Here is a 60948-nt window from a genome sequence, read left to right on the forward strand (position 1 = left end):
TATAACAAAATCTCCACCGCCAATAACGGGTTAGTCTTTCTTCAACATGTTAACTTTGCTATTGGATAACTATACTTAGATTCATTATGATTGATGTAGGAGAGCAACAACAATCAGAGAAATTTGATGCCATTGCATTTGCCTCCTTTGGGCCCTCTAGTGAGTAGAGAACCAAATACACTATCAATTGGAGAGAGCTTGTTGTCTTTATAGAGGCCATTGCCAATGTGGAGATCGCCTAAAGTTTTTTACGAAGGTTCCCAGTTGAGCAACACTCCACAACCACACATCATGCTTCTATAGGCAAGCCAACCCTTGGCACTCGAAAGCCAACCACGAGAACTTGGAAGCCGCATGCCACCACAAGTGTCTAGTGTATTGCCAGGTGAGAGTAATTTTGGCCCAAACTTTACATTTAACTAATAGAGATAGGGTATGGATTTGAACCAATTAGTATTGTAGAGTCGACCTTAGCAAATACAAACAAGTACTCGAAGGGTGAAACTCATCATTGCCCATTGGCATCCTCAAGCTTAGCACACCGTGAAATTGTAGATTCTCAATCCAAAATAGGTATACTAAAAGTGGGATTTGCATTCAATAATACAAGCGGCCATTGATGGTGATAGTGCACCTCATTTTTCCTCTTTTTGGCTCTAGGATTCTCAAACGAAAAAAAGGCCAACGCTATGTCAATAGTGATTGAGGTTGGAGGTCAAGATGGGGAGCCCAAACTTGTTGTTGGAGGTGAGGTCACTCCCATGCATGTCAAGGGTTATAAAGTAATGCATCAATGGAGGTACTTATACAATTTTTCCTTGGTAGATCTTTTTGTGCAATGCAACACTCCCCCTTGTGAAGAGAATCACATTTTACCACTAGAGTTTTCTTTTAGTATTTCCAACTTGAGCTACAAAGACATCTTGCCATCCAATAAACCATGTCGATAAATAAAATTCTTTTATAGTTGAAGAAGCACCTATATTAGTGATAGATCCATTCAAAGCATCACATACTAGAAGCAAGAACAAGATTGGCATGCTACTTTTAAGCGTTGCATCAAAGGCAAAATGAAGCTTTTGAATAGATAAACAAAAGAGAGCGGCTGGTTGTGATGCGATTCTTTGAAATTTTTGCCACACACGTGTCATCGAGATTGTTGGAGATGGAATTCCAACATAGAATCATTTAGATGTGAAGCATCTTATGGTATCAGAGCCAAAACTTGTTATTGTTGTTGTGTAACTGTGAGAGAAATTGAGAGAAATCCTAAGTGCTCGTGAGGACTCTCTACATCTTTGGTGAGAGCAAACTGCCTCTTTTTGCCGCAGTCGCTTAGGCTTTGTGTGCCACTTAGACATAGGCTTTCCACATGCGTGATAAGTCTCTCTATACCCCACTGTGTAGTGTTTCGACATATCCGGAGTCCATTGACATTACAAGGGCTTTCATTCTCTAAAGGCAACAAGCAATTTCAACAATGGATATGATCGTATCTTCCTTCAAGAAGCTCCTCTCTAATAGCATGGAAGTCGAAGAGCAGAACCCTTCAGGCAAGTGGAGTCTACCGAAAGTAAATACCAACCAGATCTATAAGCATCAAAAGGTATTTACCCTATTTGCTCATACTTTGTTCCATGAAACCCATGGAAAATTAACTCTAAAAGACAGTGATGCTGACAATCATGTCCTACATTTGTTCCAACAACTTGAAGAGTTTCGAGCAAAGGCTCTTAGTAAAGGAAATCAGTTTGTACATATAGGTTATATAGCTATTGGTATAGTTCCCTTGTTTAGACAAGGATTAAATGTCTCTTGTATCGCTGCTCTCTTACACACCCGACATAGAACCTACAAGATCAAACCATTAGCATAATTCAGGGTAGTCTATCTAATGGTCCTATTTATATTGAGTGTTATCCTAACTTTCCTGTTAGCTTAACAGATCGTTATTTCAGTGAGATAGTATCTTTGTTAATTAAAACCAATGGGCTAGATTTGATATACCAATCTGACCATCTACAAATAGCCTATCGAATTATAGTTAGAACATCAATACATGTTTCCCGTCAGTCTATAATTCTAGATATCTATGTAATGATCAATCAAATGAGAAAGGCCAAAATATTGTAATGAAGGTTGATCCTACTTCCCAAGGATCTCTACCAGAGATCGTGTAGTGGTAGGAAGTGGAATTCCCCTCTGAATGGAAATTAGATATTTCCAAAACTCTAATGAACGAAGCCCAGCAACCCATGAAGATGTCAATTGAAAGATTGGGGCTTACATATCAGTATAAGCTGCTTGGAAAGTCTACGTCTCGCAAAGACTTAGGACTACTTCTGCAAAGACCTCAATATAAAGAACTTGTAAGTAAATCTGTTTCATCCAGCAAACCATCAACCAGTAGTCGTCGTCATGCAAAAGAAATGATGATTTGTCTGCATCCTCGAATATATAAGGATATTGAAGGCCCCTTTACAGGTGCAAACTGTAATTGACATTTCGCTTTTGATTTTCTTCAGAATGGCGTAACTATGCTAACCAAAGAACATGTAGCTGAAAAAGAGCTCAAATTTAGTGAACCATATATTTTGCCTCCTGCTAATTCTCGTATGCAACCAATTGAGTCTGCCTCCAATTGGCATACCAATGCATTAAAAGAAATTGCAAAACTACAATATGATATTCTTAGCAGGATGGAAGCACTGGTGACAACAAAACAGTCTGCTACTCCATCGCCCAGTAAGGATAGTAAACCTGCAGTGCTTCAGTTGTTACCCCTGAGCTACACTACCACATGAAGTAGCTCTATCATGCCTCGCATGTTTTCGGCATTACAATCCTCTACTTCAATCCACAATGCCAGCTTTCCTCCCTCTTCGGAATCGCCATTTGCTGATGATGATCTCGCTGATGCCTTCTATCCTTTTTTAAGGTGGGGGAGTCAGGCACAAATTATTTCAGACCCACATGATAGGTATGAGCGTGATGAAATGCTATGCCAATTACATAACCATGAAGATTATGTTTGGCAAGGATTTATGGATGATCATTGCATGACCTATGAGGAACAATTAGTAGATGAGCTAGACTTCAATCTAGCTAATGCTTTTCCAGAACCTGATTCTACTTCAAAATCATAACCAAAAGTAATTGAAGAAGAAACAGAAGTCAGAAGAATAAACCTATTAAAATGGAAACAAATGAAGCCAAGGAGGAAGACCCTTCTACCTCTACTTCATCATCTTCATCACTCAAAGGAGTCTCCAAGATTGGAGATATGATCATAATCGACATAGATGGACTTAATCAAGAACAAGTATGGAGAGTATTCGAGTTCATCTATATCCTGCACACTATGGAGTGCAATACAAGGACTTGACCCAACGCCAAGCTATCACAATGCTGACAGTAGGATTCCAAGGAATTTTGTGATATTGGTGGGATGACCTAAATGAAGAAAGAAAATTGTTCATTCTACAAGGAGGAATTCCTGAAAACTTTGATAATGTTATTACTCTATTTTTTGTTGTAATAGTAATGCAATTCTTAAGATCACAGCAAAAGATAAAGGACAGGTAGTACAGGGAAGCTTTTTTCCGTGGTAAGCTGTGTGATCTTACAAAGATCAAAGCCTATCAACAACATATGACTCACCTTATGTATCAGTTCTCTGGAGGTTACTTTAAAGCAGAGTATAAGCAATATTATGTAAAAGCTTTTCCTCCCTCATTCTCAAATTTGGTCAAAGAAAGTATTAAAGCATCTGGTTTACAGCTTGACGATCACCAAATCACATTAGCACAGATAAATTCTTTTATTGACGAAGTCACAGATCTTGAATGTGCTCGACTCAGAATGAAGAAAGAATTTAAACAGTTCAAGGGATTCAATTCAAGTTTCTGCAACAAAGAAACGAAGGTCAAAGATTTTGGATGTAATGCGGTTGAAAAGAAATGCTCTTGCAAAATAAAAAACCGTAGAAATAGATTTGGAAAGAAATACAAAGTAGCTCGAAGGAGCAGAAAGCTGTCCAAACAAGAAAGAAAGATAGTCCGGTGCTACATCTGCCAGAAAGAAGGGCATATCGCTCCAGAATTCCCTAAGCATAAAAAAAGGTTTGGAAATGCTTTACTCAAAGAAAAATATGAGTATGAAGTTGTCTATTGTAACAGGTTTCAAAAACATGATATTCCTATCAATGAATACATGGACTATGATTCAGATGATGAAGAAACCTCAGACTCTGCGACTCCTGAATCAGTTACCGAAATAGCTTCAGCCTTCTCTAGCGACAACTTTTCTGTCATGTTCAATATGGTCAGGAAACCATATGCATTTCCAAAGAAAGCAAGGGTACAATCAGAATCTTCCTCTGCTTCTCAAACTCTTAGTACATATACAAAAGATTCAGAACCCTCATGGATGGGAAAAAGAAGACCTTCTACATTAAGTCTATATAAGAAAGAACATAAAGATTATAAACCACTTCCACTGTTTAGCAATATGATAGAACATGCTGAAGCCTTGGCGAAAACAGAGGAATGGAGAAGAATGGTCCATCCTGGACTTAGACAGAGTTCAAGAACACTTCCAACTCTTGCTAGTCATTAACCTGAGTCTACTACATTGCAGACTCCTATTACTTCTCAAAAACCGAGTAAGTCAGCAACAGAAAAGCAGGATAGATATTGTGTTGAAGAACACCAAGCAAAAGCAATCCAAGCCATGTTCTCAACATTGGATCAGGTTAACAATCGTATTGAGCAATTGCACAAACAAGTGCTTAATACTCAATCACAATTAGCTGCTATTGAAGCTAAAGTGGATCAATGTCATGGAGAACTTCAATTTCTGATTGACAAAGCAGCTATGAATGATATTGCTCAAGAACCAGTGTCAGATTGGTCTAGCAAATACCTGTCAGGTAATCCCTTTCAATGAGAAAGAAAATGTCTCTTATTTTTCAGAGATTTGGATTAAATTGCCCAACTATCCCTCCTTTTGGTTAGATGCTCTTTGGGATACAGGTTCAACATTGTCTTATCTAAATCAAGAACTAGTGTCTCCACATCTCCGACAAAATTTACAACATGTCATCCCAGTTTCCTATGCTAATAACTCTCGAGGACAAATCAATCAGATTGTCCATTGTAGAATAGCTTTGGCTAACCTCAAAGCCCAGGTTACATTGTACTTACATCCGCATCCCAATATTGACTTGTCTATTGGAGCTGATATAATTTCCAAGCTCACTCCGTAGGCTATTCAACCAACAGTTACCATTTCCTTTACTTTGCACTCTCTTCCCTATACTATTCCAACAAAACAACACGGAACTTTTCTGGTGGGGGGAGTTATGCCAAAGTTACCAAATCCAGCCAAAGACCTCCAGTACCTTAGCTGGTTTGAGCAAGAAAAAGAAATGGTGTTTAGAACTGTAGAATGTGAAGAACAATTAACCAAGCATACCAGCGACAATCCATTGGCTTTCTGGGAACGGGAAGAATACTGGATTTCATTACCAAGTGAAACAGAGCCTAAAGGTTTGAAAGCCACTCATCTTGGCATGTCTTTAGAAGACTCACATTTATGCAAAAAAGAAATAGATCAAATGGTGCAAGATGGATTGATCTCACCATCAAACAATCCTTATGCCTGCCAAGCCTTTTATGTCAACAATCATTCAAAACAGAAAAGAGGCAAAAAGAGACTTGTAATCAATTACAAACCTACCAATGATTGGCTGGAACACAAAGGATTCCCTTTGCATCTGAAAGATGATTTGTTGCGCAGAATCAAGGATTGCCAAGTGTTTTCTAAGTTTGATCTAAAAAGTGGTTTTTGGCAGTTCAAGATTCGACCAGAAGATAGGGCAAAGGCAAGCTTTGTAGTTCCCCAAGGTATGTTCCAGTGGAATGTTTTTCCAATGGGACTCAAGACAACCCCTTCTCTATGTCAGGAAAGGATCGAACGTATTTTTGCAGATTGCAGTCAATTTGTGTTACTCTACATTGATGACATCTTGATATATTCAAAAGATGTTGAAAGTCATGTCCAACACTTGACAGATTTTATTGCAAAATTAAAGAACACAGGATTGGTACTTAGCTCGAAGAAAATGGAAATCTGCCGAGCAAAAGTATCCTTTTTAGGAGTTGAAATTTTCGTAGGCAAAATTAAGATACATGAGCATGTATTGCAGAAAATTAATTAATATCCTGAGCAGTTGTCCAATCGAAAAGAATTGCAATCTTTTGTGGGTTGCTTACAGTGGATTGCTGCGCAATACCCTCAACTCGCTAAAGATTTATTAATATTTTAAACAGTTGGACAGATGCAAGAATTTCTTCTGGCATGACCAATAAATTACCCTTGTAGTACAAACAATCAAGCAAGTTTGTTTAAATCTGCCCCCACTGAAGATCCCTACAAATAAACCCCTGGTTGTTTATTCAGATGCTTCCAAACAAGCTTGGGGAGGGATACTTTGTGAAAGTGAAAATGAAGATCCTATTATCTGTCGATGGGCATCAGGCAGATTTAGTGATACAGAAACACGGTATCACTCTATTCAGAAGGAACTACTTACTGGTGTCAATGCTGTATTAGCTTTTTGACTGTTTCTAGTCGGACATGCTTTCATCCTAAGAAGTGATTTGAAGCACTTTGATAAATTTATTAAAGAGAAAAATGCAAGAAAAGTAGGCAATGCCAGGATCTATCGCTCGCTGGGATTATAAGCTGAGTCATTTTGACATCACTTACAAATATGTCCCAGGAATAAAAAATAACATTGCTGACCTTTTGTCAAGAGTCAAAGGAGAGGAAAAAGGATGACAAAAAAGATGGCATCAGTAATAACACCACACAAAGGAATAAAGTGTGACATAAGCACTGAGAACAGCAAACGAATAAAGTATTTCTACTTTTTTGCGCGCTCACTCCTTTATGTCTCGATTACATTGAGACGCACTTACTAGATGCTTTTGTATCCTTCACGCAAGTGCTCAATCGCCTATATAAGCAAAGCCTTGCATTCTCATGGGGGGGTCTTTTACAACTGAGCCTTTTTTGTAATTTCTTGAGTATCAATATAGTGCTTATTTTGTCACTCGCATAATGTCTCTGCGTTTTCAAGCTTCTGTATGTTGTATGCTGTCTGCTTCGTTTTCTGCTTTCGCCTAAATTGGTATTAGAGCCAAAACTTGTTAATGTTGTTGTGTAACCCTGAGAGAAACTGAGAGAAATCCTGAGTGCTCGTGAGGACTCTCTACATCTTTGTTGAGAGCAGACTGCCACTTTTTGCCACCGTCGCTTAGGCTTTGTGTGCCGCTTAGACATAGCCTTTCCACAGGCATGATAAGTCTCTCTATATCTCATTGTGTAGTGTTTTGACATATCCAGAGTCCATTGACATTAGAAGGGCTTTCGTTCTCTAAAGGCAACAAGCAACTCCAACAATGGCAATGATCGTAACTTCTTTCAAAAGCTCCTCTCTAACAGCATGGAAGTCGAAGAGCAAAATCCTTCAGGCAAGTGGAGTTTATCTAAAGTAAATACCAACCCGATCTATAAACATCAAAAGGTATTTACCCTATTTGCTCATACTTTGTTCCATGAAACCCATGGAAAACTAATTGTAAAAGACAGTGACGTTGACAATCATGTTATACATCTGTTCCAAGAACTTGAAGAGTTTCGAGCAAAGGCTCTTAGTAAAGGACATCAGTTTGTACATATAGGTTATATAGCTATTGGTATAGTTTCCTTGTTTAAACAATGCTTAAATGTATCTTGTATCGGTGCTCTCTTAGATACCCGACATAGAAACCTACAAGATCAAACCATTAGTGTAATTCGAGGTAGTCTATCTAATGGTCCCATTTACATCGAGTGTTATCGTAACTTTCTTGTTAGAGTAACAGATCGTTATTTTAGTGAGATAGTATCTCTATTAATTAAAACCAATGGGCTAGATTTGAAATATCAATTTTTATAATTTACAAATAGCCTATCGAATTATAGTTAGAACTGTCAATACATGTCCCCGTCAGTCTATAATTCTGGATATCTATGTAATGATCAATCAAATGAGAAAGTCCAGAATATCATAATGAAGGTTGATCTAACTTCCCAAGGATCTCTACCAGAGATCGTGCATTGGCAGGAAGTTGAATTTCCCTCTAAATGGAAATTAGATATTTCCAAAACTCTATTGAACGAAGCCCAACAACCAATGAAGAGGTCAATTGAAAGATTGGGGCTCACAGGTCAGTATAAGCTGCTTGGAAAGTCTAAGTCTCACAAAGACTTAGGACTACTTCTGCAAAGACCTCAATATAAAGAACCTGTAAGTGAATGTGTTTCATCCAGCAGACCATCGACCAGTAGTCGACGTCATGCAAAAGAAATGATGATTTGTCTGCATCCTGAAACATATAAGGATACTGAAGGCCTTTACAGGTGCAAACTTTGTAATCGACTTGTCGCTTCTGATTTTCTTCAGAATGGAGTAATTGTACTAACCAAAGAACAGGTAGTTGAAAAAGAGCTTAAATTCAGTGAACCATATATTTTGCCTCCTGCTAATTCTCGTCTGCAACCAATTAAGTCTGCCTCCAATTGGCATACCAATGCATTAAAAGAAATTGCAGAACTACAATATGATATTCTTAGCAGGATGGAAGCACTGGTGAAAGCAAAACAGTCAGCCACTCCATCAACCAGTAAGGTTAGTAAACCTGAAGTGACTCAGTTATTACCCCTGAGCTACACTACCACAGGAAGTAGCTCTATCATGCCTAGCATGTTTTTGGCATTACAATCCTCTACTTTGTCCCGCATTACAACCCTTACTCAGTCTTCGGCATCATTATTTACTGATGTTGATCTTGCTGACGCTTTCGATCCTTTTTTAAGGTGGGGGAGTCAGGCACAAGTTATTTCAGACCCACATGATAGGTATGAGCATGATGACATGCTATGCCAATTGTGTAACCCTAAAGATTATCTTTGGCAAGGATTTATGGATGATCACTGCATGACCTATGAGGAACAATTAGTAGATGAGCTAGACTTCAATCTAGCTAATGCTTTTTCAGAGCCTGATTCTACTTCGGAATCAGAACCAGAAGTAATTGAAGAAGAAGCAGAAGTCAGACGACTAAACCCTGTTAAAATGGAAATAGATGAAAATAAGGTGGAAGAACCTTCTACCTCTACTTCATCATCTTCATCACTCAAAGGAGTCTCCAAGATTGGAGATATGACCATAATCGACATAGATGGACTTAATCAAGAGCAGGTATGGAAAGTATTCGAGTTCATCTATAATTCTGCACACTATGGAGTGCAATACAAGGACTTAACCCAACGCCAAGCTATCACAATGCCGACAGCAGGATTCCAAGGAATTTTGCGATATTGGTGGGTTGACTTAAATGAAGAAAGCAAAGTGTTCATTTTGCAAGGAGGAATTCCTAAAAACTTTGATAATGTTATTACTCTGTTTTTTGCTGCAATAGTAATGCAATTTAAAGGATCACATTAAAAGATAAAGGACAAGTACAAGGAAGCTTTTTTCCGTGGTAAGCTGTGTGATCTTACAAAGATCAAAGCCTATCAACAACATGTGACTCACCTAATGTATCAGTTCCTTGGAGGTTACTTTAAAGGAGAGTATAAGCAATATTATGTAAACTCTTTTCCTCCCTCATTCTCAAATTTGGCAAAGAACGTATGAAAGCATGTGGTTTACAGCTTGACGACCAAATCACATTACCACATATAAATTCTTTTAGTGACGAAGTCACAGATCTTGAATGTGCTCAACTTAGAATGAAGAAAGAATTTAAACAGGTCAAGGGATTTGATTCAAGTTTCTACAACAAGAAACGAAGGTCAAAGACTTTGGATGTGCTGCGGCTGAAAATAAATGCTCCTGCAAAATAAAGAATCCCAGAAAACAGATTTGGAAAGAAATACAAAGTAGCTCGCAGGATCAGAAGCTGTTTAAACAAGAAAGAAAGACAGTTCGGTGCTACATGTGCCAGAAAGAAGGGCATATTGCTCCAGAATGCCCTAAGCATCAATAAAGGTTTGGAAATGCTTTACTTAAAGAAAAATATGAGTATGAACTTGTCTACTGTAACAGGTTTCAGAAACACGATATTCCTATCAATGAATACATGGACTATGATTCAGATGATGAAGAAACTATTGACTCTACGACCTCTGAATCAGTCACTGAAGTAGCTTCAACCTTCTCTGACGACAACTCTTCTATAATATTTAATATGGTCAGGAAACCATATGCATTTCCAAAGAAAGCAAAGGTACAATCAGAATCTTCCTTTTCTTCTCAAACTCCTAGTACAGATACAGAAGATTCAGAACCCTCATGGATGAGAAAAAGAAGACCTTCTACATTAAATCTATCCAAGAAAGAACAGAAAGATTATAAACCACTTCCATTGTTTAGCAACATGATAGAACATGATGAAGCCTTGGCCAAAACAGAGGAATGGAGAAGAATGGTCCATCCTGGACTTAGACAAAGTTCAGGGACACCTCTAACTCCTGCTAGTAGTCAACCGCAATCTACTACATTGCAGACTCCTATTACTTCTCAGAAACCGAGTAAGTCAGCAACAGAAAAGTAGGATAGATATTGTGCTGAGGAACACCAAGCAAAAGCAATCCAAGCCATGTTCTCAACGTTGGATCAGGTTAACAATCGTATTGAGCAACTGCACAAACAAGTGCTTAATACTCAATCACAATTAGCTGCAATTGAAGCTAAAGTAGATCAATGTCATGGAGAACTTCAATTTCTGATTGACAAAGTAGCTATGAATGATATTGCTAATGAACCAATGTCAAAGTGGAAGCTACAGCGAACAACAAATACCTGTAAGGTTATATATATATAACTCCCTCTCCCTTTCTCTCTTCATGTCTGAGAGAGAGAGAGAGAGAGAGAGAGAGAGAGAGAGAGAGAGAGAGAGAGAGAGAGAGAGAGAGAGAGAGAGAGAGGGATAGTGCGGGAAAGGCTGCGTTGAGAGGGGGAGGGGATTGTGTGTGTGTGTGTGTGTGTGTGTGTGTGTGTGAGAGAGAGAGAGAGAGAGAGAGAGAGAGAGAGAGAGAGAGAGAGAGAGAGAGAGAGAGAGAGAGAGAGAGGCTGATAGGGAACCTATGCCACTAACCACATCGGCCACGTAGACATGAGGATGATTGTGTGTGTGTGTGTGTGTGTGTGTGAGAGAGAGAGAGAGAGAGAGAGAGAGAGAGAGAGAGAGAGAGAGAGAGAGAGAGAGAGAGAGAGAGAGAGAGGGAGAGAGAGAGGCTGATAGGGAACCTATGCCACTAACCACATCGGCCACGTAGACATGAGGATGATTGTGTGTGTGTGTGTGTGTGTGTGTGTGTGTGTGTGTGTGAGAGAGAGAGAGAGAGAGAGAGAGAGAGAGAGAGAGAGAGAGAGAGAGAGAGAGAGAGAGAGAGAGAGAGAGAGAGAGAGAAGTTGGTGAGAAAGAGATGAGGTGGAAAAAGGATAAGGAAGTGAGATCGAGGGATCTGCGAGACAAGGGAGTGAATAAGATAAAGGGGGGGTGGTGGTGATGGATGGAGAGAGAGGGAGAGCGGGAGGGGGGTGAGAGAGAGGAAAGAAGTGAGTTAGGAGGAGTTGTGTATGCATGGGGAGGGAGGGGGAAGGAGAGTAGCAATCAGAGCATAGGTGGAGGATAAGGGACAAGTAGAGGTGGTGGAGGAGGGGAGGGCAACAGAAGGGAAAAAGAGGGTGGAGAAGAATCATTGGGGGTGACTCTGGTGGCCAAGATTAGTGGCACCAATGGTGCATGGACAACAACAAAAAAAAGCTCGCTGCATATTTTAACTCTTATTCTTCCATAAGTGCATGTGTATAGCGAAGGAAGGACTATAATACTCAAAGACTACTCCGAGTATGCAGAACACAAGGTTTGTTATAGTTGATCATTGATTTGCATGTGCTTTAATGTTATCCCCACCCGATGTGTTCTCAAAAGAACACATGCAAAAAAAGCATTATGGTCAGCCATGGTTGATGAATAGTCTTGATGTGAAAGTTGTTTGTGGAAAGGAAAAGCTACACAAAACCAATGTGTACTATATAGCACAACCCACAAAAGACCATAAAGTGCATACTTTGGCAAATTTGCATTGTTGAAAAACTTGCAGTTTAAAAGGACAAAATTGCCTACACAATACCGCTAGTAGTGAAAATGGAGGCCCAAATGAGTCTTATTCAAAAGCTTGATGAGACCAAGCTCTTTGAGCAGTCTTTAAGGGTAATATCATCTGAAAACACTCCCCAAATGTGAGCTCAATATTGATGAGCATATATACAAGCCATGAAGGAAATCTCTTGGCAAAGAAAAAATTGTCCTGGTAGTATTAAGTGTGTTCATTAATGAGCTATACAAATAGTTGTTCTGTATAAAGCCTCTAGGTCCTCTTTGTAATATGCATTAGTGTGAGTATTCTACATACTTTGGGGTTGTATCGTGTCTCTGTCCTTCTCTTCCATCATTCTTCTCAACATGATATTAAAGCATGTATGTAGTTTCTCTTTATTGCCCATACATCCCTTGTGTGTATATATATATATATATATATATATCATGCATGAGTATTTTACACTTTGGGGTTGCAATTTCAATGTATCGTGTGTGTGTGTGTATATATATATGCATCATGTGTCAGTATTTTACACACTTTGGGGGTGCAATTTCAATGTATCATGTCTTTGCGCTTCTTTGCTATTGTCTTCTTGTAAGATTGCTTTCTCTCCGAAAACAATTTGTTTTTGGGCTCATGTGGCTTTGCAAAAAAAACTTGCAATTCAACAAAAGCTAAAATCATCATAACTTCTACTCGAACATCAAGTTTCGGCATTTGAAGAGTTATTTTAAAAGGTTTGGAGCATTCAAGAGTCTGCTTTTCAGAAGAGATTTACAAATTTTGTACCAAGTGTAATTTGCAATGAATTGGTGATTATTAACAATCAAGAGATAAGTGATTTTGTTTCTACAAATTCATGCATGTTTTTATCTCGTTGTTGTGAATTTTATAATTGCTTTTCATGTATCGCACAAACTTTGTATCCACGAGCCACAAAGGTTACATGAAGGGGGTGGAGACCTTCATGAGAGAAAAGTGAAGTAGATTGAAAATTACATAAGAGGAAAATCTGTATGCATGAAGTAGATTGAGACCTACATAAAAAGAAAGTTATTGTTTTCAATCTTCTAATTGCTTCATGCATCACACAAAGTTTCATTTATATGCATGATGTACACCACAAATGAGAAGCGCTTGTTGTAAATCTATTGATTGCTTTGATGCGTCGCACAAATATTGATTTATCAAACACAATTTTTATTATGAATTTTGTGATTTCTTTTCTCATATGACATACAACTTGATTTCCATGCATTAAGGCTTTTATGTTTTGTTTAAGTGAAAAGTATAGTGCAGATAATGGAAAACATCTCTGTTGGCTAACCTTAGCGGTTAAGTCTGTGTGCATGGGAGAAGATCATTCAACTGGCACTCTAGTTATTCTAGGAAATAAAGAATTGAAGGGGGGCTCATGAAGGAAAAGATCTGATTTGTGGTTATAGGCCAAAAGGAAGACCAACCTTCATTTTAATCTATCGTCCTCCATAGAAGACATATTGTTTCTTGCCGATGAGAGAAGCGTTCTATATAGAGGGAAGAAGCATAGCCCGCAAGCAAAGGGACATCGTCATCTTTAGGGTCTTCCTACAAGCCATCAGACACGCAGCCTTGCTTGCGAGGAGAAGCTCCGAGCTCAGCAGCAAGCGATTTGCAGGAGTAAAGCACACAATCACGCACACAAATAGCAGGTAATTTCTCCTTCTACTCGGATTTTACTTTCTAGCAGCCATCCTTTGTTGGGTCCTGCGTACAATTTAAATTTCTGTATTTTACCAGGCAAACCTATCTAGGTGTATCTGCTGCTCTTTTGTTACATGGGCTAGCTGAGCCCTTTGATGGGAGGACTAGATGATTGCGCTTCACCGCCATTAAAGCGACTCAAGCTTATGCCCTCATCTTCTGAACTTCATCTAGAAGGGGCCTCCTCTTCCTCTCCCACTCAAGAGTCACCTGCTGCCATATCGATGGCAAAAGCTCACGTGGCAGTAGATGACGGGAACGATGACAGCAGTGACACAAATGTTGGACCCACGGGACTTATTCGGCGATCTGAACTTGTCAGAGTTATCACCCAGTCTCTTCAAGCGTTGGGATACCAAAAGACAGCTTCCCTTCTTGAAAAAGAGGCAGGGATTCCCCTCCAGTCTCAGCTTGTTACGAACTTTCGAAATCAGATCCTGTGTGGCGATTGGGATGATGCTATTGCAAGCATGCGACTTCTACTACAGGACCCTCAAAGCTATAATGTAGCAGCTGCTCTCATATTGCAGCAAAAGTTCTTTGAGCATCTTGAGAGGCAGGATACTATGGAGGCACTCAAAACACTCCGGTTGGAAATATCACCCTTACAGGTCAAGAAGGAAAGACTACACGAGCTAGCCACTTGCCTCATTTGCCCATCCAGAGTAGAATCTCCTTTTTTGAAGACAAAAAAGGTTGGTGAAACTGCTCGAGAACAGCTTCTGCAGGAGCTTCAAGGATTTTTACCTCCGTCAGTAATGATACCGGAGAGGAGATTGGAGCATCTTATTGAGCAGGCTTTGATTGTGCAAAGAAAGTCATGCATTTTTCATAACTCTGTGGATCAGCCATTGTCCCTATACTCTGATCATCAATGTGGGCGTGACCAAATTCCTAACCAAACTCTTCAGGTTATTTTCTTACATTATTAGTTCTTTTGTTAGTGATGTTTTCCCTTTTGATGATTTTATGGCTTCATTGTGACACCTTTGTTGACGTCAATATTTTTAACAATTTATAATGTAGCGAGGTGGATGTTAAAGGTATTTCATGAGGGACTCTTTGCCAGTTTGGTCAAGTATTGCAATGAAGGGAAAGATATGGGGGAATGACACTTAAACAAGAAGCTTACATTCTTTTGATTTGTATAAGATGTCAATAAGTGCATAGATATTTGCCCCTATTGGGTGCATATATAGCGTCTTATCCACCATTTTAATTGGCACAAGGTTTCTTGGAAATTATGCCTATTCTTTGTGGAAGTGTTTTAAACAATGAAACTCATAGAAAAAATTAGATCTGCCTAAAGGACTTGAATCCTTCATGTGTTTAAAAAATGATGCACGTGTTTCATTATCTAAGCTACACATCTTGGTTTATCAAATAGTAAAGAAATATTGGTTATAACACAAGCATGTACTCTTTGTTTGTTCTCTCTAGAGTCTACCCTTGCTCTGTCTCTCTACCTTAACGAAGTTGTGGCTACCACCTCCTTGACACTTCTCTCGACAATCTCTATCTAACTTTTCTAAGTTCTCTTGCTTTAAAGTCTTGGCTCATTGAACCTATTTTTAAAATCTTAGGCTTTTAAATTTTGAATCTTAACAACCACATTTAAATGTTTGTGGCGATAGTTTATTACCTTATTTTCTCACTATACTATTTTCATTTGAAAGCAATCAAAATGCTTCTGTGATTATTATTTATGAAAAGTGTTTTCTAGTCTATGTCCAATGTTTGTCCTTTGTAATATCGTGTTGTTCTAAAGGAGAGACAAAGAAAAGAAGTATTGTGAGTTGTATTACAGACATCACTTTTCAATGTTGGATAGCTAGTCGTACTATAAGCTTCAAATTTCAAGGAGTTCGAGCATGTTTGTCAAGCTGACACATGCTTTTAAAGCAGGGCTTGTCGGGTCATCGATCACCCCCCCCCTTACTTATAACCACTTCGAGTCTGTGTCCAATGTATGTCCTTTGTAATATTGTGTTGTTCTAAAGGATAGACAAAGAAAAGAAGTATTGTGAGTTGTATTACAAACATCACTTTTCAATGTTGGATAGCTAGTCGTACTATAAGTTCAAATTTCAAGTAGTTCGAACATGTTTGTCAAGCTGACACATGCTTTTAAAGCAGGGCTTGTCGGGTCATCGATCATCCCTCCTTACTTATAACCACCTCTATCTAATAGCACTTGCTCATGAGAATGGCTTGTGCGACTTTTTTTTCCTAAACGTGCCCTTGGATGCTCAACCAACTTTTGATCCTTTGATAAGTTATTCTCTGAACACCTTCTTCTATATGTCGTGTAGCAGATGATAAGACATGACCAGATTGGTCATAAAAGAAATCACAACTAGTGTTCATGTTTCTCTGACTTGTCGGCTACAGTGGTACCAGAGCTCAAACGATTATAAGTCGTTCCAAAATTGCAACAATTGACTATGGAAGCAATATCTTCTTATCTTTGGGAAGAAGAAGAGCTACAAGCATATGGATGAAGAGATTGGGGAAGGAGAAGACTTCGGCGCAGTCAAGAAAATTGAAGAAGTTGAAGAATTGGAAGAGGAAGGAGAATAGCTCAAGACTTAGCAAGATCTATGTTATATGCTTGGACACTCCAAGCGAGAAATCAATAGCAACACAAGATCAAAAACTTCAAATTCACTGAACTTTACTTAGAGAGAGAGAGAGAGAGTCAACACAGCACGGTGGAGTTCGGCGCCCAGAAGCATTGGCCCCAAGGACTTGCGCCTCTTTCGGTATTTCTTTATTATTGCTCACAATGAAGTACAACTCTCGAGGGTCCTCTGCTCTCAGACTTTGTGTCCAAATGCTCTGCAAAGTGAGGCCCAAGGGTCCTTATAAACGTTACAAGGGATGCCCAAAAGCAGAGCCCCAAAAGCAATCAATTCAAAAGCATTGAACCCCAAAAGCATCTGCTCCCAAAAGCTAGCGAAAATTGCGGAAATCCGTACAGCCTTGCCACGTCAGCATCCCTATGATTTGCCATGTCAGCATGTCAGCGCGATTTACGGAAATCTCTTTCAGAGTGCAAGTCTGTCTTTTAGGGTTCCGGGCCCCGCAGCCGATTCAATTTTTTTGTCCACTCGGCCATTTCTCGTCCAGTTGGTCATGCCACGTCATTACTTTGTGATAATCTACTCCTAAACACAAAGAGTAGGACAGAAAAGCAGTGGTTGATATGCTTGTGGAGCACTTGCAAGTTTATTCAAAGGATCCCAATTTTGCCTAGTTTATATGTCAGAGGAGAGCATGAATTTGATATTTTGGGGTGGAAAGATGTGATGGCACCATCAATTTCTTAAAGGGAGGAAAAGTGGTCAGCAATTTGGGATCCTATTGATTTGACACCGCCGCAACCTTCTTTGTCGAGAAAAGGAGATAAATCTGCAATTGCAAAGAAGAAAGTGAAGGTTCCAATGGTCAAGAAGGCGAAGATTGCATCAAGTAAAGAAGTTTCATGAGTGACTCCTTTCAGATTTGTTTGTGGCTAGCTTAGATTTGGATTTGACGAGGTCTTCTTTTGAATATGGTACGATCCTTGGTATTCAGGGATATCCATAAGGACCTATGTATGGTATGATACCAAATGTGTACATCCGACAAAGGAGGAGGCCAAACTTTCTGATGGATAGAAGAGTTAGGCACGATTTGTTTGAGCAAGTGAAGTGTTTCTCTTGTGGGGAAGAAGGGTATATTGCTGTACAGTGTTTTTTCAAGATGAAAAATCAGACGGTAGAAGATAAAAAAGTAAAGGACGCATAGTAGGTGCCTCGAAAGATATGGATCATTGGATTTGTAGAATTTCTTTCTTTTTCAATTGAAAAGACAAGTTTTTGGAAAGATTGAGACTTTTGGCTTGTACAAGTAGAAAAGTTGCAGTATGCAAGACCTTTTTGAAAAGGTGCAGATCAGGATTAGATATAGAACGTCTCTTGACGTGAGCACTTGATTTGACAAGGTAAGTTCAGACAGGGATCTTGTATTGTAGACTTCTATTGAGGGGATTTGTGGAGTTCCTTAAAGTTCGGATTGGAGGGGATGACTTGGAAGATAGTCCTTGGTGGATCGTCATTTAATCATAGATGTGAGGAGCTTCTTTGTGTAGAGCTCCACAGGTATTTAGTCGTTGAGTAAGGTGCAGTACTTGCCGCATAAGGAGAGCTGCTCTACGCTCCATAAGGGATTGTGGATGGATGACTTATGGTTATGTCTTTTTTAGCATAATGATAGGTATTGTGACTGACAATATTCCGCTTAAGGATCTCTATGAAAAGAATGGTTGCAACATTTTGTCTTGAGAGATTTCACTGATGAGGTGATTTCGGTGTATTAGGAGTTTTTCATGAAGAATGGATGAGATGACAAGATAGATTGATAGCATTTGAAGTTTGGTGAGGACCAAGATATGACTATGATTGTTATCCAAAACAAAATAACCTCTAGAGCCAATTAGACTTACATGTAGCTCTGCAAGCAGTTTGCTTCTATGGAAGACAAGGCAACAACAGTTTGCTTCTTATTAGTCCTCAATCCAAAAGTAAAGGTGTAATTTGTCATCGAGTGTTGCTTGAGTATTGACGTCGATGCTATCATCAATAATAGTAAGGAAAATGGTGACAACCTTTGTTAAAAGGCCTTAACAACTCTGGGACATTTCGCTGCGAAGAGAGGAACATCTCTCCTTCTCTCAGCCAAATCTCCATTCTAAGAAAGTAGTAAAGTATGCCGAGAACTATCATCTCAAACTTCTTAGCTAGTGCAGTGTATATACTTTGCATGGCTACCTGTAATAACAAGATCATTCGCATAGAGGATAACAAGTGGCACCAATCCACCTTCTCTGAAAGGATATAAATCGGGTTTGCAGAAGAACAATGAAAGCGACGTTGTAGGAAGAAAGCATCAATCTTCTAATACTAAGCACAAGGAGCTTGCTTCACGCATAAAGGGCCTTCAAGAACTTGTAATTATTTTTTCTTGAACTTGGGACTGAGAAACCGGGAGGTTGCCCCACATACATATCCTCCTCCAAATAACTATTGAGAAAGGCTGATTTGACATCCATTTGATAAATGAGCTCATCACTCATCTATGATGAGCTGCAAGAGTAGAACTTATCGGAATAGTTGCCATACATGCAATCAGTGCAAAGGTTTCGTCATAGTCTACACCGGACCAAGTGAACTTTGTCCTTGTATAGTGAACCGTCATACTTGTACTTGGTCTTATAGACCCACTCGACACCAACAACCTTCCGCTTCTTTGGGCTTGGAATCTACTTTTTAAGTATCATTTTTCTCAATAGAATCAATCTCAACTTCTATTGCCTCCTTCCACTTCGATTGTGAAAGGCCCTCCTCAACTGAAAGAGCTTTTGTCTTTGACAATTGAGGATATCAAGGCATAGTTCACCTGTCATAAACCGCACCTGTCTTAACCTTGTGTAGCTGTTGAGATTGCCTCATAGTACTTTGAGGCTTCCGATTTGGAGGGAAATCTACGACATAGGAATTTTGAAGAGTATCCAATGGGTTTACCTCCTCCTTTGGGAGCAACTCGAATCTCCTCATCTCTATCAGCACTATGATCTGAATCATCCTAAGTTGCATCATGATGAGTCTACACATCATTAGCTTTTGGAGGTTGTGGAATAGGAGCCGAGGAAGATGTAACCGGTGGTTTACTTGACAATGTGGTAAATCACTACAACCATATCAAACTTGAATGGGAAACAACACTCTTAAACTTGAAAATATTGTAGACAAGAGACTGAGTGGCGAGGTGCACTCTTAGAAGCACTGGCCTGTCAACTAGGCGTCGCTTGCAGTATTTCTTGATTCATTGATTGAATACAAAGTTAGAATTTTCAAAGAGCACACACTCTCCTTGTGAGGCATCCACAGAGGTGCAATTTGATGGACTAATGGCGCCCTCGCCTCTCTTTTATAAGCACTGGCCATAAAGCCCAAAAAGAGGCTTTTAAAATCAGGAGTTATTTTTATAAGTGCTAAAAGCACCAAAATCGTCTGATAACAATAACCATCGCTCAAAAGCGCTATCATCTGAAATGTGACTGCCTTGATATTCGTATCTGACTTGGATATTGTGGTTGCCTCTGTTATCAATGAGAGACCATAAAAGAGCTTTCTTTTTGGCAATAAAAGTTCTATCTGTGACAGCTTGGAAGTTTTGACAGATTTGGAAGCAACTTGTTTCAATCTTACCTTAAACTATATAACTCCCTGTTTAAATTAGAAGGTTAGGTGGTGGTATTCATCTAAAAGCCTTCTGTCCTTCAAGCTGAATTTGTTGCGCCTGTTTGTGGTAATTTTTTAAGAAAAGTTTCTTGTAATGCTTGAGGTTCATTGTACATTCTTTGCTAAGTTAATATATCATCTCCATTCACAATTGTGAGTATGGCCAAAAAAAAAAAGTTTCTTGTAGAATCAGGAAGATGAAAATTTTCTTTGACTCTCAATACAAGATCTGTGTGTTGGATAGAGAGTCTTGACAACTAGAAAAGGAAAGGACCCTCGAGAGCTATTGATGGCAGAGATATCATATGGTCTATTGAGTTTATTGTGAAGACACGATAAAAAACTTGAACTCTTCAACTCAACAGACTTTTTAGTGTTTCTTTTAGTGAAGTGTTGTCTGCACACACAGACTAGATTTTCAAGAGAATGCTTTCATGTAAATCTTTGGCAAGGCAGAATTTGTTGACAAACTGCGATACTGACCCTTCAGTCCCCTCCTGAAAGAAATTTTAAGCTCGATAATTGGCTAGACCTCAATTTGGTGAAAGCACTCTACCCACCTCTTGCAATGGCATCAAGGTCGTGCATTTAGTTTTAGGAAAAGACATCCAGGCAGTTAAAATGTTTTAATTATGTTATGCAGTCATTCAAAGTCGATGGTTCTTTATCTAATAAAAAGTTTTCCTTCCCAGGTATTAGAAGTCCACGACAATGAAGTCTGGTTTCTGCAGTTTTCGCATGACGGAAAGTACCTTGCTTCTGCTTCAAAGGACTGCACTGCTATAATCTGGGAGGTACTCATTAAATTAGTCGTAGCTAGTCCAACAGCTCACTAACAATGGTTGCAGCCTTGCAGTTTTCTAGTTAATAAGCTATATGGTTGTTGAAGCAATAGTATTTGCAAGCATTCAAAGTTGTAGCGATAGAGGCTTAGTTTGTTGGTTTTGTAAAGCTCTGGGTTAATATTAGGTGAACCTACATGCAAGATTAGGCACTGATGACACGAGAAAAAATAGAAGTTTGGTCACTGGCTAATTGTAAAATAGGAGTATCGTACCAATCATCATATGTTTCAAGTCTAACTGGGACCTGTATTTAGCTACGGTTGCTTGATACACTCAACGTCAAGGTTATAAGACTTAGAATGAATTTGTTATGGAATATTCTATTACATTTCCTGTACTCCGTTCATTGTTCTTAGTTTCTAAGACAGATAAATGATCAAAGTACTATTTTTGAGTGTGAAATTCTTATTTTTCAAAATAATGGAACTTAAGAATTAAGATATAGCATTTGTCTCGTGTTTTTGTCGTTGAAACGTTTGAACTTGCTTAGCCAATCGAATATGGGTGGATTTTTATCAAGAAAGCTGTAATTGTTCAGATTTCTTGTTCCTTTTCTTCATTTCAGTAGTTTCATGAAAACAAAAACATGATGAAGTAGCATCATTAATAAAGTAGTAATCTCTATGTTTTCAGTTTGACTATTACTAAAACTTGTAAGTTTCTTACGAACGTATGTAGTTTTGGGCTTGCCTCTTTCACCCAGTGGTATCAGAGCATGTCCCCTCTCTTTCTCTGTAAAGGAGGACTCTGGGAAGATACACTCCTTTGCATTGTGAAAATCGAAGTAAAGATTGTGAAGGGTCAGAGGCTTCAGTTTTAAAATGCAAAGATGAGTTGTTATGGTCTTGGAGGCCCCCCTTGTTATACTACAGGTCTTGACAGTCATTGGAAGTCCTTCCCACTCCCTCTTCATTGTAGCATGCTGTTTTTAAGTTGTATCTAAAACCTGAATTTTCAGATGGTAAGACCCATCCATCTATATGGGTCCTTGCATATGTGTTGTCAAATGGTTCAATGATGTGTAATGCTTATGGGCGTGGATTTATTAGTTAAAATAAGCAATACACAGGGCTCATGCGATGTTTCGTGCATTACTTCATTTTTTGTTGCGCAAAAGTTCATAAAACTCACGGGGATGATGCTACTCAAAATCTTGCACGTTTCAATGGAAGTTTGTTATGATTGCCCACCGAAAAGTGGTCAAATGGGGGGCTGATGTCCAGCACATGGCGAAAGTTGGGCAAGTCCCTCATTCGAATGACTTTGGAGAGCCCTTGCAAGCCCTCTATGAAGACATCCGAATCTGATGGTCTCAGTTTCTTGCTAAGAATTTCTACCACTGCAAGTACTGCAAACGAATTCACTAAAGCTATTCTTTGTGTGCACGGGATTGTGTGTGTGTGTACGAATACATCCGAATCTGCTGGGCTCGGTTGCTTGCTAAGAATTTCTACCATTGCAAGTAATGCAAACGAATTCATTACAACTATTCTTTGTTTGCATGGGAGTGTGGATCAAAAGACTACATGAGAAAAGGTTTTTGAATATGCCTACAATAACACGACCAACTCTTTGATGGGGAAGGCGCCATTTGAGATTATTGAATTTGCTACAAAGGTTCCACCCTTCCTTAGCACGAAAGATAAGATTTCTTTTGAAGCCGACCAGTTCACGAGGGACTTGGACTTGGTCCACAAGGCTTTGGAGAAATCTCAGGAAATACAGAAAAAGGCAGCAGATCGACATTGTCGCGATTTGAAATCAAAGGAGAACGATTGGGTTCTCTTACGTTTTGAGAAGACACGCCTGAGAAAGAAAAAAGCAAAGGAGCGGCTTTTTCCAAAGCTTAGCATGAGATACTATGGACCTTTCCAAAATTTCGAAAAGATAAATGATGTCTCCTTTAGACTGAAGCTGCCCGATACTTAGAGAATTCACGATGCTTTTCATGTGAGTCTCCTGAAGCCTTTTAAAGGCGATGCGCTCGATGATGGGGAGCTAGATGAGCAACCCAAAGTGGAGGAGAACGAGGAGATACTCGTTCCAAAACAAATTTTGGCACATAAAGATAGAAAGGTAAAAGGTAAAATGAAAAGGCGGTTCTTGGTTAAATTCAAGAACTATCCCGCATTGGATGCGAAATGGATGGAGCAGGAAGACCTGGCAGATACTCCTCAGATTGTGAACCTATTACCTTGAAGCATTTGGTTAAGCATAGTCTATTCCAAAATTGAACCCCAACTCAGCTGGGCGGAATTCGGTGCAGTGGGTATGCACAAGAAGAGAGTCGCTGCACTCCTTTGTCAACAGATTGCCCCGATTTTTGATACTAAAGTCATTGATGTCTCTTTTGAGTTTTAGGGATACTATGGGCTGGCAGTATTCTGCTATATGACTTTATGAATTGGAATTCCCGATAATATGATACTGATTTATTCTTGACTTGTCTAAGTGCAGGAACTGATAGACAAAATGACTACATCATTTTGGTTTGAAAGATCTCAATAGACGTGATTGCAATAAGGATTAGTTAATCGGCCATCTATGAGGTCCGGAGTGGATCTAGATGCGATTGCTAAAAACGTTGCCGCTTAATCATGGTCTAAGATCCGAATGAATTTGTGAATGTGATTTGTCATGTGATGTCCTGTGATGTCAAGTGATGTCTTATGGTGTGACTGTCGATTGGTACATGTGCTAGATGTGTGTTCCTAGTGCGTCGGTACTAACAGTCAGTGTCTACTAAAACAGTTTATGGCCTCTGTCTATTTTGCAGGCGTAATTGAGGGCGATTACAATGCTTTCAAGAGGGGGTATGTCACAATTTGGTGATGGGCTGGCCTTAGATTGGGCAGCACAGCATACACACAAACCCCCTCCCCGATTGGTAGCATGCTGAGGATTTTGGTTGACGTGGCTCACTGTATGGAAACCCGTGAATTGCGGGGCGATTTCCGCTGATAGTGTTGACGTGGCTAGCTGTACGGATCTCGCTTTTCACGTTGAAGATTACGGATTTCCAGCTTTTTGGCCTACGCAAATTGCTTGAGAGGCTTTTGGACAAGTTTCTTTATAATAAGCCTATTTTAAGGGATTGCTTTATTTTAAGTGAAGAAGCTTTTGATTTTGAAGCTTTTGGGGCTTTGCTTTTAGCATCCCTTGTAACCTTTATAAAGAACCCAAGGGGGCTCCCTCTGCAAAGCATCTAGACGCAGAGGGTAATCCATGCACTTCTCAGTTGGAAGCACTATTTGCTTGGTGCTGATTTTGTAGTGCAAACGGATCACCGGACTCTAATATATTTTCTCACACAAGCAAAGTTGTCAGAGAAACACATGCATTGGGCAAATTTTTTGTCAATGTTCCATTTTCAGATAGTGCATGTGGAAGGCAAGGAAAATGTGGTTGCTGATGCCTTATCTTGCAAACCACAAGTATCAGCCGTTTCAATTTCTTATCATCAGGAACTTGATGATATGAAAGAGCAGTATGCAACTGATGAAGATTTTTCTGGAATCTAAAAACAGCTGATCAACGGACAACATCATGATCATCACATTCTTAAAGATGGCTTTATCATGATGCATGGCTGACTATGTGTTACAAAGCCATTAAGGCCAAAAGTTTTGCTTAGAAGTCATGCTCCACCGTATGTTGGACATCGTGGCATTGATGCTACTGTCAAAGCGGTAGAGACTTTCTTTTATTGGCCAGCTTTGAGATCAAATGTGGATGCATATGTCAGATCTTGCCTAATATGCCAAAAGGTCAAGTTTGACAGATAGAAGGCACCAGGGTTATTGCAACTGCTACCTATTCTAGAGAGGCCATGGGAAAGTATTGCCATGGACTTCATTTTTGATCTTCCAAGAACAACTACAGGGAATGATGGAATCTAGACAATCATCTGCAGATTTAGCAAGCAGACACATTTCATTCCTGTTAGAAAGAAGATTAAGCCTGAACACATGGTCAATATCTTCATGCAGAATACCTTTAAGTACCATGGGATGCCACAGTCAATTCTCTGTGACAGAGACCTCAAGAATGACTAGCTTATTTTGGAATGCATTGTTTGAGAACATGGGCACTACTCTAAAGTTCTCATCTTCTTTTCATCCACAAACAGATGTATAGTCTAAAGAAGCGAATTCTACTGTCTTGGATTCGCTGAAGTGCTATGTTTCAGAGCATAAAGCATCTTGGGAGCATTACTTACCACTGTTAGAGTATGCTTATAACAATACAGTGCACTCTTCTACTGGCAAAGCACCTTTTGAAATTGTTAAAGGTGGAAAGAAAGTGCCTCCCATTTGCAAACAAAGAACAAGATATTTGAAACGGATCGCTATGTGGAAGGATGGCAAGAAGCTTACAAAAATGTCAAGTATGCCTTGGAAAAGTCACAAGCTAAACAGAAAAGAGCGGCTGACAGCCATCGTCGAGAGCTCTTGTTTAAAGAGAACGATTGGGTCTTGTTGCGTTTTGAAAAGGCACGACTGAGAAAGAGAAAGGGCAAAGAACATCTGTTTCCTACGCTTAGTATGCGTTACTATGGCCCTTTTCAAGTCTTGGAGAAGATCAGTGATGTGGCATACAGGTTGAAGTTGCATGAGAACTGGAAGATCCATAATGCATTCCATGTGAGCCTATTGAGGCCCTTTGTTGGAGAAGTACCAGAAGAGATGGTTCAAGAAGAGCAGCTTGAAGTTGAGGAATTTGAAACCGGCCCGTAGGGCGGTAGACTATGGCTTTCACCCAAAGCTTTACTTTACTTGAACTTTAGGACACAGAGAAACTTCATAATTAAACCTGTGATTGGAATTAACACTTCAAATGAACACGGCCTGGAAGCTAGCGCTCCAAGCAGACGTCGACAACCTATTAGCTCCAAAGATTGGCTCCCCTTTCGGTATTTCTTTATTGTATTCAAAGAGGGAATAAAACCTGCGATTTCCTACGAGCCGTCCCGCATAATCCGGGTTGAAAAAGACTTGTTCTGGCCCGATTTGGCAACATAACCATACTAGGAAATTTCACAGACAAAATCCCCACACATTGGACGACTTTCCCGGCGCATACGGGCACTTTCCCAAACCGGTGAGAATCTGCAGCACGTTGAATTCTCTGTTTTCTGTCCAGCGATCCCCTCCCTTCCCCGAACCTCTTGGGGGTATTAGGGTTCGATTAGGGCCAAAACCCTAAACCTGCAAATTTACACAGCAGGCTGTAATTCCCTATTTTGGGCTCCGTTTCGCGTGCCGGTCGCATTCATAGCAAGCCCTCGAGCTCCCGCACATGTAGGGCTACTTGCCCTTTGAGTCGGACGAGATTTCTCGTGCGAAATCTCTCCGAATTCATCTGTACCTACGGGAGATTAGCAACTAGCTAATCCAGTAACTGTGCAAGAGGCTCTTGCCTCGGCAATTGTGCATGAACCCACACAACTGTACATACAAATGAAAAGTCCTCGAGCGGTGCATCACGTTTCTGTATTCAAAGGGGCAGAGAGATGCACGAGAGCGGAATCCTCGTGCTACATAAGACTATTGAGGCAGCCAGCTATGGTGGGTGTAGCGTGTGAGGGTTCATGGCGTGGTGAGGAAGAGCAGCAGAACGAGAAAGAGAGAAAGCGAGAGATCTCGACACAGCAATACAAAAATAACATGCTATTGTTGATTATGCTTATTGTGTAGAAGCCTTACAAAATAAATAACTTTGGATCTTGCAAATTGCATGCAGACTTGACTTGCAACTGACTCTTACACCTGCATGCTATAAGGGAGTTTCCCACATGCTTAGACATCATTACCGGGCTTGCATACCCAACAACCCCCCCCTCAAGCCTAAACCACTGACAATGGACTCGAGACAGACAGACCATGGCAGAGTTCATTCACCTGAAACCATGAGTAGAAGTCCCCCCCTTTACTATAGCATAGGTGTGTGTGTGTGTGTACTTCCCTCAAACAACCATCAGTGTGAGACATACCAGAACTCGACCAAACAACAAAGGGCGGTCTTACCACTTGTTATGTGGCAGTGTCTGTAACCCGTACAAAAGGGACATGACCATGTGTCACGTAACACATCCAACCCTATGTGTCCGTGGACAAGCTACAGCACGACAAGGGTTCAGTCAATCCAATCAGTCTAGATTAGAAGTGATCTAGCACTTTTTGTGAGTCTATTCGTAGACCGTGCATGCCTAGTCACTTAGTGTAGATGCATATCCTCTGGTTGCACACAACATGATCAAAAGCATTCCCATCAGAATCCATCAGAATCCTTCAAGGGAATTTTCCAGTGCATTTAGCCTATTTTACCTATTTTTGACATTTTTCACTTATTATTTTTAAGTGACTTTTGTTGGAAAGTAGATAGGGCAAATTGAGTAAGTTTGTTTATAAGCAAACCTAGACTAGCACTAATTGGCAGAAGAGGCAACAGGAGCTAAGCTCAACAGGCAACTTCTCAAGCAAGAACCTTGGTGGTTTTCCCTCCAAGCAAGATGCCATCCTTGGCGTTTTTCATCAAGGTGATCCTCGCCATACACCCCCAGCACTTGGCGTTCCATCTCCCTCATCGCCAGCAGACCACAGGCCTAGCGTTTTTGATCAAGCCATCGTTAGCAAATTTCCAAGTCTAGCGTTTTTGCTACAACAGCGTTTTTGGACAGATTTCAGCCAGCAATGAAGACCAACAAATTCAGCCCTAAAAGACCAGCAGATTCAGCCCTAAAGAACATCAGTTTTCAGCCCCAAGACCTGCAGAATTTCAGCGACAAAGATCAGCAGAATCAGCCCCCAAAACTAGCATTTTTGGATTTGTAGCAGATTTCAGCCCATAGCGTTTTTGGACAGCAAATAAAAGATTGCAGATTTCAGCCCTTAGGTCGGTCTCGCCATCACCGTCGTCGACGCCGACATAGCCTAGACTTGCATCAATCCCATGCATTCAGTTTGTACCAGTTTGTGCAATCATAAGTAGACCACTCTCGCCGACGAGAGTGGGGCCTTCGGAGGAGGGTTTTACGTCGTTTCTGGTGTCGTATCTCTCTTCTCTCTCTCTCTCTCTCTCTCTCTCAGTCTCATACACTTGCACGCACAGTGTCCATTCACTTTGTTTGTGATCATAGCATTCTCTCATTAAGAACGGAAGGCTCTCCCTTCCATAAGAACAAAAGGAACCTTGAGCACAGTTCGGAGCACTCATCTTGAGCAAAGCGCAAACATTCATTCCGCTGCACCTAACATTGGTATCAGAGCTTTGACAGTGTTCTGTATCACTCAAGGAAAGAACCACAAGAATCACAAGAATTTTTTTTTTTTGGGCTTGTTGTGGTCGCACGAACCCAAGTTCGCTTGGGCGTGTCGATGCCTAATCATGTTTTTGAACAGTGACAGGAATCCCAAGAAAGAAGGGCTTGTCCAGCCTCCCCTTGTGTCTCTTTTCACTCATTGAGAGCGGACTGTGCACTTAGCGGCCGGCCAATCGACGTGAGGTCGGAAAAAGCAACCTTGGTGTGAGTGCAAGGCCGCCAAGGGGTGTGCCCGCGGAAAAGAGCAGAACTCGGGTGAAGAGAAGATCCTTCTCCAACTCAGATTGCAAGCAAAAGAAGAACCGCAAGAACCTCAAGAACTCAAGAACCCCAAGAACCAAGACCCGCAAGAAACCAAGTTCCTCGTGAACTTAAGAACCCAAGACCGCAAGAACCCACAAGAACCCACGCCTTCAGAATGGTCATCACTCGAAGCGGAATGGATACTTCGCTTAGAAGTGATGAGCATGAGAGAGGTGAAGAAGAATTTTCCCCACCAGGAGGTTTTTTCGACCCTCCCCTTCCCGATCTACGTCAAGGATTGTGGAGGCTTTGGACCAGATGTTTATGGAAAGGAAGTTAGAACGCGAAGCAAGACACGCAGAAAGAAAAGCAGAAATAGAGCGTGAACACGAAGAAAGAGTGACAGCCATACATCGCGAAGCCAAAGCAAGACAAGAACAGAGTGACCGACACATGAAAGAGTTCTTGCGACTCTTTTCTCAAGTTCAGGCACAGATGCAAGAGAATCAAGAAAAGGAGACTTTCTCAGTCTCTTCTTCTCCCAAGCATGACACACAGGATTTGCATGATTATGAGAAGCATAATGAATTGAATGACAATGATTTGCATGATGAATTGAATGACAATGATTTGCATGATGATTTGGATGACAATGATTTGCATGATGATTTGAATGATAATGATAAGCATGATGATTTGCATGATCAAGATGTGATTTCTCACGAGCATGATGATTTGCATGATCAAGATGTGATTTCTCACAGGCATGATGATTTGCATGAAGATGACGTGATTGTTCACAGGGATGATGAGTTAGTTGATGTTTTTTCTAGCGAAGCTAACCTCGTTATAGATTCGATCAATCACGAAGGATCGATCTTGGCTCTCGAGCCTAGGTCCAAAGAACCCCCTCAGGAAGAACCGATCTTGGCTCTCGAGCCTCGGTCCAAAGAACCCTTACAGGAAGTATTATATGTTCGCATGATTGATACGCACGCATTGTGCGAGTGTTTCATTCGTGATCGTTTCCTGTATTTTAGTCAGCATCTTTATGTGTTATGTCTCGCTCACAGGAGAGGGGATCTAGCCCAGATGTCGTCAGGATGGGCATCCAGTGTCCGGGTGGACGTAGTGTGAACACGGCCAGTGTGGCCGGCCATTATTATAAAAGGGAGGCCAAGGCCTCATTTGCAGTCATCGACCCCCACTGACAGAGTGCCAATGGTTAGCCCGCGAGGTCATCTCGAGGAGGTGAGGCCGGGTGGTATGGGAAGCTCGGTCTTACAGGTGCATGCCTACGTCCTCGGACGCTGGCCCTAGCGTGGGGGAGCTGTCGGATGGTGGCTATGGTCGGGTGGTTCGTCCGACGCGTATCTGTAGGCGGTCTGTGTAGCCGGAAGATCCTCTCTCCTTGTTCGTTTCATGGTATCAGAGCCGGCTTGGCTGCACGAGGGACCGTGTGCACACCTACAGATCCGTTTGAGTCGGGTAACCTCAATTTCATGTAATTGTTAGTGATTAATTTTTTGAAATTACTTACTTATCTTCTTGAAAGCATGTTTGCAGGTAAGAAAATAATGTTCAGTTGCTGATTTTTTATAAAAATCAGCAAATTGGCAGGTGAAAGTGCTGCAAATCAGAGGATTTTTATCATTTTTTACTGGTTTTTGATGAAAATCAGCGTATTTCTGTTAGTTTTGGCTTAAAGCTAACATACAATAGCTTTTAAAAAAACCTCTCTGTAATCTCTCTCTCTGTGTGAAGCACAGAGAGAGAGAGAGAGAGAGAGAGAGAGAGAGAGAGAGAGAGAGAGAGAGAGAGAGAGAGAGAGAGAGAGAGAGAGAGAGAGAGAGAGAGAGAGAGAGAACTACCTCTCTCTGTGGGCGAGCCTTGGGTCTGCAGAGGATGACGAGGAACTTTGCGTTGTTGTTTTCTTTCCAACGTGGACAAACACATTGCGCTGGCATTTGAGTTGGGTTGCGCAGCGTGTGTTGGGCACGGAGGGGCACACGCACCCACGTTGGGCACATGCAGATGGATTTTTTTTTACCCTTGCAAGCCACGCGGTAGCCCTCTCCCTTCGATATGCTTCAGCGCTAGCGTTTCCTTTTTTTTTTTAACGCTTCAGGCCTCTTAAGAGTTCATTTATTAAATGCCCCTTTTATTTTAAATGGCCAGGACATTTTGAGTTTTTTAAAGTATGGTCTGAAACTTGAGTTTATTAAAAAACTCACTTACAGAGACTCATAAGTTGTAGAAAACTGACTTTTTGGCTCTGCTGCTTCTGTCCCACCACTCCTCTCTCTCACCTGCTCGTGCTTCCGCGCTCCCGCCATCACCTGCTCGCCTTCAGAAGCTCACGCCGACGCATAGAGCTCCTCGAACTTCAACTTTTCGCGAACGGAAAGTGTAAAAAAGGCCCAGTTTCACGTGAAATTTCCAGTGTCTCACGCACTTTGCCATGGATTCCTCCAGCTCAGATGTGCAGCGTGACGACGTGCCAGGTAATATCCAAATTCCATTCACGCATGCTCTCTACACATGGATTACAAGTACTTTCCAAAGTTTCGACCAACGTGTTACCGCTCTGGAAAACACGAACGTTCAGACGACCATTCGCTTGGCCTCTCTCGAAGGGGTCGTGCAGGGGTTCAGTTCCCGACTCTCTACTCTTGAAAATATGGCTCAGTCGACGACTGCGCGTATTTCCGAGGGCGAAACCCATCCCCAACAATTGCGGATGCAGATTGCTGCTTTTGGGCGTTCACAAGGTGGTCCGACTGCCATGATTCTGTACAAAACTACAAATTTCTCAGGGGAAGAGAAGGAGTGTACAGAGCTGGCCGTCAATAACTGGCTGTACCAGTGGACCACATACTTTGATCTCCATGGGGAGCTGATGAATGGAGGATTCAGACGATTCCTCTCTCTATCTGCGCAGTAAGGCGCTTACCTAGTGGCGTGACATGACAGAGAAGCCTACGACGTGGGCTGATTTTTGTGTGAAATTCAAGAGGGACTTCGCTAAAATGGATCCTTACAAAGCTTATGCCGAACTGCAGAGTATTTCGATAAAAACTGTCTTTTGATAAATATACGACAGCTTTCAAAGAGGCGCTCACCTTCTGCAAGGTGGGTTCTACGCACGTTGTGCACATGTATCTACTGGGATTGCATGAGGACTACCGTTGGGCCTTAATTAAGGACAAAGCCCCAACTGATGTCGAGGATGCAGTGGCAAAGGCTCGGACATTCCATTTAATAAATGGAGCGAATTATGAGAAGAAAAGAACTGCAAACCATCAATCCGGTGAGGGTGCTTCGAGAAAGCGACCCCGATTCCAGCATAAGTCCAAATCACCGCCGAGATCTTCTAAGGAGAAGAAGAAAGCCAAAATGCTTCAGTTGTTGATGCAGTGAAGAAGGGGGCTTGCTTCGGATGTGGCCAGACGGGTCACCAAATCAAGGATTACCCCAAAAAGAAGCAAAGAAACCGCAAGGACGTCCTTCGGTTCAGATTCACGAGATTCACGAGATCTCAGGTAACTCTGATGTCATTCAAGTTGAAATCCATCATTTAGTGCACAGTTCATGCACTAATTGTACTTTTAGCACCAAAGTGTTTGATAAACACGATCTTCTCTGTTTCCCCGGGAAGATCAATGGTCACGACGTGACCGTACTCCTTGATAATGGAAGCTCACACAATTTTGTGGATGCAAGATTGGTGTAGAAACTGAGCTTGCGGACGCAGGACAGTGACCATGAGTATCGCGTGAAGATGGCTCGTGGCATGGATACGGATGTATGCCTTCTTCGGCTTCCTCTAGGTGCGCGGTCAATTGTGCCTCTTGCCATGCGCGATACCAATTAATGGCATCACCGGCAAGGTACATGACCGCCATTAAAACCTTGCTATTTCTTGTTTTCTTAGTTGTTGCAAAGTAAGCATTAAATTGATGCAACCAAGAATAAATAATAGTAGCATGCATCTTACTGTCATACTTACTGAATGTCAACTTTTCTGTGACGGGGTTGTTGGAGTCCAAATCTCTGCTTGTGCTACTTGATGAACTGCCAACATCTTTGGCCGGCTCGGGCTTTGAGGTGAGTACCTGGAGGACCAACTCTTGCATGCGTTGGTCTCTCTGCACCTCACGCTCTAACTCCAAGGCTGCTCGTTCGTCTTCGGCCGCTATGCGTTGGGCTTCGCGTGCTTGCTCACGCTCAAGCTCAGTAGCTGCCTTTCTTTCTTCGGCCGCCAAGCGCGATTGCTCACGCTTACGCTCCAAGGCTACCATTTTTTCTTTGGCCGCCACACGCGCTTGCTCATGTCACGCTCCAAGGCTACCCTTCTTTCTTTGCGCTCGCGATCCAAGTTTGCCTTTTTTTCTTTGCGTTCGCGATCCAAGGCTACCTTTGGCCGCCACACGCGCTTGCTCATGTCACGCTCCAAGGTTACCCTTCTTTCTTTGCGCTCGCGATCCAAGTTTGCCTTTTTTTCTTTGCGTTCGCGATCCAAGGCTACCTTTGTCACGTGCACATCTAACCCTATTTGTACGGGGACAAGCTACTTCATGACAGGGGTTCAGTTCAGCCTAGCTTAGGAAGTGTTCTTGCACTTTTGTGAGTCTGTTCGTAGACCGTGCATATCCAGGCACTTAGAGTAGATGCATATCCTCTGGTTGCACACAACATGATCATCAGATTTCCATCAAAACCCATCAGGAGCATTTTTACAGTGCATAGACTTATTTTCCCTATTGTAGCCATTTTTCACTTATTATTAATAAGTGACTTTTGTTGGGAACTGGGTAGGGCAATTTTGATAAGCAAGTACATAAGAAACCTAGCGCTAGCACAATTTGACAGAAGAGGCAGCAGGGACCAAACATCCAACAGGCACCTTCTCAACAAGAACCCCCCCCAAGCATGTCAACCTAGCGTTTTTGCAACAGCAAGGCCTAGCGTTTTTCAGCCATCATCAGCCCTGGCTTTTTGCATTGCAGATCAGCCCCGGCATTAGCAGAAGAAGCAGATCCATAGCGTTTTTGCAGCAGCACGAAATTTTTTGGATCAGCAGGACAAATTAGTGTTTTGCAGATTCTCCGCGACGGAACCACCAGAAGCACCAACGTCTTCAGTTTGCAGCAGTCAGATATCGCAGTAGAAGTCCCGAACCTCGGAGATCTCACCTTCCCGCAACAGATCCTCGCCGCACGGTCAGATCTAGTGTAGTTTGCAGTCTCAGCCCGGAAAACACAGATTTCAGCATCTGCGTTTTCAGTGCGTCGTTGCGCATCGTTGCCATCGACATCGTCACCAACGTAGAGTCAGAATTCAGCAGATAAAGATTTGCAAATTTCAACCATTAGCGTTTTCAGATTTCAACCCGTCTCGTCGTCGTCCTCATTGTGGTCGACATCGTCAGCAAGTCCAAAGCATTATAGAGATTTGTGTAATCAATAGTAGACCGCTCTCGCCATAGAGAGTGGGGCCTTCGGAGGAGGGTTTGACAACATTCCGGTGTCGTATTCTTCTCTCTCTTTCTCTCAGTCTCAGCACCTTCATTCACAGTGTTTGCCACTTTGTTTCTGATCATTTGCACTCTCTCACTAAAGGAACGGAAGGCTCTCCCTTCTGTAAGTAAAAGGAACCCTTGAGCACAATTCGAAGCACTCATCTTGAGCAAATTTCAACATTCACTTCGCTGCACCTTACAACCTTTCTTTCCTCGCGCTTGCAATCCAAGGTGACGGAACGGTTGTAGCATCATGTCAATCATCGACTCGACCAAAGCCTCCATAGGATTTGGTGCAAACCGTGGCATAGATGGGGAAGACGGAGGGTCGGAAAAACCTCTTGGTGGGGAAAATTCTTCTTCACCACCTCCATGCTCATCACCTTCACGCAAAGTATCCATTCCGCTTCGGGTGATGACTATACATTGAGATGGCCGGATCGGGATGCCTCCTTTGAGCCGATGCCCACTTTGGGTATGGCAGTCCTATCGGACATCCGCTAGACGGGGGCCTTTTTCTACCAGGCGAAAATCCTGGAGTACCTGGGCAGGATTCAACACGGTCTGTGAGTTACAAGGGTCTGTCCCTCTCTCTCAGCCTTGGTCCTTAAATGCATCACTGAATTCGTTTGGTGATTTCCCGACGTTACCCTCGGGTGGCGTGACTAACAAGGGAACATGGACTGACTAACATGGCATGAAAAGACTTTTTACTCCCCCGAGGGGGAAACCTGCTTCCATTCCCCGTTGACATGCCACGATACGGCATGGAGGCGCTTTTCCCCTTGTCGGCAAGTCCGCAAGATAACTTGTCTTTGACTCGTTTGCGTGCACGCGAAGCAAAGGCAGCTCCTTGCTGGCTTGCCGGCTCTAGCCCAAAAAAGTAAAAAAGTAAAAAACCTATACATTGAGATCTGGGGTACTTAAGTTCGCGAGGAACTTGGGGTCTTATCTTGGAAATTATCTACTATCGTACCTATTTTCAAATCAGGGGATCTTATGATACCCGGGAACTACCGTACCATTATGGTAGGTCACACATTGACCCAACTGTACGCATCCATTCTTGAACAAAAATTGAGTAGATGGGCAGAGAATGAGGGCATAAGGGCAACGGGACAATTTGGATTCAGGAGGGGTTATTCCACTTTAGATCATATTCTTATGCTCAGAGCCATTATTGAGGAAGGAAGAGCAAGCGGGAGAAGGATGTATTGTTGCTTTGTGGATTTTCTGAAAGCTTTTGATACAGTACCAAGGGCCGGATTGATGCGCAGGATGCAAGAGTTAGGGGTCCCCAAAGAGATTATTTGGGGGATCATGGCCTTATACAGGTCAGTAACTGGTTATGTACGTACTCTAGAAGGGGATTCCGACATTGTTCATTCCACCGTTGGAGTAAAGTAGGGATGCCCACTGTCCCCTACTTTATTTGGTATGTACATAGATGAGGTATCAGATTACATTGATAGGGAGGGTGACAGAGGTGCTCAACTTGCAGGGTCATGGATCCCTTTGTTGTTGTATGCAGATGATATTGTATTGATAGCAGAATCACCAGATGGAATGCAGAGGTAGCTAGATGCATTACATAAATTCGCGGAGGACAGTGGATTGTCGGTAAACCTGGGTAAAACCAAAGTTATGGTGTTTAACACCACACCGCAGTGGGTTAGGAGATCGGCAACTACATTTGCATATGGCCAGGATACAGTAGAGTACACAGATGCATACACATACCTTGGTGTGGTATTTGCAGGACCGAAGTTTACTCTTAAGAAAGCAGCGGATGCTAGATTGTCCATAGCCTCTGCGGCCTTGGGAGGGTTGGAGAGGATGTGTTCACAAGTGTAGTTTCAGGAACCACGAACAAAACTTTGGCTCTTTGATACTGTGGTGGCTTCGGCTATGCTTTATGGGGTCCAGATTTGGGGACCATCTGTGGATCAGGATAATTGGAAGTCAATGGAGAGACCTTTGGTATCTATGATTTCCCGAATGATTAGAGCCAAGGCCTCCGTACCACACGCGATTACCCGAGCGGAACTAGCTGCCCCTCCGATAGAAATTGAAGCTCTTACCAGATCAGTGTCCTTTATACATGGTTTGTGGGATACAAATAATTGCCGATATACTAGACTGGCCCTCGAATCCTCTCGACAATTAGCAATGAAAGGGGATACATCATGCTAGTATGCGCAACTGTCCTCGTGGTTTCAAAGACACGGGTTCAATATGGAAAGATTAACCCCCTTCCAATACTCTCTTGAGGCTCCATCACTGGCAATTACACGAACGGAGATTAATAAAATCATCCGTCAGGATCTTATATAGTTGGATACTAAGAGGACATGGGTAGACCCTATAGTAGACCCTACACAAGAATTGGGCACTAAGATGGCCGACTACAAAGAAAACTTCGTACAGCTATTTGAAGATGGATTTGTGATTCGCCCGAGCTACATGGATACCCACCTGTCTCATGGTTTGAGATGTGCTATTGGTCAGATTCGTACATCCTCACACCAGCTGGAAATTGAATTTGGTAGATTTAGGGGGATCCCACCTGAGAGCAGAATTTGCAAGTTATGCGGAATGGAGCCGGAGACAGAATTACACTACATATGCCATTGCACTGTATACTATGAGATACGTGGGCATTTCCATTGCCTATTTAAAGAAGGCTTTGGACCTCTAGATAGAGTCATGCAATACCAAGATCAAAGATGCTTAGGCTTGTACCTACTGGAACTACATCGGCACATGGATAATCTAATGAGAAGACAAAGAGCACTACAGCCTTAGAGGCAGATCACAGATTTCTTCGGATCGAGAGAAGCAGGAGTGGAAGGAGAAGCAAGAGGCTAGCAGCCAACACAAAGGAGTACCCACATTCATACCAAAGGCACCCTCATTGACAGGGCGATTGAGCTTAGGAAATCGAGACGACCACGACCGAGATGCAGAAGCACACTTCACCGGAGGAGACTACAACAAAGGATTAGAAGCATTCTAGCCAGACACCCAGAATGCTCCTAAGAAGTTTATTTAATACTTTGTATTTAGTTTTTCACATTTATTTTCACACTTTCACACTTTTCACACTTAGTACTTTAGTACGAGGAATCTCAAATCTCGAGCGAGATTTTCCGAGCAATCGCTAAAACGAGCAAGACTAGCCAAGGCACACTATACAAAACAAAAACCAAACAGGACTTTTTGGATGCCTTCAAGCACAACAAAAAAAAACTAAAACAAGATTACAACTAAATTTAATGGTGAAAGGACCACAAATTTTGACAGAAAAAACCCCTTGAACAAGGGTTTGGTAGATGTTTTCTTTGATTGGCTAGAACTGTTGGAACCCATACAATGGCATGTTGATATTCTTCTTCTTGGAACTAGTTGCCCTCAGATATTGGAAGCTCATTTCTACCACCATTGATCCTTGTTGAGAATAGTCGCACCATGATTCCAATGGATATAAATCTCCCATTCCTACCTCCCTACATCTAGGACCACAAGACTTACACTAAAAGAGTAAGGTTGTTGCTACTCGAACAAATCTCATGAATAAGGAGAGTCTCGGAGCTTGAGCTTCTCTTGACTTCTTCTTCTCCTCTCTCTTGCTCTACCTCAAGTTATTGTGGGTTGATGTACGATAACATACTATGCATTTTTAATTACTCTAGAGAAAACGGTGGAAACTTGAAATTAATTATATTATTGCAATGAGGTTATTCTTTTGAGAAAATCCACATCATGGTATAGATTAAAGTTTGGATCACACCATCATAGGTAGCCTTCTATCAGGGGCGGGGGGGGGGGGGGAGTGGGAGTTAATGGTGTTGCCAAAGGTGGTGGCAACAAACGTGTCAAGGGATGTGGTAATGGTGGGGAAGTATAAAGAGTGCTTTGAAATAGAAGAGTACGGAAGCCTTGATAAAGCTATGGACAATTTTCTTACGACAACTTTGTCCACATGCTAGTTCTCTTTCACCTACCCATATCGATAGAAACCTAGATTTCACCTACCCATGCTAGTTCTCTTTCACCTACCCATATCGATAGAAACCTAGATTTAGTGTAATTCCACCTACAAATTTTGAGATTTATCTTCAAAATTCAAAGTAGAAGGTGAATAAACCTACAAACTTTAGAGAAATTTAGTGTAAAAACCTTCTCTTAAATTTTCCATGCTTATATGAGCATAGCTCAAAGTTCCTAGATTGCTTGGGGTTCCTAGTCTGTTGAGTTGTCCATCATGCCTTGACTCAGATTACTCACCCAACGTGTGATTCCTCTATGCTGAAGACACTTCTTAGAGCCATGGTGTATGATTGTCATTCTAGTCCTTTGGAATGCTTTTCCTAATGCGGCTTAGCCCTCCATTTTTGTTTGTACTCTATCTATTGCTTGGGAGTTGTACGTCCATCAATGCCTCATAGAAATTCAAATGGATGGTAGCCTAGAATTGCTTCTATCCTCGTGCAGAATGATGTGGCCTAGGCCTCAATCCTTAGCACCCCATCAGATAACCCCCTCCAAGGGGTAAATGGGAGGTTGTTTGTGCTACAACAAACAACATTGTGCCACGTTGAGACAACTGTGTTGGCTAGGAAAGGTAAATCTCAGGGTCCTAATCATTGAGAAACTTGATTTTGAAGGAGTTGGGCAAGGAAACTCACAATAGATGAGGCAAGAAGGTCCTCAAGTTCAACCGTCGTCATTTTCAACAACTATATAGTATAAACAAAACCCTTCATAAATCTATTTGAAAGACACACGGACTCTTTCATGTAGGGACCAGTGCTCAAAAAAAACTTTGTTTTGAAAACTTGACAAACCTACCTACGAGAATTTTAGTGGTAAACTAACTAAATTTGAAGGTTTTTACACCAAATGACACTAAATTTATTCAAATTTTGTATGTTTTCTCACTTTCATTTTTAAAATTAGAGGTATATCTCAAAATTTGCAGTTGGGATTACATTAAACCTAGGTTTTTTTTCCAATCCCTCCCCGTCTCTTTCTCTCTCCTCACTCTCGCTCAATCTCTTTAAAAGAAAAGTATCTAAAAGAGCTCACGGCGGTGTGGACTTTTTTTTTTTGGAGAGATAAAGAGAGCTGGAGGAGAGACAGAAAGAGAGGGAGGAGGAGGGGATCGCATACGGGCGAGGGAAGCCTGGAAGGGAAGAGGCTGAGGAGGTGGAGATCGTGCATGATGTAGGATCAACATATCTGTGCTGATGTGCGTCAAGCGACCTTAAACTCTGTCATAAGTAGAGCTTCTACATGTTGATGCAGCCCGGCCTAATCTTGTGTCACACCATTGTTTTTGGTGTTGTGGGTTGAGTAGGGTTTTCCCCAACCCAATTAAGCATCGAGTGTGAAGAATCGTGGTGTTGGACTAAGTGAGGCAATGTAGGGACAGCACGTGCTCCTACGAGGCAAGAGTTCAGAAATTCTGGTGGGGACGGATAGAGGCAGCAAAAGGAGACCGGAGAGGCGTACATGCTAAATCACACTTCTCTCTCTCTCTCTCTCTCTCTCTCTCTCTCTCTCTCTCAATACATATTGGCTCACATTTAACTAAATTGTATTATTAATTGGAAAGATTCCCCTCCCTCCCCACCACCCTTTCATTTTTATGATATGCACCTCTTCTGCGCACCACGCAGCCCCCCCGCAAGGGCCCCTCACCTCTCTCCATAGCCCTCGACTACATCAATCATCCTATGAGCGACCGCGATGCCAAGAATCTTCGACTAACAACCTCACATGGCAGTTCTTCTTGTGCGAGCCCACACGCCCTCGATGGTGCAGACACACATGAGAGAGAGTGCAATTCTCCATAGTCAATCGCATGTGCAATGCTACGAATCTTGGGAAATTCCACAAGACAAACAATTTTTCAATATTGTTGATACATACCTCTCTCTTAGTCATGCTCTCTCTTGGTCTGAAGCACATACTGGCATTGTCACATCACCTGCAACACTCTATCCTCTTGGACGGCAGCTTGCCATTAGCACCTGAATCACTCTTTGTGCTCATCCGCTTGCCGCGATTGCTCATTCGCTTGTACGCCATCGCTCGTCTCTCTCTCTCTCTCTCTCTCTCTCTCTCTCTCTCTCTCTCTCTCTCTCTCTCTCTCTCTCTCTCTCCCCCCCCCCCCCCTCTGCACCCGCATGCAAGAGCTACCTAATGGGCTCAAAGGGTACCCCCAACTCCCTTTTTTTCAGTCTGTGGAGGTCAAGGGAGAAAGTAATTACCACAGTGCTGATCATTGCTGCATCTAGAGAAAGAGAGAGAAAATCATGAAATGATAGAGAAGGCATTGCGCCTCCACAGCAGCGCCGTGCTCTACCTGCGCCTTCCACCCCAGACTACAACCGCCGCTCTCAAACCATTTGTCTCCCTTGCTCTGCCTTCTCGCACACAACTTCCCAAATTCTTTGAAGCCCCTGACCATGCACACACATGAGCTGGTTAGAATATCCTACTCTTGCACTCCAAGACTGACAAGGGAAAAAAAAAACTCCCTCTCTCCCTTCACCTTCACGCTCTCCAATGGTGTTGTTATAAACACCCTATTCTAGTCCTCGTTGCTTGCCCAACACCAAGCCTTCACGCCTAGAACTTCCTCAAGTACACTTTTCAACACCCAAAGCCCTCCCTTGACACCTTTCCTTTGCATGCTTCAGACCAACGTGAGAGAGAGAGACAAATTGCCCACAACTAGAAAAAAAAAACTTTTTTGGTTAGATGGCAATGCATGGCAGGTCGCCCTCTGCGCGCTCTATCAATTTCCCTATCTCTCCTTGTCTGCCCGTCGCCCGCCAATTGCCTGCTTTTAGTGTTGCATCGCCTCACTTTCCACTCTCTGTGCACCTTACTCTCTCTTGGTAGAAAAGAAACTCTTTGAAAGAGGCGCGCGCGCTCTTTCAGGGAGTTTCTTTTTTACTGAGAGAGAGAGAGAGAATTCTTTCAGCACCGGGCAGAGGAGGTGACGACGCGCTTTAACAGCGTGAAGCCATGGCGGGCGGTCTCAAGAAACATCTCAAACGTCTCAATGCCCCGAGGCAGGTAATGCATGGCAGGCCGCCCTCTGTGCTCTCTATCAGTTTTCCTATCTCTCCTTGTCTGCCCGTCACCCGCCAACTGCCTGCTTTTAGTGTTGCATCGCCTCACTTTCCACTCTCTGTGAACCCTAGGCCTACTCTCTCTTGGTAGAAAAGAAACTCTTTGAAAGAGCGCGCGCCGGCGCGCGCTCTTTCAGGGAGTTTCTTTTTTACTGAGAGAGAGAGAGAGAATTCTTTCAGCACCGGGCAAAGGAGGTGACGGCGCGCTTTAACAGCGTGAAGCCATGGCGGGCGGTCTCAAGAAACATCTCAAACGTCTCAATGCTAAATAGTCTCGCTCTCATACACGTCTCTGCTAAATAGTCTCACTCTCATGCTTACCATGATCACGCCCCATTGCCCCATTTTTTCGTTCTGTGCACGTCCTTCAATGGATCTAGGGTTAACTTCTTCACGGAGAGTTTGCGTTTTTCTTGTCCCTCCTAAAATTCATGCTGGGTTCTCCTCTCTTGGTGGTGACTTTGCGCCCAAGCCCTCTGCTGGACCACATAAGACGAGGGAATGTCTACCGATGGTTGTCTCGTTGAGGAATCGACTGAAGTATGCCTTGACCTATCGTGAAGTGGTTGTCATTGCAATGTAGCGACTCATATCTATGGATGGGAAAGTAAGGATGAACAAGTGTTACCTTGTTGGGTTTATGGATGTTGTGTCCATTGCAAAAATCGGAGAGAACTTTCGGCTGCTTTATGATAGCAAGGGAAGATTCACTTTGCACTCCCTTAGCCTTGAAGAGTCTAAGTACAAGCTATGCAAGGTCCGAGATGCCTCCTTCAGTGAGAAGGAGATTCCCTACATCACTACATTTGATAGGTGCACCATTCGCAATCCAGATCCCCTTATCAAGGCCAATGACACCATTAAAGTTGAAATTGAGACCGGAAAGGTTGTAGAGTTCATCAAGTTTGACATTGGCAACATTGTTATGGTTATTGGTGGTCGCAACTGAGGCAGGATTGGGATTATCAAGCACCGTGAAAAGCATAAGGGAAGTTTCGAAGTTGTGCATGTAAAAGATGCTGCCGATCAAGAGTTTGCCACCCGGCTTGGCAATGTGTTTACTATTGGTAAAGGAAGCAAGCCTTGGGTGACTCTACCAAGAGGCAAGGGTATTAAGCTGTCAATTGTTGAAGAAGCCAAGAAGAAAGCAGGAGCTTTAAAGGGAGCTGTGGCTTGAGTTTCTTTTTTGAGGAGGCTTCTCTTTTGTAGATTGATGTTCCCTTTTGAGGTATAGTACTAGGGTCTCTTGACAAAAAGAGTCTTTTGAACCTGGCTTGGCTTATGATCATGTGAAACTCATTTTTGAACTCAAGCGAATTTTGAATGCTACGATTTCTTTTACTTTTGGGACATTTTAAGATGAGTGTATCCAAGCTTGTTATTAGGATTAAGGCAATGCTTTCGATATCTCGAATAAGGAATTTTGAAGAAGTGTATCTAAGTTTTGTATTGTGCTCTTATGGTGAGCAAGAGTCTTCAGATCTGCTTTTTTCTAGAGAGAGAGAGAGAGAGAGAGAGATGGCTTCCAGCAAGCGCATGGTCACGGGGTTTCTGGTGCTAATGGTGGCGATGGACGAACCGAGTGGTGCCGCAGCGTAGCCGCATCCTTCCGCACTACAATGTGCATCCCTGCTCAATCTGGTGCCGGCTTGCCAGGATCTTTGACTCTCTATGTGTGAAGCTTACCTTGCCCAACCTATTGCTCACCACCTGCCTTGGCCTCAACATCAACATCGCCCGCATAATCTTTGGCAACAACGAAAACTACGTTTGATTGGTCACCATCGCCTACATGGACCTACCTTAGCATGCACTGCTCTTCATTTATGGTCATTTGTAGTTAGATTCCTGCATGCTGAAATCAAGTTCTCCATCATGCTAGCTCGCTCATGTACTACTTTTTTGGCAAATTTGCATTGACACTTCCTTCTTCTTTGAGAGAGAGAGAGAGAGAGAGAGAGAGAGAGAGAGAGAGAGAGAGAGAGAGAGAGAGAGAGAGAGGAGAAATGAGGGATTTTGTGCGTGCTGTTGTAGCCATCCCATCTCGTCAGCACTTTCCTCTCTCACCGACAAGCTGTGTAAAGTTTCCTCGCCATCACCTCTACCTCTCTCTTCTCGTCCATGTAGGTGCTTTTCGGTATAGGCCATCCAATGCTCGGTTGTATCGTGCAGCCTTGTTGCTACAGTATGGGGTATTGTACATGCAAGTGCCATCTTTGATCACTCAACCCCAGCCAATTCCAATCTGTCTTCTTGCGATTGACACGATCCTTCATCTTGCCATCGAATGGGATCTTGCCCCTGGTCTATTGTCCCTGGTCTAGTGTGTGACTGCTCCATGTTTTGCATGAGTTGATGAATAGATGAGCAAGAAAGTGCCCATGGCCAAACTCAAAACCACTATTGAGTCCGACCCCAAGCCCGAGCCCAAAGGTGGCGCTCAAATCCTCCATAGGGTCTCCTCTAGCCTGGCTCCCATCTTGCAAACCTCGGAGACCACGAGGCTTGATGCCCTCAAGCGAGTATGGGACTACATCAAGGCTCAAAAGCTCCATAGTAGTACTAAGAAATCGCAGATCTTATGTGATCCTCCGCTTAAGAAGGCATTTGGACGAGACAATGTTAAGGTGTCAAAAGTGCTCAAGTACTTGCCTGTCTCCACTTGTCAAGAAAGGTTTGGTGGGGTTGTCTTCTTTGTCTAAGTCAATTTTCACCAAAAGACTTAAAAATGTTCCAAGGATCCTCTATCCTCTTGATTGAGAGAGAGAGAGAGAGAGAGAGAGAGAGAGAGAGAGGATCCTACGAGTAAGTGTTCACCAAAACCTTTTGTAGGAACCAATGGAAAAAAAACAATGAATATTTTAACAAAAAATTTTCGATTTTTACCAAGTTTTATACTAAAGTGCCAAAATGTTTTGTTGTTTTTGTGGATTGATTAAAAAAGACATATACTGGTCAATTAAAGAAAAACATGAGTTTATTGTAACCAAAGAAGTCTTTCATAGTGTTTGTCTGACATGTGTCATGTAAAAAGGGTGCCCTTGTATGAAGATCACAACCTTGTAGTATGGGCAGGGCAAGACGACATGGAAGGGATGATTGGTGTATAAATGAACTAATGAGGTGCTATCAAATTGATATGGCTAAGAGGAGGAAGGATGCACATGCCTCAAGTATAAATGACAATCAAGAACCAAAGTACTAGACAAGGGAGCACTTACCTTACAAAAAGAAACATAGAATGACTAGCATTAAGTAAAGGTCTAGAACTCTTATTAGTCTATCAACCTTACTTCATGCTCAAACATGTGAAGCCCAAGCGAGAAAAATCCAAGCCAAAGAAGAGTAGAAGCAGAGGAGATTACAATTAAATAAATAGAGATTGAGCCAGAAGATAATATTTTCAGATATTGTGTTACTTTTTAAAAAAGTAAACTTTGATCTTTTGGAATTTAGGAGGTAGTCTATCCATTGAAAAATCTTTTTGCTGTAGTACATCAGTATATAACCAACAATAAATATTCTGTTGATGATAAAATTTACTATTTGCGTACAAACACTTGCTCGGGTTTGTCTTTGCTCGGAAGAACTCGCTCGGTGCGTGGTAAGACTCCTTTAGTACTAAGGTACCCAGACATTGTAACAAATTCACCACTTTTGTATCAGTTTGGTCTCATAGGTCATTGTGGCCTTTTGAAGACGTTAATATAACATTTCATTTCATTTCTCTCTCGTTGGTCTCCAAGCTCTGTAAAGTTGTTTGTCTGTCGAGACCCTGACTTTTTCAACCCTTTATTGTTGTTAGCTTCACCACCTCCATCCAGGCTGAGCCATCTAGACAATATACCCTTTCACTCTCCAATATGCCCTTGAGAATGATGAGCGGGCAGCCTTGCAAAGCTTGAGGAGAAGCTGTGATAGAAGCGATCCTGGTTGCTTTGCAGGGGTTGCCTCTCTTTGGCTTCCAATGGACTCCCGTTGCTCAATATAGGCAGCGCGGGGAGGCACGCCTGTTACAAGCAACCTCCCCTCCTATCCCCTTCCTTCCTCTTTCCTCCTCGCCTATTCGTTCATGTTTTCAGTGTAGGGCTTTCTTGTGTTCTCTTGTTTTCTCTGTGTGGATTGCATGATTGTTGCTTGCGGTTTTTGTGTTCTATGGCTGCTTGCGGTTTTTCTTTTCTGTTTGCGAGTTTGCTCCTGTTTGCTTGTGATGGGTGTGTGTAGGTTTATTTGTCTGTTTGTGCATTTTTTTCTTATTGATTACTTTTGTATCTGGGAAAGCTTGGATGGACTTTGGTGGTTGGGAGGGATTTGTGGGAGGCTAGGGTAGAGCTCTCTCCTTGCCTTGTCCTGTTGTGTTGAACATCCTTTTGCAAGGTGGTTAGTCTGGGGAGTTGCTATTCTCTAGAGCATTGCATTGGTCGCCCCGATGTGGTTCTTCTGGGAAATACCGGATGAAACCGGCGCGTAGGGCGGTAGGCGTTGGCTTTCACCCGATATTCTTTACTTTAGACACACACACAGAGCACTTTGCAAAGGAGACCTGTAACGGGAATTAACACTTAGTCAAACACACGGCTCGGAAGCTAAAATGCTCCGAGCAGACGCTGACAACCTGTAGGCCCCAAAATTGGCGCCCCTTTCGGTATTTCTTTATTCTTTAGGAGGGTAAAGTACAAAGAAGAGTCCTGGGAATCCTTTGACTGTATCCCACTAGATATCGCCTGTTTGGCCAAATTTCGGCAGCATAACAGCCTCTAAACTTGTGCGAAACCAATTCCCCTGCTGGAACTCGCTTCTACTGGCGTATACCCTCTGATTCCTGCCCAAAAACAGTAAATTCAGCACGCTGTATTTACTGGTTTTTGCCCTGTTTTTAGCCCCAAACAGTCCCCTAACTGTCCTCTGCCAGTGGGGCACGATTCCCAAAGGTTCTGGCGTCCGTATGGCTGAAAAACAGTAAAATTACAGCGCATACACAGTGCTGATTTTGCACTTGTATGGTGAGGTTATGACCCTCACCAGTGCCTGCTTTGGAGTAGCAGCTAGCTACCCCTGTTCCTGCTCAAGGAGGCTCTTGCCTCAGCACAAAGCATGAACCCACACAGCTGTACATCAGTCAAATGAGGAGCGCATCACATAACTGCACGTAGGGGAGAGAGAGAGCAGTGTGTAGTGTGTAGGGCATCACTCCTAGCACCACACTGTACATGAGAGGGAAAGGAAGCACTCCATAGCTGTTAACCTGTGACAAAAATGCAAATGAAGGCCTTCCTAGCTTAAAAATTCAGCGCCCATTTTTCTGGAAGAGGCGAGTGCATGAGAATTTGCCACTTGGCGCATTTACAAGCATTTTCCCGTTTCGGGTTCGCCGCTTAAAAATATCCTGACCGGTTGCCCAGTTGACTTCGCGGCAGAGTTGTAAAATGTTCCCCTGGTCATACGGGAGGTAATGACGCGAACACATTTCACGGCCCAAAATAGCAGTTCTCTAAATTTTAGGAGATGCTTCCGTTGGGCTCCCACTTGTCTTCTGACCATCTATCCTCATTGGGACCGCATCCAAAAGTGCAATGTGGCCCAACTGTCGGATACTTTTTGTTGGTAGTTCCACCTTGACTTTACGCCTTAATTGAGTTCACTTCCTAGTATCCACCAACTTGCTAAGTGCGACGGGGGGACCTATATGATCTTGCTCTGAGCCTAGACATCCTCTTACCATACGAATTCCAGTGCCGACCACTACCCATCTGCGGGTGAAACTACCGTTCACATTGGCCATGCAATGTCCGACCGTTTGCTACTTCAAGAAGAGGGCCTCAAAACAAATAAAATAAACCCCATTGGAAAGAAACCAACAACCAAGGTTAGCAGTTGCCACATCTTTGTGACATGGTTAATAACTGCCACGTCCTCGTGACATACCCCCCTCTTGAAATTGCAAACGTCCTCGATTGCATACCATAAAGACACGCCACTGATGATCTTGTGCTGTCAACACTCTTTTATCATCGCATGTATCCGCAAGGAAGGTCATAACATATAGATACAAATGACTTAATGTGGCCTTCATACTTTTGTCATTTCCATCTATTACATTGAATTCATATGTACATTGATATACTAGCTCTATCATTACCCCTCCATTGCACACGTTGGGTTGGGGCATAAGTAGGATGTAATCCAAAGGCTTCAAGGTAAAGTTGCAATACATTTGGTGACTCTGACAGTTCATGCTCTTCCATCCACTTTGCATCCATAGGCGGATAGTTCTTGAACTTCACCAACTAGCGTCTTGCAACTTGTCCTTTAACTTTTCTGTCCTTATGCGCCAAAACTTGCTCAGGTACCAGGATCTCATCAAGTTCCTCAACTTCTGGCTGATCCTCAACTGGCATATCTTCTGGTACATCACCCACGAAGGGTCTTAGAAGACTCACGTGAAACGCATTATGAATCTTCCATGCATCAGGCAATTTCAGCCTGTAAGCAAGCACTTGAAAAGGCCCATAGTAATGCATGCTGAGCTTAGGAAACAGCCGTTCCTTGCCCTTCATCTTCTTTAACCTTGCCTTTTCGAACCTTAAGAGAACCCAATCACCAGGTGATAGTAGCAATTCACGACGGTGACGATCAGCAGCCTTTTTCTGCTTTGCTTGAGTCTTCTCCAAGGCAACTTTAATCTTCTTATACATCTCATCCATGTTCTCAACATATCGATCTGCCTCAAAGATCTTGTCCTTTGTATGCAAAATGGGAGGAACCTTTTTGCCGCCTTCAATAATCTCAAAAGGTGCTTTGCCAGTAGACGAATGCACCGTATTATTGTACGCATACTCAAGCATAGGCAAATACTGTTCCCACTTGCCCTTATTATCTGACACATAGCATTTCAGCAGATCTAAGATAGTAGAATTAGCCTCTTCTGACTGTCCATCAGGTTGTGGATGAAACGAAGACGAAAACTTGAGCGTAGTGCCCATGTTCTCAAACAATCCTCTCCAGAACAAACTGGTCATGCGAGGATCACGATCACTGATAATCGATTGTGGCATTCCATGGTACTTAAACACATTGTACATGAACAAGCGTGCCATCTGATCAGATTTTATCTTCTTCCTGATAGGGATAAAATGGGCCTGCTTGCTGAACCTGCAGATAATGGTCCATATACCATCATTCCCTGTTGGCGTCCTTGGAAGATCAAAGATAAAGTCCATAGCAATGCTTTCCCATGGCTTATCCGGAATCGGCAGTGGTTGTAACAACCTTGGTGCCTTTTGCCTGTCAAACTCGACCTTTTGGCAAACTATGCATGCTCGCACAAAGGCATCCACATCTCTCCTCAAGGTAGGCCAATAGAAGAATGCCTCTACCGCTTTAACTGTTGCATCAATGCCACGATGCCCTGCATACGGTGGGACATGACTCTCTTCCATGACCTTATGTCGCAGTGGCCTAGTGACACAAAGTCTACCATGCATCATCATAAAACCATCTCTGAGGAGGTAGTGCTCGTGATGTTGCCCCTCTTGTAACTGTTCAAAGATCCTTGCAAAATCTTCATCAACAATATACTGTTCCTTCATGTCATCTAACTCATGATGATAAGGAATTGACACAGTTGAAATTTGTGGCTTTCTTGATAACGCTTCAGCCACAACATTCTTCTTGTCTTCCACATGCATAATCTGGAAGTGGAACATGGAAAGAATGTTTGCCCATCGCATATACTTTTGGGATAACTTTGACTGTGTCAAGAAGTATCGCAAGGTCTGATGATCGTTTGGACAACAAAATCAGCACCTAAGAGGTAGTGCTTCCAGCTAGAAAGCGCATGAATCACGGCCAAGAGCTCTTTCTCATAGACTTGCATAGTCCTCTCTGGCCCTTGCAAAATTCGGCTTTCATAAGCTACTACCCGTCCATCTTGCATTAGCACTGCTCCGATGCTACTGCCACACGCGTCACACTGGACCACAAATGACTTCCTGAGATCTGGCAAAACAATAACTGGATCTGAAGTCAACTTTTCCTTTAAGAGACTAAAAGAAATCTCTTTTTGGGTCCATCTGAAAGTGACCTCTTTCTTTTGCAATGCATGAAGAGGCGATGCTATCTTTGCAAAATTTCTAATAAACCTTCTATAGTAGGAACACAATCCCAAGAAGCTTCTGACATCGTGCACAATCTTCAAGTCTGGCCATGTCTTGATAGCTTCGACCTTTGCGGGATCCATTTTAACACCATCCTTTGAGACTATGTGGCCCAGAAAGTGGATCTCTTCGAGGAAGAATTCACTTTTCTTAGGATTGACAAGTAACCTGTGACTGCGCAGCTCTTCAAACACAATGGTCAAGTGACGCCTATGCTCCTCTTTATTCTTCGAATACACTATCATGTCATCGAAGAACGTGCCAACAAATTGTTGATGCGAGCGGAAAATCCGGTCCATCATTCTGTTGAACGTGGCAGGAGCATTTGTTAGCCCAAACGGCATCACTAGAAACTCATAAAGACCAAATGTCGTTCTAAACGCAGTCTTGTGCACATCCTCTGGCCTTATACGAATCTGATGGTACCCACTCTTTAAGGTCTATCCTGTTGAAAATTGTAGCACCCTAACGATCGAGAATATCATCAATTCTAGGAATAGGGAACCTAGTGCGGCGGAGCAGAAAGAGATTATGGGCCAGGTTGAGGAGTTATTAGAGAAGGGGCTGATTCAGCCTAGTTCTTCACCCTTTTGCTCCCCAGTGCTCCTAGTGCAGAAGAAGGATGGCTCATGGCGCATGTGTATTGATTACCGTGCGTTGAATAAGAATACCATCAAGAATAACCCTGTAGGGAGGTCTATTTGGTGGGCTACACCCTGGCACCAAATCTATCCGATGGTCCTCAGGTCTCTCTGGCGGCAATTGCGACGGTAATGAATCAGAAAAACAGTCACTAAACTTTTGCAAAAATATTGACCTTTCTTTATCTAACAGAGATAAATTTGACTGATCACTATCTGAGACATCACGTGCAAAAATCAAGTACACAGAAAGATGATTCTTTATTACAGAAGTGATAGCAGAAGCAGATACAATAGGGAGTGACTCTCCTTTAAGCTTTACATCCAAGATGTGAGTTTTGCCCCTATGCTGTACAATGATCTTTTTGTTGTAGGCATCCAAGACTCCATGCACTCGGAATATCCACGGGATCCCCAACAAGGCGTCACAACCTTCAGCGGCAAGATGTAAAACTCTTCAGTGTCCACATACGACTGAATATGCAGACTCAGTTTTCCAATGATGGGAGTAACACACTCTGAGTGGCCAGGACATGCCAACCCTGCCTCTGCTGTGTACCCCATCTCTTCAGCTCTGATGCCCAGCTTCATAGCTAACTCTGGTGAGATAAAGTTGGCTTTGGCACCTGGATCAAAGAAGATGAGTGCCGTTTGATCCCTAACTTTATCCCATGCCCTGCATAACTCACTGGCATCTGTGCTGGGCCTGTCGCCCACCATGTCTGGCACTAAACCTGTCGTGGGTTTTGGCTTCTTGCCTTTCTGGTCTTCTTTATCCTCTGAGTCAGCTGGCCGTTTCCTTTGTGGACAATTGATAGAAAAGTGACCAAGCTGCTCGCATATAAAGCATTTGTTCTCAGCCATTAGGACCTTCTTTTCCTTGAGCGACTTGCGCACAAAAGGCTTCCTTTTCTATTTCTTTGCCTGCGCTCCAGAAGTCCTGGCTGAATCCTTGTCTTTGGTGGCCTTTTCTGACCCCTGTGACGCATCAGGAGCCCTTTTCACAAAGGGCTTCTTCGCTGAATTTTTCTTTTGCTGCCCTCCTTTGTCATTGCTCGGAAATCCACTGTTCTCTCCTTTCAACAAGGCAAGACCAGTGTTCGCAACTTCCATAAGCTGAGTAAGGGTAGCCACTCTGCTCTTTGTACAGTAATCGCGAAGCCCTTTAGGCAGCCCACAACAATACTTCTCTATCTGCTCCGTCAGTGGCACAAATCTGTAGGAGGTCACTGAGAGTAATGCTTTACAAAACCTCCTATTGTACTCCAGCAAGCTCTTGCACGAAGCTGAAGTAAGCTGGTGCCAATCTGTTAGGACGTCGGCCTCAAATTCATTTGATAGCCAGGCAGATGCAAACATTTGCTTGAAGTAAACCCAAGTGGCAGGTGCCTGTCCTTGCATTAACAATGTCGTCCACCATGTAAGCGCATTGTCCTTTAAGAAAGTGGCAGCTTTCCTGACCTTCGAGGCCTCTGTAAAATTCCCTCCCACATAAGCTGTATCAAACTGCTGGAGGAAAGTGAGGGCCTTTGTCTTATCCTTGAAACCACTGAAGGTACTGAACTTTACCGCTGCACCACCTTCTTTGTAAGCCTTTGGCTTCTCTAGTGCCCCCAAGTTGTCATACGGAATGGTCTGCAACATGGACACTGTAGTAGGCATGATCGGCACGTGTTGGCCATTCACATTTTGTGTCAGAGGTGCGATATCTGGCTGCTGTCCAGAAAAACAAGCCATGCCAAAATGACCTTGTGGCACCCCAAACTGGCCCTGGTTGCAGTGGAAACCTTGTTGCATGCCGATACTACCATGCATGGGGTTTGGCATGATGCCTTGCATACCCCCGAACATTGTACGGCTGACTTCCAGGCGCATAATCAGCCATACTTTGGAACACTGATCCACCCCCGAAATACCTAGGATGTATCGTGGGTGGTGGAAAAACTGAGTGCATTGCCTGGTATCCAGCTCCCTGTCCATTGAAGACAGCATGCTGGCTCTGAAAGGTGGCGGGCTGAACTGGCATAACCTGTGGAGGTGCATACCGGGCTGAACCTGCATAACTCCGCATAACTGGCATAACTCCGCAACGTGCGAGTGTTCCCTTTCCTCCTGCGCCACATGAAGTACCTTGGCTTGAGCATCAACAAGCTCCGTACGCGGCGTAGGTTGCCTATTTTGTTGTTGCACTGGTGGCGCTTGCAAGAATTCCATAAACCTCGGATTCTGCACCAGCTGCGAAAAGGCATTCACCGCGGCAACTAACTGGGTCTTGAACGCATCATCCTCAAGTTGCCCAGTCATAAAGCCTTGTACTACTGGAGGGACATTCACGTTGACAGGAGGTACAGACTGATGTGGCCGTGAGCTCTCGCCAATCTCAAAAACCATAGGAATCTCCTGCCTGTCCTTTGAGGAGGAACCCTCTTCCATAATTCCCTTCCCCTTGTCGGCCATAGTGTAATCCCCGCGTTCCTGCACTCTGTGTCTTTACCCTAAACAATCCAGGCTCACTCTTTAAGAAAAAAGTGATTGATGTCCCGGCAATGGAACCATGAAACCCGCCCGTAGGGCGGTAGGCGTTCGGCTTTCACCCGAAATTATTTACTTTAGACACACACACAGAGCACTTTGCAAAGGAGACCTGTAACGGGAATTAACACTTAATCACACACACGGCTCGGAAGCTAAAATGCTGCGAGCAGACGCCGACAACCTGTAGGCCCCAAAATTGGCGCCCCTTTCGGTATTTCTTTATTCTTTAGGAGGGTAAAGTACAAAGAAGAGTCCTGGGAATCCTTTGACTGTATCCCACTAGATACCGCCTGTTTGGCCAAATTTCGGCAGCATAAGAGCCCCTAAACTTGCGCGAAACCAATTCCCCTGTTGGAACTCGCTTCTATTGGCGTATACCCTCTGATTCCTGCCCAAAAACAGTAAATTCAGCACACTGTATTTACTGGTTTTTGCCCTGTTTTCAGCCCCAAACAGTCCCCTAACTGTCCTCTGCCAGTGGGGCACGATTCCCAAAGGTTCTGGCGTCCGTATGGCTGAAAAACAGTAAAATTACAGCGCATACACAGCGCTGATTTTGCACCTGTATGGTGAGGTTATGACCCTCACCAGTGCCTGCTTTGGAGTAGTAGCTAGCTACCCCTGTTCCTGCTCAAGGAGGCTCTTGCCTCAGCACAAAAGCATGAACCCACACAGCTGTACATCAGTCAAATGAGGAGTGCATCACATAACTGCACGTAGGGGAGAGAGAGAGCAGTGTGTAGTGTGCAGGGCATCACTCCTAGCACCACACTGTACATGAGAGGGAAAGGAAGCACTCCATAGCTGTTAACCTGTGACAAAAATGCAAATGAAGGCCTTCCCAGCTTAAAAATTCAGCGCCCATTTTTCTGGAAGAGGCGAGTGCATGAGAATTTGCCACTTGGCGCATTTACAAGCATTTTCCCGTTTCGGGTTCGCCGCTTAAAAATATCCTGACCGGTTGCCCAGTTGACTTCGCGGCAGAGTTGTAAAATGTTCCCTTGGTCATACGGGAGGTAATGACGCGAACACATTTCACGGCCCAAAATAGCAGTTCCCTAAATTTTAGGAGATGCTTCCGTTGGGCTCCCACTAGTCTTTTGACCATCTATCCTCATTGGGACTGCATCCAAAAGTGCAATGTGGCCCAACTGTCGGATACTTTTTGTTGGTAGTCCCACCTTGACTTTACGCCTTAATTGAGTTCACTTCCTAGTATCCACCAACTTGCTAAGTGCGACGGGGGGACCTATATGATCTTGCTCTGAGCCTAGACATCCTCTTACCATACGAATTCCAGTGCCGACCACTACCCATCTGCGGGTGAAACTACCGTTCACATTGGCCATGCAATGTCCGACCGTTTGCTACTTCAAGAAGAGGGCCTCAAAACAAATAAAATAAACCCCATTAGAAAGAAACCAACAACCAAGGTTAGCAGTTGCCACATCTTTGTGACATGGTTAATAACTGCCACGTCCTCGTGACACCGGACTCATCCCAAAGAGGAGGTGAAACTTCAGCACATATGACATAGCACAAGTGAGAGAAGTAGAATGTAATCGACTGGTGAGTCCCTGATCGATGTGGTATTAGTAAACAGATGTGGGATATGTATGCCATGTAGCAGGCTCTGTAATGGGAGTAGGCCACCTTGGGAGATTGCTGCTTTTGACCAGTGAGAGACTCATTGTCTCTTGCTTTTAGAGATTCGTGCATTCGTATTTTGACATCTTCATCTTAGCAATGTTTTTTGCTGTTGACACGAACCTTACTTTTGCATGCTTTCATTGGTCTTCAGACTTCCTGGCCTTTCATAGGAGGGGGTTTTTGGAGTTTCTATATTATGTGCTTTTTTTCGGGGGGGGGGGGGGGGGGGGGGGGGGGGGAGGGACCAGGGAATCAAAGATGCAGTAATCTCTCTAGTACTTTTGGTACCCTAATTATCTGGGCTGTAGAAATATGATTAAAGTAAATAAAGTTGATTTAAATTAGTCAAGCTAATATTGGTTTGGCTCCAGCTCCGTTCTTTGTACTTAACATCATTTTGTTTTTTTTGTTCTGTACATTTCTGCCCAGGTCCTACAAGAAGGCCTTGTGAAGTTGAAGTATACTTTGACAGGGCATGCAAAGCCTGTCTCCTTTATAGCTTGGAGTCCTGATGACAGCTTGATTCTTACTTGTGGGAATGAAGAAGTAATCAAATTGTGGGATGTGGCTTCTGGTGAGTGTAAACATATTTATGACAAGGGCAGCAGTTTCACTGCCTGTGCCTGGTTTCCAGATGGGAAGAGGTTCATCTCCAGTGGTTGTGACAAATGCATTTATAATTGGGACATCGAAGGAAAAGAGCTCGATTCGTGGAAAGGAATACGGGTGCCTCGCATAAATGACTTGACTATTACAGCAGATGGAAACCATATGATCAGCATTTGCGAGAAAGATATCCGCATTTTCAACTTGGAAACCAAAGGGGAGCGTGTGATCAACGAGGACCAATCCATCACGTCCCTTTCAGTTTCCAAGGATGGAAGGTATCTCTTGGTGAACCTTGTCAGCCAGGAGATTCATTTATGGGATATGATGGACAGTGCGAAGCTCTTATTCAAGTACAGTGGGCATCGGCAAACTCGCTATGTGATAAGGTCCTGCTTTGGGGGTTTCAATCAAGCATTTGTTGTGAGTGGCAGCGAAGATTCTCAGGTGGGTGACTATTGTTATTTGGTTAGTGTGTGCGCTGTGTTGGCTATGCTTGTATGGACATGTTATGAGATTTAGAGAGCTACTTCTTCCCTCTCATTGCTTCCTATGGTGGGCACTGATGAGGATGTCGTTAGTATCCAGTCCACTATATGCATGATGGAGCTAATGGGTATGCCATCTTGTGTATTGAGTTAATTAGATTATGCATCCCTTTTTAGGGGGTTCTCCTGGATTTGTCTAGGTACATGTAGATATCAGGGTAAACAATAAGGCCTCTTATATCTTATCCATAAACCTAGAATTCTAGGGTTTGGGGCCAATCTTCTGAAATTTTTTGACAAAAAACGGCATTCATAGCGTATTTCTGGTGAATTTAGCTCCCAAAACCACAATAAATTTGAAATTTTGGGCTACTCTTTCAACAAATTATTCTTGTAAAATAGCAACATGATCCTGAAGACCCTTTCAAAATAGCCATTGGGCTAATAAGTAGCCCCTACATTTCTCCTTGGAGGTACATTCTAATACATGCTTATTTTGTGTAAGCAAAAGTGCATAGCTGTCTGCCAAGTGTTAGGGAAGATTGTAATTTGTGGGTTTGCATCGGTCGCCTGCAGGTATATATCTGGCATCGGGGCAATGGTGAGATTTTGGAGGTGCTTCCTGGCCACTCGGGGACCGTAAATTGCGTGAGCTGGAACCCTGTCAATCCCTACATGTTTGCTTCGGCAAGTGATGATCATACAATACGCATATGGGGTGTAATGAAGTCCGTGCAACACAAGCAGAAAGCTGAAAGTACAAGCAATGGTATAATGCATTTGGACAATGGGGGCCCCATTAAGTGCGGCTGCCTTGGGCTGCTCTGACTAATGAAGTCTTTGTGAAAATTCTTGTAACATCTGCTTGTTTGTGTTAAAGCTCAACAAGCGATTATCCAGGCTAGTATTAACAGAAGACCATAATAAAAGCTGCGTATTTTGTGGTAAATTGGTGGCCCGTTACTAGTACGCAAGCAATTTCTGTGTCAAATCATGTGAGCCCCACAGTATGGGAGTGGAGTCATTTTGTTGAATGTGAATGGCAGAAGTTCGTTGTCAAGAGCGTGCCTCAAGAGCTTGCCTCTAATTGTCTTTTTGTTGAATGTGAATGGCAGAAGTTCGTTGTCAAGAGCGTGCCTCTAATTTTGGCTTCATTAATCTGTCTTTAGGTTGTCCTTGTGATTAGTTGACATAGATCTTTCTCAAGAACACTAATGTACCTGAAGCATGCGAAAGCTGTAAGTGTTGTCGATGAATGTAACCTCTTGCAATATGAAAAAAATTGTGTAGACCAGGAGGACTTCCTTGAGGTCTCGTTGTAAATCTTTTGGTCTCATTGGCCTCTCTCTCTCTCTCTCTCTCTCTCTCTCTCCCCCCCCCCCCCCCCCCCCCCCCCCCCCCCCCCCCCCCCCCCCCCCCCCCCGGATAGATCTTTGAGGTCTGTCTCTTGGGATTGTTCCTACGACGTTAAAATTTCTCCTCATGGGTGCATTGTGTGTGAATAAGAAGAATAAGGTTCTTCCACCCAATTCTGGAAGAACATTTCTATCACCCAACTGTGGAAGAACCTTTCCATCACCCAATTGTGGTAGATCTGTTATCCCAGTTCCTTGTGTAGTATCAAGTCTTGGGTTCAAGACGTGTGATAGATCTTTGAGGTCTCTTGGAATTGTTCCTATGATGTCAAAATTATTCTCTCTCTCTCTCTCTCTCTCTCTCTCTCTCTCTCTCTCTCCCCTCTTATGAAATTGGCTTATGTTAAGCATATTGTTGCTGAAACTTTTTAGCTAGTTCTATACCTTGAGGGTGTATTTCCCTAATAGTTAATAGCTTTTACTGAAATTCATTCAACAAAATCTTGATTTTTGGAGTAGAGATTCAACTTGTGAAACCTGGTGGAAATACTTTTATGATTGCAAGCTGTATCTTGCTTAGTGTTGGTAAGAGGCATCTATGATTGCATGATGTACCTTGCGTAGTGTTGGTGGCTGCCTCTTACTGATCTTTTTTACTTCTCATTTTTGGTCGTTCCCATAAAATCTCATATTTCCTATGGGAAATCTTGCACTAGTTGTGACCCATCTCTTTCAACCTTTCTACTTAGATGGGTGTATCATTAATATGGCCTGACTCCCTTACCATTTAACTTGTATATTTCGTGGATCCTCTGCTCGCAGAATCAATAATGTGGACTTACCTCTTCTCTCTGCCGTGATATGATGGAATCGATGGCTATTTTATGTAATGGGTAGTTTAATCATGTGGGACCCTCCCTCTGTGTTAGGTTGAGTGTGTGGCTTGGATAATTATTGAGTGTTTTAACTTCCCCCAATGGCGGTCCTTTCCTTGCCTTATCGAATGGGCTCTCTCGCCCTTGTCACTTTTTGATTGAACCTCTCTCTCTCTCTCTCTCTCTCTCTCTCTCTCTCTCTCTCTCTCTTTGTGTGTGTGTGTGTGTGTGTGTGTGTGTGTGTGTGTGTGTGGATCTATCAATGGGCTAGACTTGCTCTCCTTCTCCCTCTCTTCTGCGGATGCTACTCCTTCCCACCCATACTTGGTGTACTTTGGTGATGTATCTCATGCTACCGACCTAGGTTCCGCCCCTTGGTGCCGATTGGCCTCCGCTCTGAGCGCTACTAATTGAGGACGCTTGAGGCTGCTTGGAGATTGGTATCCACATGGAATCTGCGTTCAACCTATTGATATCATCTATATTACAAGTGAGGGGTATTGTCCCCTCACTTAGCCTTGCAATATTATTTAAGTTGAATGAGTGTGATGATAATTGTGTTTCTTTGCTATGCATCTTTTCATCTTGCAATACTGAGAAAGTGAGTGGGTATAAGGGTTGTTAGGTTGTGGCAAAGGTTCTCTGCTATGACTTGGAGCTTGTTGGATGCACTACCTCTTCATAGGTTTTTTCAAAATCCACTGGTTATTATAAGCATTCAGTTTGATTGACATAATGTAAAATTTCTACTTTTGATGGTGATTTTACTGGTTATCTAAAATAGATATCTGAAAATGAATATGATGCTTTGCCTGCTTTCATAGCTTTGTTGGTTGAAATTTTCTGAAATGTAACTTTTTTCAGCTTTGTCTTGAGATATCTGAGAATTTTGATGTAAATTAGTGGTAACCTATGGCATGCCTCTCAGATTACTGAGACATTTGAGTGCTGGTGATGAATGCACAACACTTATTGACTATTGATTCTACTAGTGGAGCTTATAAGCAATGATTATTTCACTTGTATGGCTTACAAATGGAAAGGGTCTCTGGTTATACTGCTTTACCTTGACTCACCAACTTGGCTTTGGTGTGGATGTGGATGACCTGTGTGATCCTAGGTTAGGGTAGCTGTCTGTGGCTAGTGATGGTTTCTTTACTGCCTCCTTGTAACTTTGGAGACAATTTGCTTTTGAAAAATCTGATGATTTTTTGACACTAACTTTTGTTGTGCTTGCTTGCCTATCAATATAGTTCTGATGATACTTTTTCTGGCGGGGTGCAAACTCTGAAACTAATATTAGCTTTTACTGTTGGCTTACTGTAATACTTGCATAATTGATTAAATACGAAATGTGAACTAACTTTTTTGGGAATGATTGCTGCTTATTAACCTCCTTGTGTATTTATGTGTGGCTGGTTTGTGTTGACTAATTAGAAGTAAAAGTAAACCTGCTTTAAGCATTGATGGTTTACCAAAGGTCCAAAAATCAACCTCATCGATATTCAAACTTGAATAATGATGATTCCAGTTCATAGCGACTGAACTTACCTAATGTTGACATCACAAGATGGTATGATTGGTTTTTGGGCAGGAATTTTTTTTACATCAGTTAATCTAGTAAGCAGGATTTTTTCAACTTTTGATAATTTTCTTAAAAAAAGGAATATAGCAAACTGTTTTACCTATTATTTTGTTAATACTCAGGCATTGATGATATTCCTTCAAGGCATAATACCTGTTTGAGCCATTGGCAAACATCTTGTAAACAATTGTTGATGCTTTGCTTTGAAAAAACTAAAATCTAGATGACTATTATACACCGACTTTTTGGAGCATGGTTTTTTCTCATGAAAAAGTAACAGAGGATGCTATAATAACTTTTTAGGATGTTCTAAGACCATAATGAAATATTATTTAAAAAAACTTTAATAGGTAACCCAACTTTATTAAATTTGAAAGAAAAACTTTTGATAGCTTTGGTTATGCCATTTGAATTAGAAGGGGGTGATGGCCTTCTGATTCACACAATAGTAAAAATTATTTTTTATGTTGTAAGACAAGTGCATAACCTATTTGGATATTTGTCCATAATCAAAGATTATTAAAAAAAAACCTTCAGTAACCCAACTTGATTAAATTTAAAAGAAAAACTATTGATAAGTTTGGTTAGGCCACTTGAATCAGAATAATCCACATAATATTAAAAATATTTTTCAAATAGTTGTTTAAGTTAAAATATTTTTAAGTAGGACAATGATAACAACTGATAGGTTCATCGACACTTGTAATAGGTATTCAAAGCTAAGCAATTTGTTGTCTTGTTTATATGGATGTAAGTGAGAATGCTATCTTTACTTAAAAGTATTTTGGCTTTGCTACTGTTCGATTTTGAATCCCTACTGATTCACCATGTATGATCTTTGCAACTCTATTCCTTTTTTATAGGACTGATACCTCATTCTTATTATCTTGTACAAAAATGAATCTAAGACTTGAGTCATTTTATACAAATCTCTGTTTAGTTATCTAAAGCCAGTTGTCTTTTGAACATTATGTTCTTTTGTGTATATGTATTAAGTTTAATACAACAACACACATGTATGCACGCGCGTGCGCGCACACACACACACACACACACACACACACACACACACACACACAAGGTTGTTGGAATTGTGCCAAGGTCAGTCAACTCATACTGTCATTTTGGTTGCCATGAAACACCACTAAATTATAACCATGAAAACTCTATACACAATCATGTATCACTTTCAAGCATTCCAAACCAATTGTAGACATGCTAGACATAACTTCACACACACACACACACACACAAAATGAACTATGACAACATATCATGATAAGAATAATTAGCAAGGTGTTGACGAGATGGATAGTTTAAACACATAGAATAGAGGAAGAAAAAGAATCTGCACAAGAATGGTTTAATCTTAGCCTCCAAAGTGAAACACACACATCTCTTTGTACTTGGGTATTTGATAACTTTATGGAAGTAACTTGTGTTAAATTTAAGCCCCTTTACAAGCATGTCATTCTCATATATATATTTACAAGCGATACTTTTCATGAGCATTACTTGTAAACTAATATATTTAAAGAGGTAGGTTATGTACAAACTAAATTGTTGGGTGACAATAGCAGTTGTGAAAAAATGTGAGACTGCTTTGCAAATCTCCCTTAGCTCCAATTAGCAATTCAGTCATCCATATGTTACTAACTACAAGAACAACAAGCAACTATATAAAAGTTGATCTATTCATATTTTCATGATGACACTAAAGCACACCATCCCAG

General features: G+C 42.4%; 1 protein-coding gene and 1 pseudogene across 1 annotated transcript; both read left to right on the plus strand.

The window, feature by feature from the left end:
- The first annotated feature begins 13640 nt into the window (after positions 1-13640).
- LOC147450634 (WD repeat-containing protein 26 homolog) lies at positions 13641-56475 on the plus strand. The gene is made up of 5 exons (XM_086519782.1): positions 13641-13913; positions 14002-14876; positions 20942-21043; positions 54736-55359; positions 55977-56475. Exons 2-5 carry the CDS (start codon positions 14061-14063, stop codon positions 56226-56228), a joined length of 1794 nt encoding a protein of 597 aa, XP_086375908.1. The 5' UTR covers positions 13641-13913; positions 14002-14060; the 3' UTR covers positions 56229-56475.
- LOC147450635 (small ribosomal subunit protein eS4-like) lies at positions 40478-43226 on the plus strand (annotated as a pseudogene).
- Positions 56476-60948: the final 4473 nt, after the last annotated feature.

Source organism: Adiantum capillus-veneris, chromosome 9 (assembly GCF_014529385.1).
Source record: "Adiantum capillus-veneris isolate H3 chromosome 9, ASM1452938v2, whole genome shotgun sequence".
Taxonomy (NCBI): domain Eukaryota; kingdom Viridiplantae; phylum Streptophyta; class Polypodiopsida; order Polypodiales; family Pteridaceae; genus Adiantum; species Adiantum capillus-veneris.

Bases quoted from the DNA above. Each gene is read 5' to 3' on its own strand.
- LOC147450634 (XM_086519782.1), top strand. From the start codon at position 14,061: ATGGGAGGACTAGATGATTGCGCTTCACCGCCATTAAAGCGACTCAAG. The intron at 14,877-20,941 runs GTTATTTTCTTA...TTTCCTTCCCAG, and splicing joins TTCCTAACCAAACTCTTCAG to GTATTAGAAGTCCACGACAA. The intron at 21,044-54,735 runs GTACTCATTAAA...ATTTCTGCCCAG, and splicing joins GCACTGCTATAATCTGGGAG to GTCCTACAAGAAGGCCTTGT.